At 56.2% G+C, this 60,810-nt stretch overlaps 5 protein-coding genes and 1 long non-coding RNA gene across 21 annotated transcripts in view; 3 read left to right on the top strand and 3 right to left on the bottom strand.

Moving 5' to 3' along the window:
- Positions 1-898, bottom strand: part of Dcaf15 (DDB1 and CUL4 associated factor 15) — an 8,351-nt gene extending 7,453 nt beyond the window's left edge. The window contains exon 1 of the mRNA XM_005381076.2: positions 81-898. Coding sequence (XP_005381133.1) covers positions 81-212 — 132 coding nt within the window. The 5' untranslated portion in view covers positions 213-898. The remainder of the gene's footprint in view (positions 1-80) is intronic.
- A 3,505-nt stretch (positions 899-4,403) lies between these two features.
- LOC106148081 lies at positions 4,404-5,022 on the top strand. The gene is made up of 2 exons (XR_001233211.1): positions 4,404-4,555; positions 4,690-5,022. It is a non-coding gene; the product is annotated as an uncharacterized LOC106148081 (long non-coding RNA).
- An 8,840-nt stretch (positions 5,023-13,862) lies between these two features.
- Positions 13,863-19,343, top strand: Podnl1 (podocan-like 1). 5 transcript variants are annotated; one of them, XM_013512209.1, is made up of 10 exons: positions 13,863-14,015; positions 14,164-14,394; positions 15,520-15,613; positions 15,813-15,877; positions 15,951-16,060; positions 16,214-16,427; positions 16,662-16,777; positions 17,415-18,072; positions 18,788-18,936; positions 19,035-19,343. In XM_013512209.1, exons 1-10 carry the CDS (start codon positions 14,013-14,015, stop codon positions 19,183-19,185), a joined length of 1,791 nt encoding a protein of 596 aa, XP_013367663.1. In that variant the 5' UTR covers positions 13,863-14,012; the 3' UTR covers positions 19,186-19,343. The 5 variants fall into 5 exon arrangements, with proteins under 5 accessions (XP_013367663.1, XP_013367662.1, XP_013367664.1 ...); XM_013512208.1 differs by having other exon boundaries at positions 14,161-14,394; XM_013512210.1 differs by having other exon boundaries at positions 13,864-14,015; positions 14,311-14,394.
- A 310-nt stretch (positions 19,344-19,653) lies between these two features.
- Positions 19,654-34,767, bottom strand: Cc2d1a (coiled-coil and C2 domain containing 1A). 3 transcript variants are annotated; one of them, XM_005381072.2, is made up of 29 exons: positions 34,474-34,767; positions 33,288-33,423; positions 30,586-30,701; positions 30,429-30,494; positions 30,072-30,206; positions 29,758-29,986; positions 28,190-28,314; positions 27,665-27,737; positions 27,485-27,556; positions 27,263-27,393; positions 27,120-27,192; positions 26,116-26,249; positions 25,697-25,799; positions 25,442-25,614; positions 23,634-23,756; positions 23,496-23,554; positions 23,305-23,421; positions 22,291-22,364; positions 22,156-22,214; positions 22,017-22,068; positions 21,821-21,920; positions 21,657-21,747; positions 21,438-21,575; positions 21,298-21,362; positions 20,702-20,765; positions 20,487-20,613; positions 20,254-20,330; positions 20,125-20,172; positions 19,654-20,048 (listed from the first exon to the last, which is right to left on the bottom strand). In XM_005381072.2, exons 1-29 carry the CDS (start codon positions 34,531-34,533, stop codon positions 20,028-20,030), a joined length of 2,841 nt encoding a protein of 946 aa, XP_005381129.1. In that variant the 5' UTR covers positions 34,534-34,767; the 3' UTR covers positions 19,654-20,027. The 3 variants fall into 3 exon arrangements, with proteins under 3 accessions (XP_005381129.1, XP_005381128.1, XP_013367650.1); XM_005381071.2 differs by having other exon boundaries at positions 25,697-25,802; positions 34,474-34,766; XM_013512196.1 differs by having other exon boundaries at positions 21,298-21,359; positions 25,697-25,802; positions 34,474-34,766.
- LOC102015838 (chromosome unknown open reading frame, human C19orf57) lies at positions 34,726-49,621 on the top strand. Of its 10 annotated transcripts, none has more exons than XM_013512205.1 (10): positions 34,726-34,815; positions 35,407-35,472; positions 35,857-35,909; positions 39,571-39,739; positions 40,782-40,860; positions 41,075-41,179; positions 43,114-44,277; positions 47,322-47,419; positions 48,813-48,869; positions 49,129-49,621. In XM_013512205.1, exons 3-10 carry the CDS (start codon positions 35,879-35,881, stop codon positions 49,247-49,249), a joined length of 1,824 nt encoding a protein of 607 aa, XP_013367659.1. In that variant the 5' UTR covers positions 34,726-34,815; positions 35,407-35,472; positions 35,857-35,878; the 3' UTR covers positions 49,250-49,621. The 10 variants fall into 10 exon arrangements, with proteins under 10 accessions (XP_013367659.1, XP_013367658.1, XP_013367652.1 ...); XM_013512204.1 differs by having other exon boundaries at positions 34,790-34,869; XM_013512198.1 differs by lacking the exon at positions 34,726-34,815 and adding an exon at positions 34,889-34,966.
- A 1,068-nt stretch (positions 49,622-50,689) lies between these two features.
- Positions 50,690-54,144, bottom strand: Nanos3 (nanos homolog 3 (Drosophila)). The gene is made up of 2 exons (XM_005381069.2): positions 53,065-54,144; positions 50,690-50,927 (listed from the first exon to the last, which is right to left on the bottom strand). The coding sequence occupies exons 1-2, from the start codon at positions 53,543-53,545 to the stop codon at positions 50,860-50,862; spliced, it is 549 nt and encodes a 182-aa protein (XP_005381126.1). The 5' UTR covers positions 53,546-54,144; the 3' UTR covers positions 50,690-50,859.
- Between the last annotated feature and the right edge of the window lie 6,666 nt (positions 54,145-60,810).

Genomic DNA, 60,810 nt, shown 5'->3' with positions numbered 1-60,810 from the left:
CGAGCGCCCGCCCTCCCTCCTCCGCCTCCCGCGTCCTCCTCCCACTCTCCGGCGCGCTCCTCCCAGACGCCAGTCCTCACCTTGACCCGCTCCAACTGCTTGAGGACGTGCTCCCGCCGCCGCCCTGCTGCTCGCTTCCCCCCGGCTCCCCCGGGGCCGCCGCCGCCGCTCCCGGCCCCACTGTTCCGCTCCGATTTCGAGCTGGGCGCCATTTTCACCCCCTCCCTCCACTTCCGGAGCAACCGGCCCCTTCGCCCCACCTCCGCCACCTTCTTATTGGCCCTTTTCCGGGACGGCGGACCGCGGGTTGGGCGAAGAGCTGAGCGCAGAGACGCTTCCCGCTAAGCTTGTCCATCAAAACCTTCACGACTCTTGATTGGTAGCGATAGTAACAGCCTCCGCCGTCTGTCGCTGTATTCCCGCCCTCCATTAAGGATGAACCAGTCATAAGCTCCATTTGCTCTCCTCTTCCAAAAATTTTTTGACCCGATGGTCGAACATTCCTGTCTTTCTCAGCGTCGTCACGCCCTCCGGTGGCTGGTGGGTTTCCATGGAGACCGCAGGCGGTCCAGGCCTGTGGGAGGGACGATGGAAACCTGTGGTCCAGAAGGGCCCGAATCTCCAGCCCAGAGTTGCCCAGGCCTGGTGGGCAATGGCTCGAAGACCATCCCCGGGCAGCCAGGCCAGGGCAAGGAAAGGATTTGCAATAAATAATAATAATAGCAGCAATAACGATGTTTTAAAAAGGGATTCTAGGGCGGGCTAGTGCAAACACGATCCATCAGTCAAGTATCGCTTAACAGGGGCAACACATGGTTCTGAGTTTGCAGTGTTTATATGCAGCCCCCGTTCTGCCTGTTACACTGATGGCGGGAATAAAAACAACTGCAGAATGTTGGCTGTGTGTATCCATGTGTGCAGCAGTCTTGAAGAGAGAGCCTTTATTTTACACTTGAAACTGAAGTTTAAACTGTAGCACTTCTGAAGACCGGACGCTTATGTAGCAAAGATGCTGCTGACAGGCGGCGTGGTGTTCAGTGGGTCTAGGCTCCTGTCCCGATCAAAGAACTGGATGGAGACAACCGATGAACACAACAGTTTAACATTTATTAAACAAAAGGAAAGGAAAAGAAGAAAGAGAAGAAAAGATGTGCCCTGCACACGGGACAGGCCACTGGTAAGAACAAGAGGATACTGGTGAGGAGGCCCGACCGCTTGTCTTTTGTAGCGTCTTTTAAGGGCAGGACTTTGAAGCTGCTCTGCGCATGCGTCTAGGCCAAGCGTTGACAGGCCTCATAATTGACAAGTCACGCCCAGTTGCCTAGTCGTGATTGGGCGTGATTTGACAGCTCCCTATGACAGGTCATGCCCATTGCCCAACCTGATTTGCCAAGCCCTAGTCTCCTGCTTCAGTGCCGGATCTTATTATGACAGTCTTTCCTCCCCTCTGTTTCCCTCTCTCTCTCTTCCAGCCTCACGCATTCATTCCTTCAGTAAGTATTAACTGAGCATGTACTATGTGCCTGTGGGGAACTAGCAATACAGGGGACTGGAAGACAATAAGCAAGAAAACAAAATACAAATTTCTGGGGGTTTTTTTGCCGGGCGTGGTGGCGCACGCCTGTAATCCCAGCACTCGGGAGGCTGAGGCAGGAGGATCGTTGCAAGTTCAAGACCAACCTGGGCTACAAAGTGAGCTAAAGGCCAGCCTGAACTGCATAGCAAGACCCTGTCTCAAAACAAAAATAAATTCTGGTTTTTTCAAAAAAAATTTATTAGTACATGTCTGGTGTCCATGTTTCTTTCTTGAATCCCAGGTAGAGTTGGAGAAGGGAGATAGAATGGAGGGCAATTGGAAAGGAGGTCTATGCAGGCAGGGGGAGGAAAATCCCATTAAAGACGAAGTGTAGGGAGGCCAGATCCTGCGATTGAGAGACTGATGTGGATTTCATCTTTGTGCGAAGACTAGAGTGTGCTTACCAAAACTAAGGTGGTCGTGACAGCGCTAGACAGGACAATGTACTGGTGTACGTGTGGGCTGCTCACTGGCCACAAGCACTGTTACCCAGCACATGGCTGGAGCTGGGTCAGGGCAGGAACGAGCAAGAGAAAAATGAGCAAAGAGGCCTGGGGACATAGCAGAGTGGTAAAGGGTTACTTAGCATTCAAGGCCCTGGTTCCATTCCCAACACCAGAAAGTAAAAAACAAACTAAACAACAACAACAACAACAAAAAACCCACAGGGTGTAATGTGTAATGGTACACACCTGTAATCCAAGCACTCTGGGAAGCTGAGGCAGGGAAACCTCAAGTTCAAGCCTAACCTGGGCAACTAAGCAACTTATTTGAGACTCTGTCTCAAAATAAAGAAGGGCTGGGACTGTAGCTCAGTGTGAGAGTGTGAAGCCTAGCTTTAATCCCCAGTGCTGGGGGGGAAAAAAAGGCAAAAGAAACAGATGACTAGAGAGAGAGATGAGTTTAGGGATCTCATTGGTAAGTAAGGCACTTAGATTTTACTCTTAAGTATAAAGGGAAGTTTTTTTGGGAGGTTTTTAGAGGAAAATGATGGAAGCTGACACGAGATTGAAAATATTATATCATTGGAATCCAAGGATTTAAATGCCAATGAGTCCACGCTGATAAAAGTAACTGAGTAAATAAATAAACAAGGGAAGGAGGGACCAAGCTGCCTTACAGATGTCCAGTTAATAAAATGTACAAGGCATGAGGAGACTAGAAAACCATCATTAGAGCCCCACATGATAACACAGGCCTGTAGTCTCAGCTACTCTGGAGGCTGAGGCAGGAGGATCACTGGAGCTCAAGTTTGAAGCCAGACTAGGCAATACAGTGAGACCTGTCTCAAAAAGAAAGAAGGAAGGAAGGAAATAGGAAAGGAAAGGAAAGGAAAGGAAAGGAAAGGAAAGGAAAGGAAAGGAAAGGAAAGGGAAGAAGAGGGGAGAGAGGGGGAGGACAAGTGAGGGGAGGGGAGATGAGGGGAAGGAAAAAAGGAGGAGAGACCACAAAAGCATCATCAGTTAGGCAGGACAGTAATAACTGCAGTAGGCAATACCCACACATGCTAAAATTAGTGGACGAAACTTTAAGGACTTTGCTTCTCCTATTAAACTGCCCATTCCAAACATTAGTAATTATTGAGAGATTTTAAGCATATGTCCACCAATTGTTTGATATTTGGTATCATGGACCAATATGATCACAGACAGCTATGATCTGATTTTACTTCTCTTACATTGTCCCCAAAACCTACAGATCAAATTAATCTGTCTCTCTCCCCCGCCCTCACCCCCATCTCTCTCTCTCTCTCTCTCTCTCTCTCTGTGTGTGTGTGTGTGTGTGTGTGTGTGTGTGTGTGTCTCTGTCTCTCTCTCTCGGTTTTTTGTTTGCTTGTTTTGAGACAGGGTCTCGCTATGCAGTTCAGGCTGGCCTTGAGCTCACTTTGTAGCCCAGGCTGGCCTTGAACTCATGGCTATCCTCCTGCTTCAGCCTCCTAAACGATGGGATTACAGGTGTGTGCCACCACAGTAGGTGGCCCAAATTAATCTTGAGAGAATAACAGATATTAGTCCCATTTTGAGGACATTCTATAAAATACATGAGCAATGTGTTTCCAAGGTGTCAAAGGCGTGAGAAATAAGGAAAAATACAGAAACTGTCACCAACCACAAAAGGAAAGGGAAGGGAAGGGAAGGAAATACGACATGTGGAATGATGTCCTGGACATCATGCTGACAGGAAATACGACAGTGGAATGATGTCCTGGCTGAGACCCTGGACCAGAACAAGGACGTCAGAGGGAAAAGTAGCGAGACTAAAATTAAGTGGTAGGCCCAGTGGCACATGTCTGTAATCAAAGCCTGCAGGGAGCTGACGCAGGAGGATCGCCATGAGTCTGAGGCCAGCCTGGGCTACATACAGAGTTCAAGGCCAGACTAAACTATATAGCAAGACCCTGTCTCAAAACTAAAGTAAAATAAAATTAAAATGGCTGGTTGTTGCAGAATTTCCATGAGTCAGAGGCCAGCCTGGGCTACATACAGAGTTCAAAGCCAGACCGAACTATGTAGCTGAGACCCTGTCTTCAAAAAGACAAAAAATAAATAAAAACAAAAACTCCAGATGTGGTGATGACGGGCATTCTCTGTCCTGTCTTGTGTCAGTCTGGTCTGTGTTCCTATAAAGGCTGGGTGGCTTTATAAAAGAAAGGGGGTATAGTATTAGCTCAGGGTTCTGAGGGTTCAGGGACAGCCCTCTCCCTGGTAGAGTCCCTAGGTGGTCAAGGCGTAGCCTGGCAAGAGCCCGCCAGTGTGCGCACGCGCATTCTGCTCTCCGCCTCGCCTGGCCCCGCCCCGCCCCGCAAAGCCACCCTCACCTTCGCGGCTTCACCTGAGCCTCCCACCTGACGGCCGCGCCTTGAACACCATTTGCTGAATTAAATCCCCACCCTTTTACTACGTCACAGTAGGGATTAAATTTCAATACATGAAGTTTTGGGAAACAATCAAACCCAATCCAAACCACAGTATGAATCAAGTAAGTAATTGGGTTTTTTTTTGTTTTTTTTTGTTTTTTTTTTTTGCGGGGGGGTGGCAGTACCAAGGATCCAACTTAAGGCTTTTGTGCTGAACCCTGCTGATCCCCAGCCTTACTTTTGTTTTTTATTCAAGATAGCATCTCCCTAAGACACGGAGTTGCTCAGGCTGGGTTTGAACTGACAACCCCCCGCCTCACCCTCCAGGAGCGTGCAGCTGACAGGCGCGCACCCCATCCCTGGCTTCCCTGTGCTCATCCTCCAGTGACTGCGGTCCTCTGACACGAAGGTACGACACAGCGACACACGAGGGGTGACGGCCAAGGAATGAGGATGAGGAGGTGAAGGGCGTGTCTACCAGCCCAGGAGCCCCGAGGAGCCAGCAGCCAGCGGCTGCAGCTTGGTTCTTGAACGTCCCCTAAGACTCTGGGCTGTGTGACCACTATAAAAAGAACAGCTGAGAATAGGAGAGGCTGATTTTGCTGATTTTGGCTCACGGGTTCAAAGGTCTCGTCCATGGCCGGCTGGCTCTGGGGCTGGGACCCGAGGGAGGCAGACACCCCGGTACAGGTGTGGGAAGGGAATCTGCTCGCCTCATGGCCATCAGGAAGTGGAAAGAGAGGGAAAGAGGCACAGAGGAAGGTGTTAGGAACCAGAGCACATGTCCTGATCCACTACCTTCCGTTCCCTCGCCTGCCATGGTGCCATCAAATTACGACCTCACCAAGGGCTCACAGCTCTGAGAAAGTCCCCACACCCCAGTCTCCTCTCCAGACCCACCTCTGAGCCCTACTCAGTGGGGATCCAGCCTTTGATACATGCGTCTTTGAGGGACACTTCATATCTAACTGTATCCAAAGACTTGGTCCTAAACCAGGCATAATGGCACACAGCAACAATCTCAGCACACAGGAGGCTGAAGCAGGAGGATCACTGTTAGTTCAAGGCTACATAGAAAGACCCTTTCTCAAAAAAAAAAAAAAAAAAATTAAAGACTTGGTCCTGAGAGTGGTGCTATTGGGAACTGGTGGAACTTTTCATGCTGAGATCCAGTGTGGGGGTCTTTAGATCAGGGTAGCTGCCCTGGAAGGAAACAGTGGGGCCCCACCCCTTCCTCTTTCTCTCTTTTGCTTCTGGGTCACAAGGGGAGTTGATCCCCTTCTCCCAAGGGGTCCCACCATGATCAACTGGCTTCTATAGACCCAGACCACAGGACCCAACTGATCACCAATCACAACCTCCAAATCTATAAGCCAAATCTCAAGCCAATCTATGAGCTCTTCCCTCTTTTACTTTTGTTCTATTTTTTTTTTTCAGTATTGGGGAATGAACCCAGGATCTTCACATTGAGCTCCATCTCAGCCCTTTTCTATTTTTTATATTGAGACAGGGTCTCACCCAGGTTGGACTTGCAGTTGTCCTGCCTCAGCCTTCCAGAATACTGAGATTAAAAGCCTGTACTACCATGCCCAGCATTTTTTATTTGTCTTTTTGAGGCAGGGTCTCGCTATGCAGTTCAGGCTGGCCTTGAGCTCACTTTGTAGCCCAGGCTGGTCTTTAACTCACAATGTTCCTCCTGCCTCAGCCTCCCAAGTGCTGGACATGTTTGCTTTTGCAACAGGGTCTCACAGAGTAGTCTAGGCTGATCTCATCCTCAGGATCCTCTAGCCTCAGCTTCTGAAGTGCTGAGATTTCAGATGTGCATCACTGCTCCCAGCCCAAACCTTCCCTCAATATAAGTTGATGATCTCAGCTACTTTGTTGGAGGGATAGAAAGTGAATGTACCCCAAAAACTGCCAGAGAGGGATGGAACAGATTACTCCTCAGAGCCACCAGAAATAACCAACCCTGGCAATACTTTGATGTTGGACTTCTGGCCTCTAGAATTGTGAGAATAAATTTCTTTTCTTTTCTTTTTTTTTTTCCTGTCTTTTTGAGACAGGGTCTCACTATGCACTTCAGGCTGGCCTTGAGCTCACTTTGTAGCCCAGGCTGGTCTCGAACTCACAACGATCTTCCTGCCTCAGCCTCCCAAGTGCTGGGATTACAGGCGTGTGCCACCACACCAGGCTAGAATTGTGAAAATAAATTTCTGCATTTTAAACCACTGAGCCTGTGGTAATCTATTATGGCAGCTGTGAAAAAGGAATAAAGTGACTGTGAGAATAATGACTCCCACGGGAGGCAAGGAAAGACTGAGAGACTATCACAGGCCAGAGGAGACCAAAATGGGATGAAGTCATGTTCAATGAGGTCCTGGGCCAGAAAAATCAGCTGCGGTGGCAAAACTGGTAACTTTTCCATGAAATATGTGGTTAAATTAGTAGCATGATGTTCACTTCCTGGTTTTGAGAGCTGGACAGCTCACACTTATGAGTGACATGAAAATCAGGAGGCTGGGTGAAGGTATCTACCAGGACTTCCCAAATTATTTTTACAACTTTCCATAAGTTTAAAATTTTTTCAAAATTAAAAGTGTAGCCTGGGTGTAGTGGCACAAGCCTGTAATCCCAGCACTTGGGGGGCTGAAGCAGGAGGATGGCCGTGAGTTCAAGGCCAGTCTCAGCTACATAGTGACTTCAAGGCCGGTCTGAACTGTATAGGGAGACCCTGTCTCAGAAAAGAAAAAACTTTTTTTACATTAGATTTTGTTGGTACATTTTAGGTATATATAACAATCATATTCATCATAGGGAATTCATACCTGTACATGATATAACTTGTTTTTGACAAAAGTCTTTTTTAAAAAGTTTAAAAAGTACATAATTTGTGGACAGGTGTAGTGGTGTGTGCCTATTATTCCATTACTGAGGGAGGCTGAGGCAGGGGAATCACCATGAGTTCAAGGCCAGCTTCGGCTACATAATTCAAGGCCAGTCTGAACTACATAGTGAGACACTGTCTGAAAAAAAAAAAAAAAAAAAAAACTACACGATCTATCTTTCTTCCTACATACTCTGTCATTAAGACCCGGAACACATCTGAGACTTTAGCTGACTTCCGTGCCTGAGTGGGATGGTGCGAGAACCCTGGCCTGCACACCCACAGCCCTCTTCCTCCTCTTCCCACCTCCAGCTCCACCATCTGGCGTGAGGGGTCTTGTGTCGTCCCTGAGGACACCCCAGGGTACGCACCCAGGCTCCACCCATCGCTTCCTGTTACCCTTCGAACCACCCCCTTGCAACTCTTCCAGTCCTGAGGAGAGAGAGGGGGAAGAGTAGAGTCCCATACACTGGCAGTGAGCTCTTGGAGAGTCAGCCTGAGTTCTGGGGTTGTCACATTCCTCACTCCTATCCGATTCTCCATCCTGTGGGGATGGCTGCACCCAGAACACGCCCAGAGTTTAGCAATCACTCTGCTTGGAAGTTTTGTGTCCCCCCAGGTACTGGTCAGTTTTTCATCCCTGGGACACAATACCTGACACCCACAAGTTAAAGGAGGAGAGGTTTGAGTTGGCTCATGGTCTCAGAAGGTTCCATGCATGGTCAGCTGGCTACAAGGCAGGAGCACGGTGGTGGAAGGGCGTGATGGAGCGCAGCTGCTCTCCTCGCAGCAGCCAGGAGGCAGAGAACACGAGGACAGCACCACAGAGGAAGGGGCCAGAGCCCAGACAGAGGCCTCAAGGTCACACCTCCGTGACCCACACAGGCACACCCAGAGGTGTGTTTTGTTAATCCCCTGGACAGCGCCCAGGCTAACTCTCACCCATAAAATTCACGTTCTGAAATCCTAACCTCTTCTCAGCGGGGGCAGCTCAGTGGTAAAGCACTTGCCTAGTATGTCTGAGGCCTTGGGCTCCAACCTCAGTACTGAAAAAAGGAAGAAAGAAAAGAAGGAAGGAAGGAATGAGGGAGGGAGAGAGGGAAGGAGAGACCCTACCTTGCAAGGTGACTACACCAGGAAGGGGCAGCCCTCATTCAACGACATTAGGCTTGCAGTGGTGTGCACGCTTTGTCTCCACGGAAATGCATATGGAGGCTTGGTCCCCAGGGTAGTGGCAGTGAGAGGTGGTAGGACCCTTAGGAGGTGTCTGAGGCCTAGGGTGCTGCTTGTTTAGCAAACTTCAACCCCTGGGTTCTGTCCCCAGCACCCCAGAAGGTCCTGAGGCTCCAGGCTCACCAGTGAGAACTGCTATTCTCTGAGAAGGCCCAGCCCCTCTGGAAAGTCACCGCATTTCCTCTTCACTGGCACCCACCGTCCTTCCAGGTCCACCCTGAGTTCCTGGAGCCCGCAGCCTGCACCAGAAGTGGACAGCTGCAACTGCCCACTCTTAGGCCCCCAGCCCCTAGAACTGGGAATTAAATCCTCTTTTCTTACTAAGTTCCCCATTCTCAGGCTTTCTGTTACAGCATCAGAAAGTGGACTTCAGCAGTTCCACCATGTGAAGACATAGTAAGACACAGTCACTGTCTATGCACCAGGCTGCAGCTGCTCCAGACAGCAAATCCTGGAGTCCACCAAGCCCCCTAAGACATCCAACACTAAAATTCAGCTGCATGTGGTGGCATACGCCTATTATCCCAGCACAGAGGGAGGCTGAGGCAGGAGAGTTACAAGTTTCAGCCCGGCATTCCCACTAAGTTGCCCAAGCTGGACTAAACTTGTGATCCTCCTGCCTCAGCCTCCCGAGTGCTGGGTGACAGGTGTGCACTACCACACCGGGCTCTTTCCCTACTTTCAGAGACAATAGGGCACAGAAGTTTATCACAGAGATGCCTCCTTTTCCTGGTCATGGATCACATCCCCGAAGATAACCAGAAGCACTCACTGCTCACAGGCATGTGTGTTGTATTACAAATGACAAAAGCACACACGTGCACTCAAACCACACTATGTACCATGTGAATCACAGACCATACATGGAGAATAGGCCCAAGACAGGATGACAAAGCAAATGGAACTAGAAATTATCATTTTTCCCCATACCACTAACTTTGCTTTGTTTTGTTTTGGGTTTTTGTTTTTGTTTTGTTTTGTTTTGTTTTGCAGTGCTGGAGATGGAACTCAGAGACTTGTACATGCTAGGCAAGCAGTCTACACTGAACTTCAGGCCCAGCCTTTTTTATTTTTTAATAAAAGGGTCTTGCTGAGTTGCCCAGACTAGGCTCAAACTTGCAATCCTCCTGCCTCAGCCTCTGGAGTAGCTGAGATTACACGTGTGGGCTATCATGCCCAAAATGAACCTCAGTGTTTTTTTTAACCAATATATTTTATTCTCTTCTTTATGAGACAGGGTTTCACTATGCAGTTGAGGCTGGCCTTGAGCTTACTTTGTAGCCCAGGCTGATCTCAAACTTGCAATGATCCTGCCTCAGCCTCCTGAGTGCTGAGATTACAGAAGTGTGCTACTATGCCAGCCTGTGTTTTTTTTTTTTTTTTTAGACAGCATCTCACTATGTAGTCCAGGCTGGCCTCAAACTCATAATAATCTCCTGCCTAGGGCACCACATAACTAGTGCTGCCCAGTGACACGCAGTGTCTCACTTGCAGACTGAAGTAATAGGCAGTTCCTTTGTGAGTCTAGTGTCTGTTTTTCACCGTTCCAGTGGCCTTGGGGACGACAGTTCTGCATCACAAAGGTGCAGCTCAATGGGAGGAATCACTTCCAACTTTCCATAGTCTAGCAGGGTCACGTGGAGGGCAGCAGCTCGTTATATATTTTGAGGGAGCCTGTAGAAGCCAGGTGTGGTGCTGCACACCTGTAACCCCAGCACTCAGGAGGCTGAGGCAGGAGAATCACCTTGAGCTCAAGGCCAGCCTGGGCTACATAGTGACTTCAAAGCCAGCCTGAGCTACATAGCGAGACCCTGTCTCAAAAACCAAACCAAAACAAAACAAAACATCAAAGTAGGCAGAAGAGAGGACTCTGGATGTATGCAGTGCAGGAAAAGGATCAAAGTTGAAGAGAGGGTGGGCCTGGGGATTTAGCTCAGCGGCACAGCGCCTGCCTGGCAAGCGTGAGGTCGTGAGTTTGATTCCCAGTACTAGAAAAAAACAAAACAAAACAAAAGTCTACACCTCATGCAGAACTGTTAAAGAAAAAAAAAAAAAAACAAAGTTGAAGAGAGGAATCGGCCAATGACTGTGACCAGATCATTATAATTCTACCCATATATTGAAAAGTCTCACTGCACCCCATACCCATACATCTGTACAATTATATGTGTACATCTATACAATTTTCAAATACATTTTAAGGTGGGTGTGGTAGCATACCATTGTCACCCCACTGCTGGGAGGCTGAGGCAGGGATATCACAGGTTCCAGTCCAGCCTGGGGAATTCATGCCCCCCCAGCCCCCATCTGCAAAGGTGTTTGAATACCACGTCTCCCTGTAGAAACCACTGTTCACCCCAGCCTCTGTTCCCAGGTGCACCCCTGCGTGGCTCTGCTTGCTGCAGCCTCCCTTTCCAGGCTGTGAGTATAGGTGAAGAATAAATTGATGTCATCCAGGGATGGGACACACACCTGTCACCCCAGCACCCATCCCAGGCTAAAGCAGGAGGATTTGTAAATTCAACACAGCCAGGGCAACTTACTGAGACCCTATTTCAAAAAATAAAAGGGCCAAGGTTGTTGCTTGGTGCAAGGACCCGATGTTCAATTCCAAGAGCAATAAAAAAAAAAAAAAAAAAAAAAGGGGTAAACACGTCAATCTCATGTGTCTGGTGTTAGGCGTTATATTCAGCCTTTTCATATTATTTAATGTAATGATCTCCCCTTCACCAAAGGGTCAAAAAGGAAGTGATCAAAATACTAGTCAGTTCAGGGGTGGCATGTCATTTTCTGGTGCTGAGGACCCAGTTTGCTTTTATCTTGTTGCTTCACTATTCAAGGCCTCTGTTCCCAAAGTAATGTCATGGTCCAAAATGGCTGCTGGAGTCCCAGCAATCACATCTACATTCCAATAGCAGGAAGTAGAAAGGCATCTCTTTTTTCCTCAAAGCTGTGCATACCATGTCTTCCTGTATCTGGTCTGCTAGAATTTAGTCATTTGGCCACACTTGGGTATAAAGGAGGCTGGGAAATGTAGCTCTTTTTCCAGGAAGCCATATGTCCAGGTAAATGTCAATAATTTATAGAGTGGTTCAGATTATGAAGGAATTATCAGCCACATGCAGGTGTAGTATGCACTAATGCTGGTGACAGCCGGCTGTGCTGAACATTGGGGTCATGCTGGTGGCCTGTCCTCCATCGGTGTCCTTGTAGAGAACGTCCTGCAGGAGCCTGGCACAGTTGCACACACTTGTAATCCCAACACTTGAGCTGAGGCAAGAGGATCAGAGCTTGGGGGCCCGCCGAGAAAGAGAACCATTTCCTGTTGGGCTGGGCAGGGCAGGGCTGGACCGGGTAGAGGGCGGGCCATGTGTTGCCAGGAGACAAAGCCAGCTGCTTATTTAGTTACGTGAGTGATGAGGATCGTAGCGAATCAGCACATTCCATCCTTTGGGCACAGGGATTGGTTCTGGGTGGACACGTGCCCAGAGCTAAGCCAATGAGATTCAAGATTGGGATTTTCTGCTGAAGTGGGAGTTGTCTGCGGTTTAGGCTGCGGTATTGCAGGGCACAGGGACCTTTTAGAGTCCAGAGCTAGGGAAAGAAGCCACCTGGAGAGCATCATCTGAGTTCCTGGATGCAGCTGTGCTTGAAGGACACATTCCCCTGCCTTCTCCAGTCATGCAGCAATAAGTGACCTTGTTCGGATTAGCTAGTTCCCTCGGCTCCTCTTGCATAGCTAAAAGAGCCTGCCAGACACCCCAACGTCCTGCCGCGGTGTCCTGATGCTTCCTGGCTCAGGACTGGTGCAGTAGCTCAGCCTCCCGGGGCTCTGCCACTCTGTTGGAGCGGCCAAGGTGCTCCAGCCCACTGCCCAGCCAGTGGGCGCTGGTCCCACAGGGACAGCTTGAGGTGGGCCATGTTGTTCCCTTATGGCCAGAGCTAAAAGCTGTTTCCTGTCCTACCTGGTAAGAGGGTTGGTCATCCAGTCCTGGGACATGTGGACAAGTGAACTTTTCTCCTCTGTAGGTGCAAAGATTAGTATAGACACCCTCTCCTTGTTCTCTCCACCCGGGGCTGGAACCTAGGGAAGCTGTACCACAGCCCCTTTTATTTTGAGACTGGGTCTCACTAGGTTACCCAGGCTGGCCTTGAGCTTGCAACCCTCCTGCCTCAGTCTCCTGCGAATGTGGAAGTACAGGTGTGCACAACCGCTCTCCGAAGTAGTTCACTGTTTATTGTTGTGCTGCCCCTTCAGGTCGTCAACGCCATAGCCGCCTTCTGAGGTTAGCACACTTAACCCTAGTCTCAGACTCTGCTTCTGGAGACTCCAGCCTCGTTCCCCTCCCCTGCCTCTGCCACTGTCAAACTGAGCCCTCAGAGTATGCAGATGGCATTCTAAGGACATTCTGCCCGGAATGGTGGTGCACTCCTGTCATCCCAGCACTCTGGGAGGCTGAGGCAGGAGGATCACAAAATGGAGCCCAGCCTGGGAAATTTAGTGACTTAGCAAAACCCTGTCTCAAAACAAACAAACAATGGTTGGGGACATAGCTCAGTGTGAAGAACTTGGGTTCAATCCCCAGCATCATGCAAAACAATGAAACCTTTTACCCAACCCCCATGTTTTGCTTTCCACCCGCCCTTTGAGGCCGGGTTTTTCTGTCATCCCTGTTTCCCAGGTGGGAAAGCTGAGGTCCAGGCACACAAATGAGTCAGCCCCAGGCCTGGTGGTGACATCAGAGATGTGTGGGCGCCAGCCCTCACGTGTTACCTCCTTAAAGTTTATGTCGCTCCTGGGAGGGAAAGGTGGCCATTGCCCCACTTTACAGAAGGGGAAACTGAGGTCCAGAGAAAAGGGGAGACCAGGCTCAAACCAGGTGGGCTGGCACTGAACCCGCCCCGTAACCACCAAGCTGGTGCCCCTGCCATGTCATTTCCTCTCGGCGGCTGCAGCTGCTGGGGACCGGGTGTCTGCCTGCCAGCGAGGCCATCTGGAGAAAGGAGGAGGGGCCCTTGTGGTGACCTGAGCCAGGCCTCCCGACCCCAGCTGCCGGCCTCCACTCCTTGGGGAGCGTCCCAAGCTCCAGAGCCCCCCTCCGTCCCGACCCGTGGGCCTGTGGTCGGTTGGTCGGCCCAAATACCAGACAGGGCGAATCTCAGCTTTGCCTCCAACATTCCTGGTTCCCGCGGCCCAGCCAGGCTGGCTGAGGTTACAGAAGCAGAGCTGGGGGGGTGAGGGGGACCAAGGGGACGGGCTGGCCTGGCCTCACCACCCCATCGTCCGCCCGCTGCCCTCCCCAGGGCGGGGAAGGGGTGGGCCGGCTCCCTCGAGCCTGGGAGAAGGCTGTGTGTGGGGGTGGTGGCTCTGCCGAGATGGAGGGAGGTGGTGGTCACACCAGGGACTGCAGGAGGTGACTGGTTTGCACTCAGGCAGGCGAGAAGGCAGAGCAGGGCTGGCGATGGTAAGGTGGGCAGGGAGGGTCCGAGGGTGGGGCCTGCCTGGCTCTGCCCGCTGCCCACTGCTTCCCTCCCTGATGGGGGATGCTCCGGTCACCATGGCTACCCCATGCCCTGCCTGGTCACACTGAGCCTTCCCTCCACCCCCAGCAGCTGAGCCTGCTGCTGCTGGTGCTGCCACTGCTGCTGCCGCCGGGCCCCCTGCCTGTTCCCGGCATGGAGGACCCTGACTTCCCCCACCCGGGAGAGAGCTCACAGCCCCCACCCTGGGCTTGTCCCTGGCGCTGCTCTTGCCCCCAGGCTGACGTGGTGGACTGCGCTGGGCTGGACCTGCATGTGTTTCCGGACAATATCACCAGGGAGGCCCGGTACCTCTCCCTGCAGGTGGGGCTGGAGAGGGGGTCACCTAGGGGTGACGGAGAGGAGGGGAAGCAGTGTGGGAAGTGAGGGATGGGGGTGCCCATGTACAAGAGGTGGCTGTGGGCAGTGAGAGAAATTGGTAAGTGCACACCTGTCATCCCAGCACTCTGGGAGGCTGAGGCAGGACGATCACAAGTTCAAGCCCAACCTGGGCAACTCAGCAACTTAGTGAGTCCTTGTCTCCAAATAAAAAATAGAAACAGGGCTGAGGCTGGAGCTCAACACAAAGGACCTGGGTTCAATCCCTAAGAGTGAAAAAAAAAAAATTACAGGAAAGAGAAGTTAGCCTTGCTGTCAGTCTGCAGGTGGGAAGGGAAGGAGTTGGGGGTGAAGATAGTGGGGGTGGAAAGGGCTCGGATTTGGGGTCAAGATCATGGAATCGGGGTTGTTTGGGATCAATGGGCTAGGGTGTTTGGGGGTGATCGTTGGGGTGTGGCAGGGGATCAACATCTTGGCAGCTGAGGGTTTAGGGCTGGTTATGGGTGATACGGTGTTGAATCAAGGTCTTCGTGGTTGGGACTGTGTAGGGTTAGTGTGGTGAGGCATTCGAACCCCAAAAAGGAAAAATGAGGCCCAGGGAGATGGTGGGCAGAGCTGAGGTTCAGACCAGGCAGCTGGCACTATGCCTATGGGGGTTTGTGGGGAGGCAGGATCTCCAAGACAGAGTTATTTGTTTTGTTTTGTGTATGGTACTGGGGATTGAACCCAGAGCCTTTGCCTCGAGCTACATCCTCAGCCCTTTTATATTTTTTATTTTGAGACAGGGTTTTGCTAAGTGGCTAAGTTTCCCAGACTGGGTTTGAACTCGAGACCTTCCTGCCTCAGCCTCCGGGAGTGCTGGGATTACAGGCATGAGCCACTGTGGCTGGCTGGATACAGGGTTGTTCTGAGTTGACTGTGGGTGACAGACTGTTGGGTTTCAATGCTTGGCAGTCCCAAGGCTGTCCGCGGCCAGGGTGATGGGGTGTTTGGGATGACTGTGGGTGCTGGGGCTGGGTGCTGATGGGGAGTTCAGCGCTGAGGCTCAGGTCCGTGAAAGGTGAAAGTTCATCGGCGTCAGAGTGTGACTATCCCTCCCCTCCCCTCCAGAACAACCGGCTCCGGGAGCTCCCCTACAATGAGCTGTCCCGACTCAGCGGCCTGCGCACCCTCAACCTCCACAACAACCTCATCTCGTCTGAGGGTGAGGCCCTGGGGTGTGCGCGTGGTTCCGAGGTCCCCTCTGCCCTCCGCGTCCCCGCCCCCAGGCAGCTCTGAGGTGGCACTTCCCAGAAGCGGCCTCCGCTGAGAACAGAAACCTGGGCTGTGGCGCTGCGGCTCTGGGGGACGGAGGGGGCCCTCCCCGCACGTCCCTCACGGCGCCCCGCCCGCCCCGCCCCCAGGCCTGCCCGACGAGGCCTTCGAGTCGCTGGGGCAGCTGCAGCACCTCTACGTGGCCCACAACCAGGTGAGCCTGAGCCCCGCGTGCGCCCCGGGAGGGGGGCTGGCACCGCACGGGACTGGCGCTGTCGCCCCCGCAGCTCTCCGCGGCCCCGCAGTTCCTGCCCCGCTCGCTCCGCGTAGCTGACCTGGCCGCCAACCAGGTGACGGAGATCTTCCCGCTCACCTTCGGGGAGAAGCCGGCCCTCAGGTAGCCCTGGCTCCCACCCTCAGGTTCTGGGGGACCAGCGGGATGCTGAGCCTGCCCTGGGGGTCTGGGGGTCTGACGGTCCGTGCGGGGTGGGACACTCTAGAACGAGGCTCCAGCATCCTTGCGGGCATGCGCATGTGCACTCACACTCAGGACCCAGTGTGGCTGGGGGGCAGCGGGGCGTGGTGGCCGCAGCCTGGGTGCCCTCAGGTCCGTGTACCTCCACAACAACCAGCTGGGCAACGCCGGCCTCCCACCCGATGCTTTCCGCGGCTCCGAGGCCATAGCCACCCTCAGCCTGTCCAGCAACCGGTTCCGCTACCTGCCGCCTAGCCTGCCCACCTCACTGGAGCGGCTACACCTGCAGGTGCCCACCCTCGCGGCCCATCTATACCCCAGGCTGTCCTAGGGGGCCCTCTACCTTGCTTCCCGTCCTTCCATCGCCCTCCCAATTCCAACGGCAAGAACTACTTTTCTCAGAAACTCGCTTACTGCCTTGTTGGAGGCGAGCTCCTGGCCCTCCCTCACTCAAGAGCCATCTGTGGCTCCCCACTGCCCTCTATGTCAGACCCTGTGTGTCACTGTCTTCTCCCTTCTCCAGAACAACCTCATTTCCAAGGTGCCCCGAGGGGCCCTGAGTCGCCAGACCCACCTCCGTGAGCTGTACCTTCAGCACAACCAGCTGACAGACAGTGGCCTGGATGCCACCACCTTCAGGTTGGAGTCGGGCACTTATAGTCTGGCTGTCACCACTTTCACTTCCTCCCCTGCATGCCTACCCTGGGCCTTAGCTTTTATTTTTGTGGTACTGAGGATCGAACTCACGACCTTGCACTTGCCAGGCAGGCACTTATGCCGCTGAGCCTTATCTTTTGGAGTGCCTGCTCTGTATCAGGTTCAGCCTGGCACTGGACAGGGTCCATGTCCCCTACCAGTCTGCACTGAGGTTTTTTTCTGTTCGTGTCACTGGCTACTGAACCTGAGGGTACTCTACCACTGAGCTAAGTCCCCAGCCAATTTTATTTTTTGTGACAGTGTCACTAAATTGCCCAGGCAGTATACAAATGGAGGTCCTCCAGCCTCAGCCTTTCTCATGTGCAGAGGTTTTTCCTTTTCTTTCTTCATCCAGTATCATAGCTGCACGTGCATTTCTATCTGACCCAGGATTTTTTTGTGGTTACCCCCCACAGCTGACCTTCAGGCTGGAACTTGTCCTGAGCACCCCAAGTTTATGTCCCACCCTGCTCTCTCAGGCATCACCCCTGCTGAATTCTGCCTCAGGACCCCTCGCCGTGAGGTCCAGCAGCCCCTCTCTCTGGGCACCCAGCCCGACGCCCACCCTTTCTCCTGGCAGCAAGCTGCGCAGCCTGGAGTACCTGGATCTGTCGCACAACCAGCTGGCGACGGTGCCCACCGGCCTGCCCAAGGCCCTGAGCATCCTGCACCTGGGCCGCAACCGCATCCGGCAGGTGGAGGCAGCGCGGCTGCGTGGGGCCAGGGGCTTGCGCTACCTGCTGCTGCAGCACAACGAGCTGGGGGCCACGGGGCTGCCGGCCAAGGCGCTGCGCCCGCTGAGGGCTCTGCACACGCTGCACCTCTACGGGAACCGGCTGGAACGGGTGCCCCCCGGGCTGCCACGCAGCCTGGGGGCCCTGCTGATGCCCCACAACCACGTGGCTGCGCTGGGTGCTCGAGACCTGGCCTCCGTGCCAGGCCTGGCCGAGCTCAACCTAGCCTACAACAGGCTGACCAGCGCCCGCCTGCACCACCGGGCTTTCCACCGCCTGCGCACCCTGCGCTGCCTCGACCTGGCTGGCAACCAGCTGACCCGGGTGCCCGCCGGCCTGCCTGGGAGCCTGCGCGCCCTGCGCCTTCAGCGTAACCAGCTGCGCGCCCTGGAGCCCGAGTCGCTGGCTGGGTTGGGTCAGCTGCAGGAGCTCAGCCTGGCCCACAACCAGCTGCGCATCGGCGACATCGGGCCCGGCACGTGGCACGAGCTGCAGGCCCTCCAGGTCAGGAGGGGTTCCCAGACCGTCCCGACGGCCTGCCCAGCCGTGCCTTGCACGGGCAGGCCAGACACCTGCCCAGCCTCCAGGCCTCTGCCCGCTGTCCTTGCCTCCAGTCGTCCCCCAATGCCCCCTCCACCTCCCAGGGCAGACTCTGACATCCCGCTGCTCCCCGGAGCCTCCATTCCACGGAGGGGGTGCTGGGCACTGTCCTAGCGCAGGAGGCAGCTTCCGCCCCTCACCACCCGACAGCCAGGGTAGACAGCAAGCCGTCAGGGGCAAGCACACTAGCCAGGCGTGGAGAATGGGAGGCCCAGTCAGGTGGGGCCCATCTGTTGGGCTGAGTGCTGAGAACAGGCCTGCCCTGGGAAGGGCCTCAGTTTACCTCTGTGCAGTGAAGGAATTTGGCAACTGAGGAGCGGATGGAGGAAGAGGACAAAGGGGAGGAGGAAGGAGAGCTGGGTGTGGTGGTGCAAGTTCTATAATCCCAGTACAGTACTCCAGGAGGCTGAGGCAGGAGATCTGCAAGCCCAAGCCCAACCTGGGCAACTTACCAACTGACCAAGATCCTTTCTCAAAATTTATAAAGAGGTCCAGGGGGCTCAGTGTCAAGTCCCTGGGCTCAATCCTCAGTACAGGGGAAAAAACGGGTGAGGAAGGAGGCTGCAGACTGGAGAGCAGGAGGAACCTTGGGGTGGTCACACGCCGTCTCCCTGGCCAGATGCTGGACCTGGGCCACAACGAGCTGTCCTTCGTGCCCCCCGACCTGCCCGAGGCCCTGGAGGAGCTGCACCTGCAGGGCAACCGCATCGGCCACGTGGGGCCGGAAGCCTTCCTCAGCACGCCGCACCTGCGCGCCGTCATCCTCAGGTGAGGGACCAATGCCGCGAGGGGGCGTGGCCGGGAAGCCGGGGCGGGGCTGAGTGGATGGGCGTGGTGCAGCCCCCTTCACCCGCCTCTCTGCGCAGGGCTAACAGACTGCACATGACCAGCATCGCGGCCGAGGCCTTCCTGGGCCTCCCGCACTTGCGCGTGGTGGACACTGCCGACAACCCCGAGCAGGTCCTGGTCCGGCTGCCGCCCACCACCCCGCGCCGGCCCCGGGCTGGGGGCTCCTGAGTCAGCCCAACAGCCCCGAGCCCTGGGGTTCAGCAGGGCATGGACTGAGGGGACAGTGCCCAGCTGGGGCCCTACGGCCACCACCACCCAGGGTGGGGCAGAAGGAGTCAAGAGACAATAAAGCCACCCTTTCCCAGCGCTCACCTGGGACCAGCGCCCTTCTCCGGGTTCTGCCCTCTGTCACCCCCACACCCCCCGGAGTGCTAAGCGCAGCCGGAGGCTGGGTCCCGCATCCTCTCCGGGTGTGACTGGGCTGGGTTTTGGGTCCTGAAACACCATCATCTGTGCTCCAGCCTCGGATTCAACCCGCACAACGCCCAAGGCCACCTGCCGAGGAAGCGGGGTGACGCGTGCACAGACCTGAGCACCTCCTCCTCCCCCTGCCGCTCCCCGGGGGCCAGTGGGTGGGGGAGAGCCTGGCGTGACCGCTGTTGCCCTGAGTGAGAGACAGGCAGGACAGAGCCGAGCTGGGTGTGGCCTGGCTATTTATTCTGTGTCCAGGCCTGTGCAGCCCCAGGCGCCAGCCTCGGTGGCTTCTTTGGGGTATGGAGGGCTGTAGGGTTAAGGCCAGGGAGGGACAGGAGTAAAGTGCTTGCAGAGGCCCTTGGGGCTTGGTCCCCGCCGCCCTCCTGCTCTGGGGCAGCAAGGTGGGCACCCAGGGATGTGCAAACAGGACTCTGGCATGAGGGTGGAGTCCCTGGGGCCCTGCCAGGGAGGCCTGGCTGGGCTGGGGGCCTGGAGAGGATGAGTCCAGAACCGATTGTCCGCTGATTGTCCACGTGTCTTGGGTTGGTGGCCTGTGAGCTCCTCCTCTCATCCGGGCCGCCCGCCCCGCCAGGCCCTCACCTTCGGAGCCGCTGCAGCTGGGGACGACATGGGGGCCGGGTCAAGGGGCCAAGACCACTGTAAGCGCCCACCACCCACATCCAAGCAGCTCACCTCGCTCTCAACCAGGTTCCGCCGGTACAGTGCCTCCTTCGCAGCCTCCTGGGGAAACAGAGGGGCCAAGGTGGGTCAGTGGGGTCTCCCTGCTGCCCGCCCCCCCGCCGCCCTTGGGCCTCCACTCACCCTGCTGCCATCATTGCCCAGGCGCCGGGCGGCCTCTGTGTAGAACTGCAGCTGCCGCTCCAGCTGGGCCATGTACTCTGAGACGGGACATAAGGCTGCTGCCCTGCACACTGCGGCCACCCAGCCCAGCCCAGCCCAGCCCAGCCCCTGCTGGATGCCCGTCCTGAGCCCGACACTCTAGATGTCCATTCCCGAGACCCTGGCTTTCTCGAGGCTTGTCCCCAAGCCCCTACCCCTCCGGATGCCAGCTCCTCCCTGCTCTAGCTGCGCCCTCTGCCACTGGCTGCGCTGCACGATGTCTTGGTACTGCTGGGCCACCTCCGCGGGCACCGGCCGCCGCGCCTGCCTTAGGGCCAGGATCTGGGGACGCAGAGGGTGGTGTGAGTTCCCAGCCCAGGGCCACACACACCCGGGCCTGCTGTGCCGAGCCCAGAGGGTGGGGACCCACCTTCCGTTCCAGCCGCTCCTGGTCGAAGGCCAGCACACTGAGGCTGTGCAGGGGCCGGGCTGACCTGTGGGCAGCAGGAGAGACCGGGACAGCAGGAGTCCCCCTGCTTGACCGTTTCCCAACACACATGCTGGGCACTGAGGCGCAGGGCAAACGTGGGAGGCCCACCCCAGTGTCGCGGGGGCCCCAGCCTGGGGGTGGCGCTGGCTGCACACCCGAGCCGCTGTGAGGCCTGGTGGTCAGGGGGTGCTCCCTGGAGGAGGTGACAGCCGAGCTGGGACCCAGAGGACAGGGAGCAAGGGAAGGGGAGAGGTCTCCAGGGGGTCAGAACAGAGGGAAGCCAGGAGGGCAGTGAAAGCCAGATGTGGCCATGAACCCACAAGAGGGAGTGAAGGAAGAGCAGGAAGGATTGACAACGGTTAGATCACAAAAGATCTTAAAGATCAAGCTGAATAGTTCAAACAAGATGCTCCAGAGGGGTGTGGGTTTGGGAGCAGGAAAGGGCCACAGTCCAGTTTGTGCCTGAGGGGAAACTGTTCAGGAGGGCCTTCGAGATGCAGAGGGAGTCCCTCCCGTGGCGTGGCCCAGCCTCCTACCTGTTCCCTGGCTCCCTGGAAGGGGCAGGCAGGAGAGGCGCCTTCCCTTTGGGCGCAGCAACCTGCTTCGGGAGGAGACCCAGGCCTGTGAGAGCCAGTCCCGCACTGTGCTCCCTCCCGGGCGGGGGGCAGGCACTCACTGTGGGCGCGGCTGCAGGCGGGGGGTCTATGACCAGCCACCTCTCCGTGGTGGTCTCGAGCTGCTGGGCTGTCAGCGGCTCCCGGATCCTCACCATCACCTCCAGCCGCCCCCCTGTGGGCCGGCGGCCGTCCAGGACCTGCGTGGGGAGAGGGGACCCAGACATCCAGGAGCAGCTGGGTCAGCCGGGACGACAGTGGCAGGGAGGGCGTCTGCTCACCTCCAGGATCTCGCGGACCTCGCATGCTGTCTCCAGCGCGTCCAGCTTCAGCTGCGCCGTCCCCAGCACCCGGTCAGTCTTGAACAGCCCCCTGGGGGAGGAGAACAAGCAATTGGCCCCACGGCCCCGTGCCCAGCCACCCCCACGGCCGCAGCCCCACTCACCCCTTGTGGACCACTTCAAACTTGATGCCCTTGGTCTGCAGGGCCCTGCGGAAGCCGCGGTGGCTGCGGTTGATGCAGAGTTTGAACTGCTCCTTGAACTCTGGGCGGAGAGCAGGGAAGGAAGACAGAGGGGTCAGACCTGGGCCCAGCCTCCTTCCCTGCTTCAGGGCCACATGGGGTGCCCCTGCACACTCACCAGGGGAGTCGGTGTTCTTGATCACGCTGGTCTTGTCTTTCTGAGCTTCCTCCTGTGTCGGCAGAGGCAGGACATATCAGGGGCCCGTGCGCGGCCTGGGGCCCGCGTCCTAGCCTGCCTTCCTTGGCTCCCCACGTACCACATTGGGGTAGGGGAAGTCGAAGCGCACAAAGACGTCCAGGTCACCAGGGGACAGTCCTGTGGGCAAGCCCGGTCAGAGCTGAGCGGAGGGGGAGGGGCCCCCACCCCCCCACGCGCCTCCCCGAGCGCTCACCGGGGGGCGTGGGCAGGTTGATGCCCTTCAGGATGAACAGGAGCATGTCGTTGCTGCTGAGGTCCGGGAAGATCCTGGGGGGCGTGGGAAGGAAGCAGAGGCACTGCAGCCCTGCCCCCACCTGCCCTCTCCCCCTCCTTGGGCCACAGGCACAAAACCCACCCTGGCCTCCGGGGTGCCCTGTGCTTCAGAGTCAGATAAATGAGGGTTCTGTGTTCAGGTCTGCCACCGCTGAGCTCCTGGGTCCTATCTTTAATCTGCACACATTTGGTACCTACCATGCGCCAGCCACAGGGCCTGCCGCCATGAGCGCCGTCCACCCAGGGACGCGCCTACGCTGTAATAACCAGCGCTTGGGCTGCTGTAGGACCTCCCTTCACCTAATATTCCTTGAGTCCTACTAAGCGCCAGCCAGTGCCCAGCTACTGGGGACATAGAGTGAACGGAGACAGACCTAAGCCTGTGCTTGGGAGCCACTACTACTGCACCTAGCATTTGCTAGGTGTCTGTCCTAAAGACAGAGAGTTGCCAGACGGGGGCTCTAGGTGGGAGAGGTCTGGTTCACAGCAGAGACCAAAGAGCCCTACGCCTAAGAAGCCCAGCAAAGTAGGGAGAGCTGGCAGAATGAAGCGGGCAGGAACCAGGATGAGATGTGTGAGAGCCCCTGCAGGGCCAGCCGCTGTGCCCGATCTCATGCAGAGGTACCACCCTGTTCCTCAAGGCGTTGGGTGCCTTAGCAGGAGCCGGGCCCAGGGACCACCAAACTGACACGCATCTCCAGTCTCCATGGGCTCACTGGGCCGCTGGAACAAGATACATCCTCGCCCTCACCACGTCTCTGCTGCATTTCCAGATGTCTGCACCCAGCCCCTGGTGACCTGTAGCTTCCGCCTCACACCTGCCCCGGGCCTTTGCACATTCTGTGCTTCCACCATCCCCCTCAAGCCCTTTCTAGCAGAGGCAGGTGCTGCACACTTGCGGCACATGGAGCCCCAGGGAGAACTGGGGTCTTACTTGATGATGCTGAATGTTCTCTGCTCAAAGCGGGCAATAGGGGTGGGCAGACCGCGGGCAAAGGCCTGCTTCAGGGTGTCCATACTGCGCCTGCAGTCCTCGGCCAGCTTCTCGAACCTGCAGGGAGAGCAGCTCGGGTCCTGGCACAGGGGCAGGCTGGGGGCAGATTGGGGTGGGGTGGGGGTGCTTACTTGCTGGTCTCTGCGATGTTGCCCAGGTGTGTGAACTGGTTCGAGTGGTTCAGACACATCTGCAGGGTGGGCATCAGGCTGTGAGGCCAGGCACTGGGCTGGGCCCCAGGGACAGTGGCTCATGCGGCCGGGCCTCACCTCGTGCTGCTGCCTGATCAGCTTGGTGAGCTCACCATAGCGCCGGGCGGCCTCCTGTGACAGACCTGGGCCGGGCCGCTGGACCAGCGCAAAGTCGTCCTTGTTTACAGGGGCGGGCGGCACCTGTGGAGGACGAGGTTGGTGGGGAGGAGCCCGCACACAGCTCTGTGGAGATGACACCGTTCCCCGCACTTGGACCTTCTACATGGGGCTTCCACTGTGTGACACAGCAAGCTGCCACTGGCCACCTTTATGCACAGGCTGTGTCCTGGGGCTGCGCAGCAGCGGGGAGTAAGAGAGATGCAAATCCCTGCTCTGTGAGGCTGACAGTCTCCTGAATGAAATGGACAACATCCTTAAGCAACAAGTAAGCCAGTGAGTTGTGGCACACACCTGTGATCCCAGCACTCTGGGAGGCTGAGGCAGGATGATCACAAGGTTGAGTTTGGCCTGAGCGATTTAACAACACAGTTTCAAACTGAGAAGAATTTTAAAAAAGACGGGGGATGGAGCTCAGCGCAAAGGCCTTGAATCCAATCTTCAGTAGCACAGAACAAAGCAACAAAAACCCAAGTAAGCTGTAGGATAAAGCAGGAAGTGACCAATGCTACAGAGAGGAAGTGGGGAGGGAGGCAGAGGGTTCTGGGGTGAAGGAGGGATTTTTGTTTGTTTGTTTTTCCAGATAGGGTCTTGCTATGTAGTTCAGGCTGGCCTTGAACTCACTATGTAGCCCAGGCTGGCCTTGAACACACAGTGATCCTCCTGCCTCAGCCTTCTGAGTGCTGGAACGACAGGTATATGCCACCACACCTGGCAGGGGGGGTCTTAGGAGGCAGGAACAGGGCTCACGAAAATGGGATGAGTGGAGACTAAAGGAAAAGAGAAGTGAGATGAGTAGGCACCTGGGGGACAGCATTTCAGGGCTAAAATAGCACGTGCACAGGCCCTGTGGTCAACTCACGCATGGTGTCCGAGGACAGAGAGGAGGCCATATGGCCAGCAGAAAGACAGGAGGAAGTGAGCAGAGGGGACAGAAGGCAGGTGAAAGGGCAGATCATGCAGGGCCTTGTGGGCAACAATGACAGGCTGCACTGTGCGTTTCTTAGGGTCTCCCTAGCCAGAACATTTGCTTTGTGCAGGTGCGGGTTTTATTTGTTTTGCTCAAGGCTGTGTCCCCTGTGCCTAGCCCAGGGCTGGACATCTGGTACATGCTCCATGAATACTTTCTACCAGGCTGCCATTCTATCACAGAAGGAATCCCAGCTGATCTTCTATTGAGGTGCAAGTCACTATCCCTACCTTCCCAAGAAGAAAAAAAGTGATCCTCTGGGCAAACAGTGCTGCCCAAACTGGCAGGATCAGTTAAGTGACTTCCACATCGCACCCTCTTCCCTGGCTGGATACACAGCAGCCCAGTAATAGACTACATTGTCCCAGGCTCCTTTGCAGCTAGGTAGGGTCATGTAACTTTGTTCTGGCCAATGAGAAACAAGCAAAAGTGATGTCACTTCCTTTAAAGGGAACTGCTCTGCACTTTTCTTTCTCTTGCCGTGCGCTGGCACAAACACAGTAGTCACCTGCTTGGACCATGTGGGCAAGCCCCACCCCTTAGGAAGGGCACAGTAGCACAATGGAAGAAACCTGAGGCCTCCCCGCAAGACCTGCTGTTGCAGAGCACAGCGTGCCGAGTGCTACAGGCAAGAAACATGCGTGTCAGCCCCTTCTGGCTGCATCTTAAGGAGGGCCTACTTGTTACAGTGGCTTAGCCTAAGCCTGACGGATGCAACCCGCTGACCTGGAGGGCTCACCTTGGCGATGTCCACAGGCAGCCCGTTGCGAGAGGCCTCCAGCATGGGCTCTAGCCCCTTGGCCTGGCGCAGGTGCATCTTGGCACCCTCCATGTCGTTCTTCTGCTTGGCGTGCAGCGCGGCCTGCAGCAGCTGCTTCTTACGGCCCTCCAGGAAGGCCAGCTGCTGCTGGGCTGTGGGCATAGGGGCCTCTGTAGGGGCAGCCCAGCCTAGCACGCCAGGCCAGCAGGCAGCAGGGAGGGAGGAGACACTCACCTCTGGTGGACGTGCCCTTGGGGGCTGCTTTGGCAGCCCCAGGCTGGGGGGTCCTTGAGGGCGGGACCTTGGGCTGGGCTGTGGGAGCCGCAGTGCTGTTGAGCTGCTGAGGGACAGAGAAGCCAGGGCTCTCCCAGGGGCTGTGCCAACCCTTCCTCAGGTCAGAGCACACCATGACGAGGACCAGCTCAGCAGACACCCCTGCACCCACTCTCGCTGACTCTACGACAGCCTTGGAGGAAGGGCTGTCCCCGTGTCTGCTCTACGGACCACAGCACTGGGGCTCAGGCAGATGGGCCACCTGTGGTCTGCAGCCCACAAGTGGCGGGGCTGGATGTGCGGCTGGTTCTTCCTAGCTAAAGTGTGGACTTTCAAGACCCTGTGCGCCACCTCCCCAGCCCAGGCCCAGCCGCTCACACCTTCTTAGGTGCCTCATCCTCGTCGTCCTCTGCCTCTTCATCCTGGTTGGCCAGCTTCATGGCGGTCTCCAGGACTCCCACCAGGCTCTGCTGGGCGGCCTCGGGGGCCTCCAGGCCCTGTATCGGGGGAAAGCCTGGGCGGCGGTCAGGGTGCAGTCAGGATTAGCAGTACCCACACCACTGTGGGGGAGGCATGGTTGTTCCTCACCTAGGAGTCTCGGACCCTGAGTCTACTTTGAAGCCAGGGACCAGCCAGCTGGTGGTCCTGGGTCAGTCCCAGGCTATTCCCAACTACCTTCCGGCCTCTTGGCATCTCTCATTTGGCCCCAGGCCTCACTGGAATCTTAACACACAAGGCCTGGGGTGGCCTCTATGAGGATCCTGGCCTGGAAAGATCCTGAGGGTCATGGGGTTCAAGAGCAAAGAGAGAAACACTCACAGCGGACACGGAGGCAGCTCTGAGGCCCTGAAGACAGCTCCTAACCTACCAGGGGCTGGCAGAGGGTAAGTATGTGGAAAGCCAAGGCCTGATGACTGGGAAGGAGCAGATCAGACAAAGCAGGGAGAGACACGGCAGTGGGCAGACAGTCTCTTCAGAAATGGCCCTCCTTGCCAGGCATGGTGGCGCACACCTGTGATCCCAGCCGCCTAGGAGGCTGAGGCAGAAAAGGCCAGCCCAGGCTACTGAGTGAGGCCCAGTCTCAGAATGAAACCTCACAAGAGGGCTGGAGGGGTAGAGTGCTTGCCTAGCAGAGATGAGGCCCTGGGTTCCATCCCAAGTGTTGCAAGAAAAGGAACAACAAAAACTCCACTAATTTTGAGCATTTGCTGATTTTCCTGGCATAAATACTTTCGTGACGATGTGCGACAAGCTTGCATAATTCCTGCCTGTGTAGCGTGGGCAGCCTGCCCTGCACCATGAATGGGACCGGTGCCCGCAAAGCCATGAGGCTGGTACGCAGGGTTACAGGGGTGTGGCCTGTGCCCATGGGGGTGGGGCCTACCTGGGGGCACGGGCAGCTCCACCACATCCACTGCTCGGCCGGCTTTGTGGGCCCGAATGGCATCTTGGTATTGCTGCGGGGCACACAGGTGTCAGCGTGACTGGGGCGAGGTCTGGGGTTCCCCACCCTGGACCCCTAGGCACCTTGACAATACGCTCGTGCATCCGCGCCTTCCGCTGGTCACCCTTGGCTTTGGCCTGGGCTGCAGCGGCCTGGTACCTCTCCATCCGCTGCTCCAGCGCCTCCAGGAGGGTCCGCGGGGCTGGGGGAACCTCTGGGCCAGAAGGGGAAGGGCTGGGTTGGGTCCTGGCCAGGGGATTTGGTCCTCTCCAGCCTGTCCACCCCGGAGGGCCGCAGTGGCCTACCTGGCGTGGCGAGGGCCGTAGCGGGAGCTGGAGCCTGTGGTGTCTGGGATGGTGGCTCTAGGGACAGCTGGTCTGGGGACGGAGGTACAGGGCAATGAGGGGCTTGCCTGGCCAGTCTGTCCCGCAGGGCACCGTGGGCCTGGCCAGTGCGGCAGCAGAGAGGGCAGGCGGGGTTCTCACCAGGTGGAGGGGGCAGGTGGGACAGGTCCACAGGCTCCCCACGGCTCAGGGCCTCCAGCACAGCATCAAAGCTCTAGAGGAAGAAGGAGGAGAGTGGGGTGCTGGGAGCTGCAACTGAGGGGCCAGGACCTCACACACAAAATAGCCTTACACTGACCCCCAACCCTGCACATTGCTGGGGGTGGAACCCAGGGCGTTCACATTGAGCTATACCCCCAGCCCTTTTTTAATGTTTTATTTTGAGATAGGATCTTAACTAAATTGCCCAACTTTTGATCCTCCTGCCTCAGCCTCCCAACATGCTGGGATTATAGGTGTGTGCTGCTATGCCTGGCTTCCTAGTGTTGTCTTGTTCCATCTGCTTCTGAGACTTATGCCCATATTGCAGAGGAGGTAAGCTGAGGCTCCAAGAGGTAAGGTGGTGGGTTAGGGGGTGACCAAGCTGGGCTTCAAACTTGGGTCTCCTGTCTCAATGCTGACAGCACTGTGCCCCCTCCTCAGCCCTGGCCCGTAGTCTGGACGTACCTTGGCCATGCGGAAGTGTCTGGTGGCAGCTGCAGTGTCTCCCTGCTGCTTGGCGTGGAGGGCAGCCAGCTTGTACTCCCGCTGGAGGCTCTGTAACTGGGCCAGGGGGCCAGAGCCGCAGGGACCTGAGAGGGTAAATACAGTATGGGAGCCACACAGGTCACTGCTGATTGGGTCTTACCACCAAGCTAGTTCTGAGCCCATTTCAGAAATGCAAAAACTAAGGCTGGTGGTGCAGCACAGTGGTGAGCGCTGGCCTCACATGTATGAGGCCCTGGGTTCCATCCCCAGCACCGTTAAATAAATAAATGTGAAAAAAGAAAAAGCAAAACCTGAGGCTGAAAGCGGGGAGACTGCCTGCCTAAGATCACACAGCTTGAAGGTGGCGCCGTGTGGGCTCAGCCCCGGCCTGGGAGGCTGTGAGCCACTCTTGTTTTGTCCCCAAGATTCCTGAATACTTTATGTTTTGTTTTGTTTTTGTTTTTCTTCCGGTACCAGGAATCGAACTCATGACCTTGTGCTTGCTAGGCAGGCGCTATGCCACTGAGCTAAATCCCCAGCCCTTCCTGAATACTTTATGGATACGTACACATCATCAAATGGACATCTGTCACTTTTCATCTTAAGATTCAAAAGTGGTTGAGGCTGTCCCTCAGAGTCTTACGCATACTGGCATTTTAGAGAGAACTGTTAAGCCTCTCTTTCGTGGTTTTGCATGAGAGGTGGTTTCGGTGCTGGGGATGGAACCCAGGGCCAGGTACATGGTAAGCACATGCTCTACCACTGGGCCACACACCCTGAAGCCAGGGCCTTTTCACTGAGCTACACTGCTCGGCCCTTTTGTAGTTTTTCATTTTGAGACAGGATCTCACTAAGTTGCTGAGCTGCCCAGGCTGGGCTTGAACTTACAGTCCTCTTGCTTCAGCCTCCCAGAGTGCTGGGATGACAGGTGGGTGCCAGCACACCCAACTGAAGTATTTTATCTGTACGCTTCTAACTTTAGAAGAAAATATATATCAACTTTTTTTAAAATAAACTTTTAATTTACCCCAGTTTTAAATTTTTCCTGGTAATTTTAAACTCATCGACGTTTTCTTCTTCTGTCTTATTTTTTTATTTTTAAAATTATGGTAAAATATATATCACATAAAACATATCACCTTAACCATTTTTAAGTGTATAATTCAGTGGCATTAACTACATCCACCCTGCTGTGGGGCCATCGCCGCCATCCACCTCCAGGACTTTCTTATCTTCCCCAACTGTACCTCTGGCCCCCTCTGCACACCCCCTTCTCCCCTCCCCTGCCCCAGCACCCACCGTTCTAACTTCTGTCTCCAATAACTGACAGGTCTAGGCACCTCCCATAAACAGATTCATGTTACATCTGCCCTTTATGACTGGCTTATTTCACCTCCCACACTGTCCCCAGGTTCACTTATGTTATAGCATGTGCCAAAGTTCCCTTCCTTTTAAAGACTGAGTAATACGCCATGGCATGGATGGACTACATTTTGTGCACTCCCACACAGGTGGCCTGTGCCATCCTGGCCCTGCTCACCACCTACCTGGAGCCAGCTGGGGCTGAGTAGAGCCCGGGGACAAATTAGGAGTGGTAGGCAGAGGGCCCTCCAGGGCAGTCCTAGGCTCCAGGGTTGGCGGGTTGGCAGGGCCAGGCTTGGGGGGTGAGAGGTTGTGGCTAGTCACTGGGGCCTTCCCCACAGCCACAGGTGGCGGGATATCCTCCTCATCGATGGCGTTGCCCTTCTGCACGGAGGCCAGCAGGTTTTCCAGTGTCTGGGGCCAGAGAAGAGGGTGAGCTTGGGAGAGGCAGGGGCATGGCATCAGTGGTGAGGTCCCAGCCCTGTGCCCCACCGCTCACCTTCAGGCCCCGGTCGTAGCGCCGCATCTTGGCACTGTCCCCAGCCTGCCGGGCGCTTTCCATTGCTAGCTGGTAGAGGGTCAGCCTCTCCTGCAAAGTGGCCTCCAAGCCAGGGCGGGGCGCTGAGGGCTTCGGCTGCAGCAGGGGTGTGAGGACAGTCGGGGAGTGACGGGCGCCATGTCTGCCACCCCTGCCCAGCGCGAGTGCATGTGGCCCCAGGCCAGCCACCCCCAGCTCAGGCCGAAATTTCAGTCTCTGTGGGGGGAACTCACAGGTGTCATGTCACCTGCCTGAGATCACACAGCTGAGAAGGGACAGGAGAGACCCTCGAGCCCCAGGCTGTCTTTGGGGCTGTACCTGGGCCACGGGTGGTGGGGGCTCCAAAGCCTTCTGCTCCTCTCCGAGGACCTCATTTAGCTCCGCCTGTGGGCAGGGACACATGGCCGGAGCAGGACATGAGAGCCTGCCAGACGGGGATGTGGGAGCAGAGGCTGCCCCTGCCAGGAATGCTCACCAGCAGGTCATCGTCAGCCTCCACATCATCCTCGTCTGTCCCTTCCTCTTCCTCCTCCTCCGGGTCCTGCATGCACAACCTGGCCATCTTCTCTATGGCCTCCATGGGGAGCGGACCTGGTGGAAAGGGAAGGCCCTGGCTAGACCGGCATCCTCCCAGTGTGGCTACCTCCCACCCAGCCAGCAGGGTCCTCTCCTGCTCTTGTGTGGCACTCCACTGTCCCGAATGCTCCCTGCGTGGTGTCACCCCCACCCGCCTCACCAGACTCCTCTTGCCCTATCCAGCCCCAGCTCTGCGGCGGGAGCCCTGAGTTCCAAGCCCCGTTCTGCAGCTTTCTCCCTGGGGAACCCGGGGCAAGTCGCTTTCCCACTTTGGGCTTCAGTTTCCTCCCCGTTTCTTTGGGAGGGCAGTGCCTCCCTTGCTGCTAGGCTCTCGGGACTTCAGGTGAATGAAGGTCTAGAAGAGCGGTCCCCCTTGTCCACAGAGAACAGGCCCCAGACCCCATATGGCTGTCTGGAGCCACAGGTAGTAGGGAGCCCTCCCTATACCAGGGCTCTTCCTGTACGTCCCGAAGCACTGGCCCCCAGTACCAGGCTCATCTGTCCTCCTGCACTTTATGCCCTGGTGTCTTCTTTACATCACTACTCTTGAGGTCTGGGGCCATTACTAAGCCAAAAACAAAAAGCAAAGCATTACGTGAACACAAGTAGGGACAATGCTTGTGTCAGTTGATCTGATAACCTATATCCCACTCCTGTAGGGACAAGGCCAAGCTCCTGCGCATGTGCAGTTCACTGTGTGTGTGTGTGTGTGTGTGTGTGTGTGTGTGTGAGCTGCTGGGGATGGAGGAAGCTTTACTCTCTCACCTGCTGGCCACTCACCTCCTGCTATGTAGCGCTGGCCCACATGGCTCCTAAGCCACTGAAGGGAAGACAGTGTACACAGCAAGGATACCCTGGACAAAGGGACACCCATGTCTCGGCCAGGACAATATGAGAGTGCATCCCTCTCCTCAGAAAGGCATGTATGCAATTTAAAGCTTATTGTTATTTCCTGAGTTTCTATTTATTATTGTTAGACCACGGCTGGCTGTTGATAGCGGAGACCACCAAACGTGAAATGACAGTGCAGGACAGGACCACTGGATCGCCACATCTTGTCCTTCCTGTCACTGTCACCATCCAAGATAGTTCTGTTCTCTAATGTAATGTGCCCAGAAGACTGAGTCAGTGAAGATCGGACGTGCGGGCATGGGAAGTATAGGCTGAGGTTCCCATGAGCCTCCAGGCACAAAATTTTTATCAACTGAGCAGTACACAACCTTGTTTTATGTGCGTCTCTGTTTAAAGACACCTTTAGCCTGTAATCCCAGCACTGGGCGGGGGCTGAGGCAGGAGGATCACTGTGAGTTCAAGGCCAGCCTGTGCTACATGGCGAGTTCAAGACTAGACTAAATTATATAGTAAGCCCCTGTCTCAAGAAAACAAAAGAAGAAGAAAACATGACACCTTATTCAATATATATTGTTGATGTGTTCACAGTGTATTCTTAGCCAGCATACTGCGAACAAGGAAATCACCAACGAACGGCACAAAAATGAGAAACTGTGGCAGCAAATGGACAGGGGAAAAGGACCCTGGTTTCTAACACAAGAGCTGAAACAGGAAGGCAGAATGTCACCTGGTGCCACCCACCTCATGTTTCTCAAACTTTACCACTTCAAGATCTGTGAATGACCACAAATCACTGCCATTACTGATTTGGGGGTTACAAGTAAATTCTCACAAACAGGCAAACTCATAAATGTGAAATCCACAAATAACAAGGGCTGACCGCATTAGCTATGGTTAAAGGCTTCGTTTGGCGTCTGGCTCTGACTACACTCAACTACTGCAGTCTTCCACCGCCCACCGCCCAGTGCAGGGCTTTGGCACCTGCCAGGACTCCTTCTAAAAGGCTCCCCAATGCATAACCCACCCTCTGTGTCTTGGATCCTTCCTCCAAGCAGGAAGAGCCCTGACTCACAGGGCTCTCCGTGGCTCTCTGCTTCCACCATGCCAGGCCTCCTCACAGGACAGCAGTTTGCAAGTTGGGACTGACGACAACATGAATTTATCATGTCACGCAGCCTTGAAAGTGCTTTATGAATCCTAGATTAACTCCTGTGATATAGCAGTTATTCTTTCCATTTTAAAATTTATTTATTTGAGACAGGGTCTCACTATGTAGCTCAGGTTTTTTTTTTTCTGGTACTGGGAATCGAACTCACTACCTTGGCTTGCCAGGCAGGCACTGTGCCGCTGAGCTAAATCCCCAACCCCTGTAGGTCAGATTGAACTTGAATTCACTATGTAGCCCCAGGCTGGCCTTGACCTCACAGGGATCCTCCTGCCTCAGCCTCTCATGCTGGGATTAGAGGCATGAGCCACCATGTTTGGCTTTATTATTCGAATTCGAATTTTACAAGCAGAAAAACCAAGGTCAACACAGATGATGAGATGAAGAAGTGGCAGAGCTGGGATTCAAGCCCTCAGTCTGTGTCCAGAGTTGATTACTGATCCTCTCAGCCAAACTATGGGCTCTTGAAGGGCAGAGGCTTTCACTGTTTCCTTTCTCCTTTCTACCTAGCGCCCAACTCTGCCAAGGTATCTGCGACTGGCCCACAGCTGGAAATCTAAAAACATTCAGATTAAATATCTCACCTTTGCCTTTGAGCTTCTCCAGGGCTGCAGGCTGGCCACCCACCAAGGCAAAGAACTCGGCCTCCAGTTCCTCATCGTTAACTCCATCGTTGGGGATCATCAGGCCATCTGGGGAGAGGTCAACCAGCAGCCCAAGCTGTGGGAACAGTATGGGTCTAGTTAGGATGTACCATGTAGCCAGAGGCAGCCATAATGGATCCAAAGTGCCCAGTGGAAGGTAGGAACCAAAGTCTCCTGGCACAAGCTGTTTCCCTGGGGAAAGCCAGAAGGCTGGATCAAACCAAGAATCCAACAGTGTCTCAACATGGGCCTGGCTCTTTGGCACAGATCAAATGAGACAAAAGGCAAGCAGAGACTCGGCTCCCTGCTGAGAGCCTGCACGTACAATGCACTGCTAGCCAAGTTCACTGGGGAGAGTAGGCCTTACACCCGCCTAAAGTATACCTTGGCTTTTCCTCCCTGTATCCTCTGTGGAGGTGGCCCAGCAGGAGGTGGGGCATCAAGAGCAATTAGAATCCCCAACAACCTGGAAGTTGAAAGTGCCTCATGGCTCTGTAGCTCTGTCTTCCCATATTGATTAACGACCAATCATGATGTGATAATATTATGTCAAACTATGTGAAACTGTGAGGTCAGGTGTCCAAGGTGATAAGGACAGGAGAAAATACATAGACTCATATCTGGGCACTAAGCTCTGTTGTGGGGTCCCTTCATCAAAGCTACAAAAACTTAAACTCCAGCCAGTATTTGGCACAGGAGGGAAGGAGTTGGGCCACAGTCCTCTGGGATTATAGATGCAGCTCTGAATTTGCCCAGAGCTCTGGCCAGGCTGTTAAACCCTATCACCTCCGGCAGATGCCTTTACCTCTCTTGAGCCTCAGTGTCCTCATCTGCACAATGGGAATAACAGTCTGAACTGGCCCGGCAGATGCAAGGGTCTGACTGCGGCCCCTCCCTTCCTCAAGCTGTGACAACAGGTGGCTGTGAAAGGGGGGCGGGGCGCCAGCAGTTGTGGGGTCGGGCAGGACCCCTAGGCCGCACCTTGGGGAGCAAGACTCATTTAGGGGGCAGACACTGGCGGGGGGCGGGGGGGAGAGATCGAGTGACCCTGCGGGGTGGGGCCCTCCCCAGCGGGTACAGGGTGTGGAGACGAGCTCCCCGGTAGGTCCGCAGGGCGCACACTCACCTGGCGGGCGGCAGCGGCGCCTCGGCCTGGGGGCCCCGGGGGTCCCTTCCTCTTGTGCATTTTCCAGCCTGGATGCCCAGACCACCGACCCCTGCGCCTGGCCTTGCCCTATCTCTTCACTCTGGGACTGTCACTCGCGCCCTTCCTCAGTCCTGGGCCCCTCTTCGGTGTCCCGCGTCCGTCAATCCCTCGCCCCCGTTTCCCGGGGTGGCTGTCCCACTTCCGCCTTGGCCTTTGGTCGCCGCCGAACCTGAGCGCACCACCTCTGGACTCGCCGGGCCCTTCTCGTCGAAACTACACCTCCCGAAAGGCCTTGCGCGGATACGCATGCGCCTGATGGAGGTGCGACAGGAGCTGCCACAGGCTGGGTGGAAAAGAAATAGAGCATGCGTAGATGTGAGCCTCCTCAGCTGTTATTGCGCGTGCGCGGGGCGGGACAGGGCGGAGCGCCGCGGTGCGCGGGAAAGAGGCGGGGTGCGCCTGAAAGAGGCGGGTGCGCGTAGGTGTGAGGGCTCAGGTGGCCCGGGATTTTCTGAGCGTGTGTGTACGCAAAGCCTTTGGCCTCGCCTGGGCTCCTGGGCTGGGGAATCTGCACCTTCCGGTGGTCGTAGTTTTAGTGTGGGGCTGGTCTCTAGGACTTGGGTCCACAGTTATGGGCCTTTGAGGGAGGTGGTCACTGCGATCCCGAGGGCCAGTGTTGCCGTTTCTTAAAAAAATACAAACAAAACACCGGGCGTGGTGGCGCACGCCTGTAATCCCGGCACTCGGGAGGCTGAGGCAGGAGGATGGTTGCGAGTTCAAGACCAGCCTGGGCTACAAAGTTAGCTCAAGGCCAGCCTGAACTGCATAACAGACCCTGTCTCAAAAAAGATTAAAAAAAAAAAAAAAAAGTAACCGTAATTTACAGTAATTTATGTGACTTATTCCTCGCAGATCCACGCAGACCTCGTTCCTGCTAAGGACAGAGAGGAGGGACTTAGACAACTTTCTGTGGCCCAGGTCGGTTGGGGCCCCTCTGGTCCCCAAGGCAAGAAGAAGCCGGCACTGGTGACCCCTGGCCTCCCAAGTCCCAGGCACCCCCAGTGGACCCTTAGGTCTTCAGATACTTCTCCAGCGGAGTCCTCACATGTCCCCGGAAGGACCCAGGACACCCCAGCCTGGAGAAGGGGACGTCCACTGACCTGCACCAACCCAGCAACGAGCGCCGGCGTCCCCAGGGTGCCCCATAGCATGGAGGGATGTTCCTTGTGTCCCTGAGCCCACTGCCCCCCGGGGTCAGCCAGATGGGGCTGGCGGAGGTGGCACCCCTGTCCTCAGCCAAGGCCGCTGGATACACACAGGGACGGGGCCTGCTTGTCATAATGGAGATTCTGTTGTTTTCAGATTTCTCAAGGGAGAGATAGAAATGAGTAAGAGGAAGAAGCCTCGAACCACAGGTATTTGATTAAGTTGGCGTTTTTTTCTTTCCTTTTTTTGGTGCTGTGGATGGAACCGTAGACCTCACTTATGCTTAGGTAAACATTCTGTCCAGCCTCAAGTTGGCACTTTTTTATTTTATTTTATTCTTTAAAGAGACAGGGCCTCACTGTGTTGGCTCAGGCTGGCCTCAAACTCCTGGGCTCCAGTGATCCTCCTACCTCAGCCTCCTGATTAAGACAGCCAGGAGCTGATTTAAGTCAGTACTTCTTGATTACTGCACCTGCTCATAGGAGGGTTGCAGGCCTATATGTTGCAGAAATGCTAACCTGACTGCCTCAGTGTCCATAAAAAAAAATTTAGTACAAATTACTAGGAAAAATACAAATTATAGACAAGGGCATAATGCTGTAAAAAGTAGTTTTTTCACCACCGTGGGTCCCAGCTGCACCGTATAGCACATCTTGATGTGCTTCAAGGCTATCTGCTGTGTGGCTAAGTGTTTCACTGTAGGGCTAAAAATTTTTGTTTATCCCAGCTCCTCTGCTCACTTCTTTTCTTTTCTTTCTTTTTTTTTTTTTCTTTTGTGATACTGGGGATTGATCCCAGACCCTTTGCACTTCCCCAACCAATTTTTAATTTTTTACTTTGAGACAGGATTTCAGATTGCTAAATTACCCAGGCTAGGGTTGAACTTTGTATCTTCCTGCGTCAGCCTCCTGGAGTGCTGAGACTCCAAGCATGTGCCACTTCCACCAAGTAGATGTAATTTTTTCCCCAAAGATTTTCTGCCGGTGATTGGTTCCATCTGTGGATAGGAACCCGCTTACACGGAGGGCTGGCCGTGTGCAGAGCCAGTGTTTTTATTGGAAGATGGAATGCTCACATACTCTAGTAATCTGCACCTTGCATTTTTTGTCAGTATATTGTGATCAGTTTTGTTAGTGTACTGTATGTGTAGGATTTCTTCACCTGCGGGCTAGGATGTGGCTCAGGGGTCAGTGCTTGCCTAGTATCCACCTCCAAAAAAAAATCTTGAAAAACAGCCAGTATTACCTGGGGAGGCTTGACGGTTTCCCTGTCATTGTCTAAGTTAATTTAAACTCCTTAAAGAGGTAGAAGTAACTTCTTTACTTAGCAAGTGATAAATGTAGAGTGCTGCTTCTGTTTTCCCTAAGATGTGGAACAGAAGAAATGTTAACCAATAAAACATGTTTTGTGCAGAGATGAGGCACAGGCTGCCTGAGACACAGGATGTCTCTGACCTCCGAAGGGAGATCTGGGGACAGCCAGGCCCACCCGTGACAGGTCTTCTGGGGCCTCTCTTGGCTCAGTGGACTGTGGGCTGGCCCTGAATTGTGTGACCACAGATGGGCTGGGAAGGAGGCCTTTCCCTCGGTGTCTGTAGCCTTTGGTGTTGAACACAAGGTTCTGCCTTATTTTTTCCTACATTAGTCCCACAGGGCAGATTACAGGAAGGAAATGGGAGGCACTCTGCTCTGTTGATATTTTGCTTTCTACTTGCTACAAATGTCCATTGAAGCAGCCAAGCAAGCTAGTGTTTGGGGATCAATCTTAAGGAACCGAGTAAACAGAGCTGCTCTTTTCTTTTGCGTTTTTCTGGCAGACCACCAGGTGAGAAGCGGTTGTGTAAGAAATGTTCATGAGGTACTCCCCGGGGGCACAGTGCTTGCTGGCTGTGGGCCTAAAGGCGGGAGCCTCCCTTCCAGCCCTGAGCCCCTTGAGGCCCATTTTGTGGGGAAGGAAGATGCTTCTCATGGAGACAGCCAGCCAAGTAGTTGGTGGTGGGGTGCAGTTCTAAGTGGGCACACATGAAGGGAGAATCAGAATTGGGAATGACTAGGGGCTGGAGGTGCAGCTCAGCTGCCATCCCAGCCACTCCAGAGGCTGAGGCAGGAGGATCATAAGTTTGAGGTCGGTCTGGGCAACTTGGTGAGAACCTTTCTCAGAATAAATAAAAAGGGCTTTGGGAGTGTAGCTAACCTAGTGTAGGAGTGTAGGTGCCTAGCACCTGTGAGAGCCTGGTTCCATCTCTAGTAATGTGATTATGCGCACATGTGCACACACACACACACACACACACACACACACACACACGAGATGTTTAAGTGTGTGTCAGGCTGAGGTTGGAAAGAATTTCTTAGACTGAACTGCAGGAAGCATTGTCCGGGACTATTCATTTTTTTTGTTCTCTTGCCTAGTCAGAAGCCCAGTCCACAGTTGGTGCTCCATAAATGCCCCAGGACTCTTCAGTCTGTGGGTTGGGCATTGAAGTGGAGCCCAGTCTTGGTTCTGTGACCTCATCTGTAAGATGGTATCAGAGCTTCTTTACCTCAAAGTTTCACTGAAACCCACACAAGTTGCTAGTTGTGGTGGTTGCACACCTACAATCCCAGCACTTGGGAGTCTGAGGCAGGAGGATTGCTGCAAGATCAAGCCCAGCCTGGGCTACGTAATGAGACCCTGTCTCCAAAAAAAAAAAAGAAACACAAGTTACGACAGGGTGTCACTGTGTAGTTCAAGCTGGTCTTAAAATCATGGCAGTTCTCCTGCCTCAGCCTCCCAAGTGGTGGGACTATAGGTCTGTACCACCACACTCAGCTGTTCTTTTTTTTTTCTCTTTTTGTGACAGGGTCTCACTATGCAGTTCACGCTGGCCTTGAGCTCACTTTATAACCCAGGCTGGCCTTGAACTCACACGATCCTCCTGCCTCAGCCTCCCAAGTGCTGGGATTACAGGTGTGCGCCACCACGTCCGGCTTCAGCTGTTTGTGCTTGAACACAGGAGTATGTCAGGCCAGAGCTGGGGCTGTCTCCCAAGCCAACCATGGTTGCAGTTTTTGCATAAAGGGATTTCTTTCATTCAACAAATACCTATTAAGAAGCCCTGTTACTTTATTTTTACTTTTTTATTTTCTGCAGTGCCGGTGATGGAATTTAGGCCTGTACATGCTAGGAAAGCTCTCACCACTTAGCTGAGCCCTGGCCACAATAACCACCTTGAGGCTGTCACAGGCTTTCAGTGGTGGAGAAGGGACTGAGTGGTGGCAGAGGCAGCCCCCCAGTTCCCTGTGCCTGTCTGCCGCACTGTCCCACACAGCTGTTCTGCGTGTGTCACTGGAAATGGACATCGAGTATGATTCGTGTTGTCTGCACTTGGGGATGGTGTTTTCTGTGTGCATTTATGTGGTCAACTGTGCACTTAATTGAGCAAGCAGTTTCCTTAATGTCCCTTAGCCACTTGGGGCCAGAGGAAAGCAAGAGGCTGCATGCAGCCAATGGTACCAAACTTCAAGCCTTCCCGAAAAGCCATGGAGTGATTAGGAGAGAGCCAGGGCCGGGACAGGGAGACTCTATAAAGAAGCCAGAGGTGGCCTCTCATACCTGCCACGCACCTCTCGCCCTTTTGGGATTCTAGTGCAGTCCTGGCACGCGTCAGGATCCCTGAAGCATATGGCCGCTTCAGTGAATAGCTCTAAGCCCCTGGCTGGGGCGCCTGCATCCCTCGCCTGGCACATGAATGGCAGAGTGGGTCCCAGGCCGAGGATCCTGCCTGCTCACGCATAGTGCACCAACGGCCCTGCCCTGTCCAGCTGTCAGCTGTGGGTGACAGTGCATGCTCCTGGCACCCCTACCCCTTGGTCTCTGTCTCCAAACCAGGAATCCATCCCCCCAAACCTCCCAAGAACCCACGGCTTGGAGACTCTGATGGGGACTCCCGAAGTTCCAAGCTGGGCGGCTTGCGTCACCCCGGTGTCTCAGAAGACAGCCTGACACCTGCCGCCCCTACGGAGCCCAGCAGACAGGAGCCAAGGCCGGCTGTCTCCAGGTGGGTGGCTCAGGTGTTCCAGCAGGCCTCTCATGCGACAGTGGACACAGCAGCGGGGGACCCTCCTGGGTTCAGGGCTATGTGCCTATTGCTGTGGGCTTTCCTCACTGTGAGAAAGGTTGTGAACCTCAGGTATAGACAACAGTGAGTTGTTCAAGGTCCCAGAGTGCAACCTGATACTCTGCTGTCAAATCCGTACTCTTCCATTCCTTCTCAGTAAAAAAGGGATGAGCCAGTTGTGTCTGGTGGTGCAATTCCATAATCCCAGCACTCTGGGAGGCTGAGGCAGGAAGGCTGCAAGATTGAGGCCAGCCTGGGCAATTTAGCAACTTGGTCAGACCTGTCTCAAAACAAAAACAATAAAAAGGGGCTGGGGATGGAGCTCAGTGTAAGGGTTCTGAGTTCAGTTCCGTTTTCAAAAAAAAAAAAAAAGAAATACAGTGTTCAGTGGGCAGTGTCCTAATGAGCACTTTATCAATATTAACTCATCAGATCAAGGCACTGTGAAATAAACTTTTGTTTTTGTGGTGCTGGGATAGAACCCAGATAGGCAAGTACTAGGCAAGTGCTCTACCTCTGAGCTCCACTCCCAGCCAGGGGGTGAGTGTGGTGGCGCATGCCTACAATGCCAGCACTTGTGGAGGAGGCAGGAGGATCTCTGAATTTGAGGCCAGCCTGGGCCTCAGATAATGATGGTCAAGTCCAGCCTAAACTATGTAGCCAGACCCTGTCTCAAGAAACCAATAATCGAGACTCTGTCTCAAAAAGACCAAAAAAAAAAGAAAAAAAAAATCTTGCTAGCCGGGCGTGGTGGCACTCGCCTATAATCCCAGCACTTGGGAGGCTGAGGCAGGAGGATCATTGCGAGTTCGAGACCAGCGTGGGCTATAAAGTGAGTTCAAAGCCAGCCTGAACTGCATAGTGAGACTGTCTCAAAAACACACACACACACAAAACAGAAACCAGTAATAACAGTAACAAAAGATGCAAAGTGACAGTGTAGGAGGACCTGGATCCCTTTCCATTGTCTTTCTCTACCCAGCTTCCCTGAAGAGGAAACCACAGCTGCCTCCTTTCTGGGGCAACTAGAAAAAGAAGCTGCTCTCCTTCCCTCTTCCCAGGTAAGCCACACTGCAGGCTGCTGTGTGTCTGGGAGACGCTCCAGAAGTGCAGGTTCTTGTGTGTCTGTCGTGGGCGGCCACTGGCCTGCGGGCTGGAGGGCCGTGCACAGAGGGGAGGGCAGGTGTCAGGCTGCAGGGGGGAGTGGCTCGGGCTTGCTTTTTTTGAGACATTCTTCTTTACCCTTACTGCTTTGTTCGCCTGTCCCTTTCACAGACCTCACTTGGGAGATTTGTCCCTCAGTTTGCAAAACCCAGGAAGACAGTGACAAGAAAAGCAGAGACAAGGGAAGAGGATCTGGAGAGGAGGGCTGTTAGCCTGGTAAGACCTTAATGTGGGCCTCGCCAAATCCCATGTGCAGGCGGCCTCTGTGCCCGGTTTAACCTCAGCTGTCTTGGCAATGAGCAGCTCTGCTGGGGCCGCGCATACATAGGCCAGAGCTCTACCACTGGCCTATACCCCCAGCCTTTTTTTTTTTTTTTGAGGCAGGTTCTAGCTCACTTGCCCAGGCTGGCCTTGAACTTGTGATCCTCCTGCCTCAGCCTCCTCAGTCACTGGGATTGTAGCGTGTACCACTACAGAAAGCCCGAGCCCCCCAGTATACTGCTATCCGGACGCCTGTAGCATGTGCCCTGGATGTTGCATGTGCCCATATGGGGTGGTAGAACCCCGAGAGGCAGCCATTGCTCTGTCCCTGAGCCCTCTGCTTTTGGGAGGCCTTTGTGCCACTCAGATGTCCTTGCTATCATGAACTGCAGGAGTCACAGTGTCTCTGAGCGCGTGGGTGGTAATGGCCACACACTAGGGACACCCCAGGTACCTTCCCGAGGATCTACAGTTGAGTGAACCACGGTTCATCTGTGCCCTGGACCAGGACTCAGCAATATAAAGCAACAAACTAGTTAGTGACACAGAAAATGTGCAGGTCGGATGAGAGGTTGCCAGGGTCAGAGGCAGGATGGGCAGGGCACGCGGGGACGGGTGCAGCTGGACAGGGTCCCTGGGTGACTGTGGTGATGGAGACGCAGCCCTCCATGCAGCAGAGGAGCGCGCGGAGCGACCACACGCCGAAGTGGGCCTGCGGCTCCGCGTCTGAGTTTGAACCAGTTCTTACCACCACGTGAACCTGCAGCAGCCACACAACAGGGAAGTGGGACTTCACAGACGGAGGAGATCGGCGTCATTGTGCGTCGAAGCTGTGTGGGAGAGGAAATGTTGTATTTTACCACAGTTTCTTTCCTTTTGTATTTTATTTTATGCTGTGCTGAGAATGGACTCTAGGGCTTCACAAGCTACATCCCAGCCATCTCCCCTGCCCTCCCATCTCCCTGCCCCCTTTTTTTTCTGCAGTGCTGGGGACAGAACTAAGGGAGCTTTGAGCTATATTGCCAGCCTTTTTTTAAAAAAAATTTTTATTTTATTTATTTATTTTTTTGTCTTTTTGAGACAGGGTCTCACTATGCAGTTCAGGCTGGCCTTGAGCTCACTTTGTAGCCCACGTTGGCCTCGAACTCGAACTGGTCCTCCTCCATCAGCCTCCTGAGTGCTGGGATTACAGGTGTGTGCCACCACACCTGGCCCTTTTTTTATTTTTTATTTTGAGACAGGGTCTTGATAAATTGCCTAAGATGACCTTGAATTTATGATACTCCTGCTTCAGCCTCTTGAGGAGCTGGGATTATACCTCACCTGGCTCAGTTATTTTTCAATGGTATATTTTATTTAAATTGGTATGTTAAAAATACTGTTTCGCCAGGTGTGGCACACGCCTGTAGTCCCAGCACTCAGGAGGCTGAGGCAGGAGGATTGTTGCGAGTTCGAGACCAGCCTGGGCTACAAAGTGAGCTCAAGGCCAGCCTGAACTGCATAGTGAGACCCTATCTCAAAAAGACCAAAACAAAATACCACTGTTCGAATATGTGATTGCTTTTTAATTATCTAGAATTCTGGGGATGAAAATGCTTCCTGTACTGCTAAGCTGCACCCCGAGCCCCTACCACCTGGATTTTTACACCCCAAATCTTGCCGAGGGCTTGGCACCCACAGGGAGCAGAACCTGGTGGCGGGAGAGGTTCAGTGCATCCATTCCATTTCCGGTTCCTCGTCCAGCAGCAACGCAGAGCCCTGCTGGGTGCCCATGGGGGTGCATGGTGTGGTGCAGGGTCTGCATGTTGGGACTGGCGCAGTACCAACCAGAGAAGCCTTCAGAGGGCTCACGACGGAGGCTCCAGGGCTAAGTTTCTCTCTCTTCACAGGAAGCCTTGCCCAACCCCAGTGCCCCAGGGCTGCTGGAGGGATCCCCGGGCCCAGGAGATCAGATGCCATCAGAGAGCCCCCACCCTGAGCAGAGTGGCCAGAAGCCCAGGACACCTGTGCCTGGAGAGGGAGCAGGATCCTCTAACTCAGAGGTGGCCAGCCAGGAGCCAGTGTCGGAGCAAGGGACCAGTGCTTTGGATGGCGGGAATGCGGGCAGCAGTGGGCCTGAGAGGGCACAGGGGCCAGGCAGTCCGGAAGGGCAGCTGCCTTGCAGTGGTGCTGAAGGGACGAAGCCAGACCAAGGAGCCCCCCAGGAGGGTGGTGCCCAGCATGGGACCCCAGAAGGAGGAGGTGGCATCTCCAGCGCCCCTGTGCCTGCTCCCGCCTTGGCCACACCATGCATGAAGGCCTGGACTTCAGCCCAGGACCTCCCAGACCCCAGGCAGACACCCAGAGGGGCAGGCGGGCAGGCAGAGTCCTGCCCATTGGGGACCACAGTCACAGACAGCACGGACAAAGTTGCCCCAGAGACAGAGCAGGAGGCCCTGGGGGTGGCCAGCCCAGGTACGCAGGCGGACACCCAGCCCTCTGCCTCTCCCAGGGAGCAGACCCCCCAGGGCTGCATGTCTCTGTCTGAGGAGACCACAGGGGGCAGGGGAAAGGCAGGGCCAGAAGATAAGCCCCCCAGTGACACCCCAGGGAGCCCTGCAGCCTTTCAGGCTGTGGTTCCAGGAAACCGAGGACCCGCTCTTGATGCTGAAGACCCTGGCCACCCAGCACCGGACCTGGGCCCAGGTGTTGATCAGAGCCAGGTGCCTGGCCCTGCGGTGGAGTGGCCAGGAAGGGCACAGCTCGGGGATAGACAGGCAGTGGAGTCCGGCAGCCAGCACTTTGAAGGAGGCCACGTGGGGCTCAGCCTGGCCCTCCTTGCCTTGCATCCTCTGGAACACAGGGATGCCACCAATGGCCCTTTCTGGGAGGCCAGTGCCCACCAGGGAAGCCCGAAAGCCCCTACACCCCCACCAGACCCACTCCAGCACCCTCCGGACTCTGCAAGCCAGGCCGGGTGGCCAGAGTCCTCAGCCATGGAGCTCGACTTCCTGCCCGACAGCCAGCTGCAGGATGCCCTGGATGCCCCCGACTTGGAGGCCCCACCTGAGCAGGTAAGAGCTTCCCTGTGACAGTGACTGACCGTCCTAGGGCAGGTGCCAAGTAGCTGCGAGCCCTCTTCCCACACTGCCCACTGTGCAGGGAAGATGGGGCTCACACGTGGTGATCACAGGCCCAGACACAGGTGGGTGGGATGACAGGCGTGTGCTACTGTACCTGGCTGAGTCACAGCTTTGATGGGTGTGACATCTGGTTTTGCAGGCAGGATAGAGCTGTCTTTCTATAAGGTCCAACCTGTATGGTTGCTGAGCGACCTGGGATAGTGACAGTTGGGCACTTTTGCCACTGTGAGGCCTCCCCTGCCAGAACTATAGCTCTTGGGGGTGCCAGCGCCTGGCAGCTTTGTGTCCATCTGCTGCCGCCCCTGGCCTCTCACCCGTGGCTCCAGGCTCCTGCAGAAGTATTGAAGGCATGGGACTAAGAGGGAGACTTAAAGAAGCAAGCGGTCTCCTCAGCTGGCCTGGGGAGGGGACTTGATTCTTGACCCGGAAAAGAGCTGTGTCCCCCAGCTGGGCACAGGCCTATTTCTAGCACTCTTGGGAGGCTGAAGCAGGAGGCATTGTGAATTCATGTCCCTCCTGGGCAATTTAGTGAGAGACCTTTTAACAAAATAAAGTAATAAAGGGGTCGAGGTGTTGCTCGGTGATAAGAGTAGGTACCTCAAACGCCTGTGGCCCTGGGTTCCCTCCGCAGAACTCCCCACACACAGACCCGTGGTCCCCCTTCAGGTTCAGCTGGGGGCCTGAGGAGATCCTGTGGTAGGCACACAGAACTAACTGTGTTTCTCTGCCAGCATCAGGAAGGGCCTTGCTTCCTTGGGAGGCTGCCTGGATGCTGTCTGCCCTGGCTACCAATCCCGAGCCAGGCACTTGCCTCACCTCTCAGCGTAGGTGGCAGCCTGGCTGCAGCCTTATTTCCTGGGGGGATGTGTGACGCACCTGGCTGTTGGCACACCTGAGTCCGGTGAAAGCTTCCCAGTGCACCCTGGGAGGTGGGCCTACCCTCCCCACACGCGGGTGGCACCAAAAGAGGTCAGGTGCCTGCCCCAGGGGAGCCAGCTGGCTGGGTGTCCCGTGTTGGCAGCTTCTGGTGACCTCAGCCACCTGTCCTGGAACATGAGCCCAAGGCTTCCAGACATTGGCCAGTGTCTCCCTGGCTATGTGCTGGCCATCCCTGTCAAGGCTATTTTTATACTTTTTGCAAAGCTGCAGCTGGAACCCAGGACCTCATGCATGCTACGCAAGTGCTCTGTCACTGAGCCACACCCCCAGCCAGCCTGTTGATACCATTTTTAAAAATCATTCAGTGAATATTATCATTTTGTGGTTCTGGGGATTGAACTCAGGGTCTTCACATTGAACTACATGCCTAGTTTTTTAAATTTTGAGACAGGGTCTCTCTAAGTCACTAAATTGTCCAGGGTGGGCTTAAGTTTGCAGTCCTCCTGCCTCAGCCTCCCTGAGGGCTGGGATGACAGGTGTACACCCCTATGCCTGGCTTGCATGCGTATAACGGAGGGCCTGCCTTGTGTCAGCAGTGACGACATCAGCGACGGCCTCTGCCCTCATTCCCAGATGTGGCCTCACTGGGAGCTTGGTGTACAGTGCCATTCCTTCTCCTAGAGGGGTTTTCCTAAGACAATCCCACAGCTGCACGCAGGCAAACAGTTTCATGCCGTGCACCTCTGAAGCAATGCCAGCTAGCGGCTGGGGCACTTGCCTAGCACGAGTGAGGTCCCGGGTTCCATTCCAGCACTGCAGAAAAAGAAAGGAAGAAAGAAAGGGAGGGAGCGGGGAGGAAAGGAAAGAAAGAAAAAAAAGCCAGCCAGGCCAGTACAGCCAGGGCAGGCAGCCCAGCCGCCAGACTCCAGCCAGCGTGGTGCTCATGCGCACTCACTCAATGCTGGTGTCCCAGAGCGAGTCTGGGCGGCCAGAGTGGCCCAGCCGGGGAGCAGGTTCCCATGGGAAGGGAAGGCAGGGGCAGGGACTACTGCGAACACAGCAGAGGTGGACAGCGAGCAGACACCGTGACCTCACAGTGGTGTCGCCACACAGCCAGTGTCAGGGCGACACGCGGAGTCACCCATTCACACCAGCACAGCCTCCTCATAGGGTCTGGTGCTGTCCCCGCCACTCCATGTGTGCCCTTCGTCACGCACAAGGTGACCCAGGCGGGTGCGATTAGGGCAGAGTGCTCCCCCAGTGCACTCTAGCCCCAGGTTCCATCCGCTGAAGGGAAGCTGATTCCCAGGGCCCTCCTGGGTCCTTGTCACGCACTGGTCATCTGCAGCCAGGGTCCTCAGCACTTTCAGCACCACAGCTACTGTCGCTGGATGTGGGACATGGGGCGGTGTCTGCAGCCACAGAAGGGCCCCCAGCGGGGTCCCAGCCTTCCCTTCACACTGGTATTGGGGGACAGACCCTTCTCTGCTTGGGGCCATCTCCTGGGCTGCAGCGGCAGCCTGGCCTCTGCCCTGCTGGTGTGCTGCTCAGATAGTTCGGAGTGTGTCCCAGGGCACGGAGGCTCCCCCATGTTTGTTCTCTTGGATTCAGGGTCCCTTCCCTCTGCTGTACTGAGTGGCTGTGTTCAAGGACCTCCTCGGAACAGCCTCCTTGCCAGGCACCGACACAGGAGGATCCCAAGTTTGAGCCCAGCCTAGGCAACTTAATAACTTAGTGAGACCCTGTCTCAAAATTTTTAAAAAAGGGCCCCGAGGTGTAGCTCTGTGGGAAAGCCCTGGCTTCAGTCGCTAGTACTGTATTACCAAAAAAAAAGGCAGGACACCCAGGCTCCACAATCTTAGGGACCCAGAACTCAGTGAGTCCCCACTCCATCAGTGTAGGCTCGTCTGGAGCCCAGGACCTGAGGTCTGGGTGAGGCCTCAAGAGGAGAAGGAGCAGCTGTCTTAGCTGTCGCAGGTCCTGTATGTCCACTTCCGTGTCCCCAGCGCAGCGGAGGCAAAGTTGCCACCCCTGTCACCTCAACTTCTTTCCTACGCCCAGTGGGGCCACTCACCCCTTGCACTCTCTCCCTCCAGGATGGTCCCATAGGGAATGAGTCAGGCCTCTGCTGGCCTGGCCCCAGCCCTGGTGCCAGTCAGGGAGACCGAGTCCTGGTGGCGGAGGCCCCACCAAGGTAGGTGTGGGGTAGGAGGATGCATTCCGGTTCTCCCTGCTAGGTTCCCAGTCCTCATCCACAGAGCAGCGGGGCCTGGCATTCAAAGTGTCCATGTCCCCCTGTGTCCCAGAGTGGGACAGGTGAACAGCGATCTGTACCTAGACCAGCAGCGCTAGGGCCCTGGGATGCTGCCCCTTGCTGCAGGTGGTTCTGGGAAGAGGGGGTCTTCTAAAAGAGGGCTCCATGCTATTCTTGAGCCCCCAGGGGCAGGAAGGGACCCAGACAGTGCTCACACCGCAGGTGGAGGTAACTTGGGGCTGGGCCTAGCTCTGTCCTGGGCAGACACTCCAGTGGCCCTGACCTGTTGTGTCACCTGTCCTGGCTGCTGGCTGTGCACAGCCATGGGGCCCTCCGCCCTCCAGATGTGCACGTGCGTGTGCGTGCCTTCCCCGCTCACCAGAGTCTCCACGGTGTGCCCCTCCTCTTGGGTCTGCCCTACCTGACCCTCCACCAGGGCCAGCACAGGGCTGGTCGCATCCTCCCCACTGCATGCACTTGAACCTGTCTCCCCTATCAGTCATTCATGGCCAGGCTTCTGTCGCCCTTTGGTGGGTGTGGGGAAGGGGTTTTGCACAGTCCCGGGCTGCTTTGCGCCCACCCCCAAGCAGAGCAGCCGCGCCCCAGCCTCCACACCTAGTTCCCCTGATACCATTCTGTCACCAGAGCACTTGCACCCAGCGTTTGGGTGCAGAAGGCACTCTGGGCACAGTGGCCGCTCCACATTTGAGCAGAGTGGGCAGATGTCACATCTGATTCTCCCGGCAGCCTCCCTGGGCCTGTGCCACTCTGCTGGCCTTGGATGTCCAGGAGCCCTGGGGAGGGAGGGTCCTGGGGCCTGGCAAGTGCCCAAGGGAACGCACATGTGGCCTACACCCAGGGCAGCTAGTGGCTCATGGTAACCAGGCCAGGTGTGGCAGAACCAGGATCTGCATAGGGACCACCAGCCTGCGTGAGGGCAGTGACAGGGCCACCCGGCTCATGGTCCTGGGGAGGCGTGATGACAGCAGCTGGTGGGGAAGAGGTTGGATAAGCAAGGCCCCAGCAGCCCAGGGGCAGAACTTGGCAAGGCAATTACGTGGAATTGGTGTGGCTGGAAGGAAGACGGGGTCCCTGTGGTGTGGACATGTGGTACCCAGTTCTGCCCTCCCAGCCACGGGTGCTGCATGGGGGTCAGGCTGCAGGGACAGGAGGTGAGGGATCTGCAGTGACTGCGGCACTGCAGAGCCGCAAATCCCAGGTGTGCTCCAGCTGTGAGGGTTGGCACACTGCACATCTGGAAAGCTCAGGGACTCAGGCTGGGGATCGCCTGGACAGTGGCAGGAGGCTAACTTCCTCCCTCCCCCCACCCCAGGATGGAGGACGCCTCCGACACAGTTCGTGGCCTCATCGTGGAGCTCTCTAACCTCAAGTAAGGGCTGGGCTCAGTCCCTGTGATGTGGTAGGGGGCACGGAGCCCTGGAGGCATGGGGAGGCCTGGGGGCTCCGAGATAAACCAAGGCAGGACTCCTGCACGAGGGCATTGCGGGGCAGGAGCTCACACACAGACCCTGGCTGTCTGGGAAGGGCAGGACAAGCCTGGTGGTGGTGGGGTAACAGGTGACCAGGTATGCACGTGGAGGTGCGGTGACTAACATGCCCCTGACAGCACATGTCCGTCATGCCCCCAGCCGGCTGATCATGAGCGCTCACCGCGACCTAGAAGCCTTCAAGCGCCTTGGCTCCAGGAAAGCTCGGCCTTCACCCTGTCTGGCCAAGGGGGCTGGTGCCATGTCCTGGAGGGATCTGTAGGCTTCTCTGCCATCCTGTTCTTCATCTGCTCCACCTGGTGTTTTGTTTACAAGATGCTCCAGGAGTTCCTAGAAATGACTCCCACGGGCTGGAAGCCAGCCTCCTAGACAGCAAACCAACCCCCCCCCCGGGTGGGTGGGGCCTCCTGTGGGGGCCCAGCATAGGCAACACCCTGAAGCCCTGGAGAGGCATATGCCGGCACTCCAGAGGTCAGTGAGACCCGCATCTAAGGTTTGTCTGATTTGTAAAAGGTTAGATTTGGAATTTCTCTCCTGGAGGAGCATGGGACCCTTTGTTGGGTGTATCTTCCTTTCTCCCGCTTTCCATTTTATTTCCTCTGGGAAGACCAGTAATAAATGACGTTGTCAAGAGGCTGTGCTCCCCCTCCCTTGGCTTTCTGCCACAAACCTCTCTACAGTCTGCTGCTCACCTACCTCCTCTTCCTCCAGCCTCACATTTTGGGGCCTCCACGGGCATCCCCAGGAGCTGTATGTAGAGCATTCTGTCCCGGCCTCCAGGACCAGTGGCACATCCAGCTGCTCACAGCTACGCTTGGGGACTCGTGGCTGGTACCCTGCAGGAGCCAGTGGCAGGGACAAGCTGCCTCCAGGCACCAGCCAGCAAGGAGGGGACCTTGGCCTGGCTGACTGCCACTCCTCGCCTGTGGCTTGCACACCCAGCTCCCTCTTTACCCCAAGACCTAGGGCAGGAGGACCCTGGGCGTAATATACCTCTGTCCCCCAGCCCAGGTCCCAACCTCAGCCACTCTAGCTCTGAAATGCGGTCTGGAGGTGTCCCCACTCCTCCCAGCCTGTGCCCAGCTGTCTCCAGGGGCTGCTCCCTTCCCCCTCCTCCTGGGGTGCTTAAGACCCCTTCAAGTCAAGAAACTAGACACTGTCTTGAAGTCCACTTTTGTCCCCTCTGCTCAAACCTTGGGAGACTCTGGGCTGAGGATGGAGCCCTGACCCCCGCCAGGCTAGTTCAAGGCTGAACCCCTGTGCGGGCTTTCTCAGCAGGACGAATGTGGTGCTGCAGGCGGGCAGGCAGTCAGGGACACAGGGACCCCCCAGGGGCAGTCCCCTAGAGAAACCACGCCTCCCAGGGCTCCCACTAGCAGACTCCACACCGCACACCATGCTTTCCGGGCCCGGAAGCACCCATCGGAGGCGCCACTGCACTGGGGACCCAAGCTATCTGAATAGTGCCCGAGAGACCCTTTAGGGAGGGGGAGGGGCGGGGGGCTGGGGCTGGCTCCCAACTGCCCCCGAAGCAAGTGCCGCCAGGACCCCGCCCCCAGTGTGCAGAGCAATGACAAAAAGGGCTTCCCACTATGAACGTGTGAGGAGCGAAGCTCCGAGGCACCAGGCTGGGGAGGGGCTAGGTAAAGGGGTCCCTCCGCCCAGCCCCTCCGCTCCCAAGGCCGCATACTAGAAAGAAGGCTGCGTGTTCCAAGTGGTGTTTATTGAGCGCTTGGTGGGCGGGGCCTCGGGTACCAGGGCGGGGTCGGGGGCGAGTCCCGGGGACGTTCCCTCGGGCGGGTCTCTCGAAGTCTCCCCTCCGGCGAGCCCGGTCGGGTGATGGAGGCAGCATCCCGTCTCCGCGCCAGCTTCCTAGGCGGATGTGGTGGGACAGCAAGCGGAAGGCGAAGGTGCAGCCACCTTCCCGGCACCTTTGGAACCTGGCGGAGAAAGGCGGGGGGACCATCGTAGATGGTGATCACTCCGAGCTCCCCAAGTACCTCGGTTCCACCTGGGGGCTGCTGGGTTCGGGCGCCACCTAGGGGCTGTTCCTCGGATAGTAATCACTCGTGGACCCGGGCCGCCGCCCCGGGACCCAAAGCCCAAACCAAAGCACAGAACTTCCAACTCGGAGGGCCGTGCTGCCCCCTCGTGGCCGCCGGGCTCCGGGGAATGCGGATTTCTCCCGCTCCGGGGAAGTTAGCAAGACTACAGCCTCCAGCAGTCTCTGTAACTGTACGGAGTGACAGCTCCTCAAACGGCCCTACCCCCAAGAGGGAGAGCAAGGATTCCTATGCCCGCAAATACAAGGGAAAAAGGACGCCGGGCGTGTGGGCGCCTGGCACCCCACCACTAGGGCGGGTTGAGGCAGGAGATGGCAAGTTTCAGCCGGTCTGAGCAACTTAGTGAGACCGTGTTCCTCCCCGATAAAAATGGGTGGGAGGCTAGTGAAGTAGCTCAGTGCGAAGGCCCTGTGTTCCATCCGCAGCACCGCAAGAAAAAAAAGGTCTACAAACCTGGAGGGGTGGGGTGGAGGGGCCCTCCCGGCCCAGGCTCCGCCCCCAGGGGCTCCCAGCCTTACGGGTAGGCAGCGCCCCAACAGCATCCCACCCGCCCTCCACGGGGCCCGACTTCCTCAAAGGCCACTGATGTCCGTAGAATGCATTCTCCTTTAAAACCCCCTAGACCTGAGCTCTGCTGCACCTATAATAACCGCAGCCACTCGTCCCGGAACTGTGGGAAAGGCAGATGCCAGGGCCCGCGCAGACCCGGGGACAGGGGTGCAGTCTGCATTTGCACCGCACTGTAGGGCGAGGAGCCCCCGTGTAGAGCTGGGGCAGTGGGAGGGAAGCCGACCCCAGCGTTATGCCGAATGGAAAACGGTGCGCCCAGCCGCGTCCCCTGCCCACTTCTCCCCTCCCCCTCCCTCCTTGCTGTCTTGGGCTTCTCACCCAGGAGGCCACAGCAGCCACCTCCTTCGGAAGGCTCTGCACCCTCAGCTGTGACCCAGAACACTACTCAACCCTCCTCTTACACCTTCTGTGGCTCCCTAGTGCCTAAGTCTAACCGCCCCCCTCCAGCACTGGGGAGACACCCAGGGCCTGTGCGCTGAGCTACACAGCCCCAGCCTTTTCTAGTTTTTATTTTGCGACAGTCTTGATAGATTCCTGAATTGCCCAGGTTGGGCTTGAATTTGCGACCCTTTTGCCTCAGCACTCCAGAATGCTGGAATTACAGGTGTGCCCCACCAGGCCTAAGTCTAAACTTTGGAAGAGGTGACCCCCAAGGACCTACAGGCCTCCTCCTTGCCCCCGAACTCTGCCATCACCCCCTCCATCCAGGCACACACACTCTAGCCCAGACACACTGAATTTCACTGCATTCTAGCCCTCTGAGGATTGCTCTAGGCTCCTACATACCCTCTCCTCCAGGAAGCCCTCCTGGACCAGATGCATCCTCTACACACCCCATTCAGCACCCGGTTTTCACTGCCACTCTCCCATCCACCTGTCTACGGACACAACCAGCCCATAAAGCTATTTGGCTAGTGAGCTAACCGGTGAATACAGGGTACCGAGAGGCTGAGCAACTTGTGACCAGATACCCTTGTACCTGTTAGCGGGTGGCAGTGCTATGCCCGCCCCATGATCTCCTAGCAGATTCACCCCAAGTCTGGGAAAACATGGCATTATCCTTGTGGACCCAGAGAGGGAGAGCAGCTTGCCTAAGACCACACAGCAGATGCCATGCTCCAGATGCCCGGCAGTGGCAACACTTCCGTTTTCTAGTTGTTGTTTGGGAAACCGGGTCTTGCTATGTAATGTAGTCCAGGCTGGCCTTGAACTATGTTCAAGCTGGACTCGAACTCAGGCGATCCTCCTGCCTCAGCCTTCCAAGTGCTGGGATTACAGGTGTGCAGCAGCATGCCTGACCTAGACACTGTCTTATACTCTACGTGACTCCCTCCCCAAGCCCTATGAAGTGAGTGCTGCGGTTACCATAGAGGCCTCAAGGGGCTCCACCACCCACCCAAGACTAGTCCCCTTCAGGTGGGTCCCCAGCCACCTGCACAGGCACCTGCTGTTGCTGCTGTTCCTCCTCCTCCTCGGCGGTGATGGCCGGTGTCCTGTGACCTCACCTTGTCTGGCCGGGCCACCCTCTTGCCGGCGGAGTTGCGCGTGGTGTAGCTGTACACAGAGGTGTAGCCCTGGCCGGTGAGCGGGCAGAAGCGGCGGGTGTGAGCGCGCTCCCGGGTGGCCCCACACTGGGGGCACACATAGTCGCGCAGGATGGGGCACAGCACTCTGCCCGCCTCATCCTTCAGCACGTGGGACTGGTAGATGGCCCGCGACTCGCCGTTGTGCTTGCAGAAGGAGCACAGCCGCTCGGGGATGGCTCGGGGTTCTGAGCTCAGCTTCTGGCCCTCTGGCTCTGGAGCTGTGGTCACCGGAAGCTCAGGCGGGGAGTCCACCCTGGCTTCAGGCTCCTCTTCCCCACGCAGAGCCCCAATCAGGCGTGCCAGCCCCAGGTAGTCCGTCCATAGGTCAAAGGTCCCCATCACTGGTGCCCAAGTGCCAGGGAAGGGCAGTGGGAAGAACTCCCTGCGCAGCCCCTGCCCCCACCCTTCCACCTCTTCCCCACAGCCTCGCAGTCTGAGCTGCTCCTCTCCTTTTACCTCCAAGAGGCTGGGAGGGAAGGAGGGGCTGGGGGAGGCTCCTAAGGTCACAGGGGCCGTGCCTACCCCTTACTCCACTTGCGGGGCCACAGGATGGTTGCAGGGGGCACCACAGCCCCCTGCACAGGGCCAGGTCACCGGGGCGCTGCTCCTAGTGGGAGACCTCCCCTCCAGCCTCCCCCAGGGTGATGGGCCAGGTGATGACCTAAAGACCGCGGAGGTGGCCAGCAACTTAGTAATTTCTTTCTTTCCCTGGGCTCTTGGGCTGAGGCAGACTCTGCCTCCCGCCGGCCCTGGAAGGAAGGAGGGTGTCCCTGACTCTCAGACTGCCCACAGGGCTGAGCTCTCTCCCTGAGTGTTCACACCTCATTGTCTCCTGTAACCACACCAGGCTGGGGGGATTCATAATGACAAGGCTGGCAGAGGAGGCCCAAGGCCAAGCCTGGGGAGCCGGGCAGGAGGGGGTGAGATGGAAACCCCTGGGGCAGGAGGGCCGTGGAGTCTGGGGCAGTTAGTTCGGGCGGGTTCTGCTAATGGGGGAGCCTCGCCACCTGCAGCTCTTTGATCCTTTCCCTTTTTTCGGGGGTGGGGTGGGGTGAGGGGGTGGTTTCCTATACCGGGAATGGAACTCACGAACTTGTGCTTGCCAGGCAGGCGCTGTGCCACTGAGCTAAATCCCCAGCCCCCTCTTTGATCCTTTCCAATCAGAAGAGACCTCAGGATAGCCTCAGAAGGTGGGCTGTTTCCAGGAGGGACCCAGGTGGGACAGACCCTCAGGCACCCAGATCAGCAAAACTGAGGGCTGTGAGCTATACCTAGGACTTGGTCACCGGGAAGAGCTTGTGCTGCCTACACAATCCATCCATCCATCCATCCATCCATCCATCCACCCGACTGTCCATTATCCCTCCATCCCTGCACCCATCCACTCAGCCATTCATGCATCTGTCCACCCACCCATCCACCCACCCATCCATCCATTACCCACCCATCCATCCATCGCCCACCCATCCATCATCCACTCGTTCTCTACCCATCCACCCATCATTCCTGCATGCATGCATCCATCATCCATACTGCTTTCATAATTCATTTACCTATCTGTCCATCCAGCCATCGAAGAAAATTTTATTGAGCAAAACTCACCATGCCCTTTCAAAAAGGGGTTCTCAGCCTCTGGGTCCCCAGCCTGTGATCCACCCCACCCCACCCCCCGCAACCCTTCAGCATCTAATCAGCATCTAACGCATCAAAATCACACATCCCCAGCGAGGGGTGGTGGTGGTGGTGGCGGCGGTACACACTTGTTATTCCACTCAGCAGGCGGCTGAGACAGGAAGATCACAGGTTGGAATCTGGCCCGGCTAATTTAAGGACCTAGCAAGCAAGACCCTGTCTCAGCTGGGTGTGGTGGCACATGCCTGTAATCCCAGCACTTGGGAGGCTGAGTCAGGAGGATTGGTGCGAGTTCGAGACCAGCCTGGGCTACAAAGTGAGCTCAAGTCCAGTTTGAACTGCAAAGTGAGACCCTGCCTCAAAAAGGCCAAACAAACAAACAAACAAACAAAAACCCTGTCTCAAAATAAAAAGTAAAAAAAGAGCTGAGGATGCAGCTTGGTGTGAAAGCTATGGGTTCAACCCCCAATAATGGGAAAAAAAAAAAAAATCACACACATCAGCCCTTCTCCCCCCAGGGTGGGGGTGAGTGGGGGCAGAGTCTGGGTGGGTTCTGCCCTCTTCCCAGGGCCCCCTCCCCAGGCTGAGTACGGCCCAGCCACAGTGACATTCATCCCCCGGTGGGTCTAGCCTTCGTCCTCACAACCCACCGACAACAATGAATGTTGATTGTGGCCGAAGGGGCGGGGTCTCCCCAGATCTGGAAGGTGGGGCTCCGGACAGAAGGGCGGCAGTTCCAGGCCTCGGGGTCCACTCAACGGTCGATGGTTTGCCTGAGTCGTCCAAACTCACCGACAGGTTGAATGTTCCCCCAAACCCTTGCAGCATCACAGGGACTGGAAGAGGGGTCTGGCAGGGGCCGGGACCAAGCTGGGTGATGGGGATAAGAGGGGGGTATGGCCCCTCGACTCAGTAGGTCAGCAAGCAGTTACGAGTTGCCAACTTCTCGTCCCTACATCCGGGCCAAGCAGGAGATAGCGGCAGGCGGTATTCAGGCATTGCAAGGCATCCCCGGCCGGCCTCAGGGCGCGCCCACCCCCGCAGCTTGGGGGTCTGAGACCACAGGGTCTAGGAAGGGGAGAGGAAGGAGAGATTTTCCAGGGGCCCCAGGATGTCTGGCAACCCTCCAGCTCTGGCCGGAGGGACAAGGCTGTACTGAGAGATAAACAAGTCATTTTAATACAATGTAATGCTTTCCTGTGCCCCTGCACAGCCCTGATAAACAAGCCATTTTAATACAATGTAGTGCTTTTTGGGTTTTCACCTGTGCTGCAAGGCTGTTTATGAATACCCCGAAACTACCCAACCCCGGGGAACTGTGGAGAGTCCCTGACTGGACTGGGAGGGCCAGAGAGAGTGGGTGATGGGGGGAAGGGGCAGCCTGACCCCCTGATGTGGGGGTGCCGAGCCATGAGCCATCTGCCCTCCGCACTTCCTCCTCTGTCAAAGCGACCCAGCCCCGCTCCAGGGCCTCCTGGGGATGAGCGCCCATGCCCCCTCCGTGTCCCCGAGTCTTGTTGCCGGCCAAGCAGTGCCAAGGTCTGGGGACTCCTCAAGCCAAGGGTCATCCGTCCTGGTGGCAGAGAGCATGCCTAGAATGGGCGAGGCTCCGGGTTCCATCCCCAGCGCAGCAAAATAAATAAAAACCCTGTCCTCATCGCTGCACCAAAGGGTATAGTAAGTCCCAAAGAAAGCTCCTGGAGTGACCCCGGAGCAGATCAGGAACCTGAGGCGCGCTGACCTTGGGTGAACCCCACAATGCCCGAGGCCTGGTGGCACCAGAGTGCATCTCCGCCCAGACCCTAGCCCTGAGCGTGCCCCTGGAGACCTGCCACCACCCCAGGGGCCCTTCCCCAGCCCCTGTGAGCCGACCACTCAGGCCAGTACCGTTCCCAGGACGCTCCCTCTGGAGCCCCCGGAGGCTTGCATGGGGCTGGCCCCCAGACTCAATCCTCTTAACAGCGGCGGGACTGTAAAAACCACTCTGGTCACACGAGGTGGGGGGTGTGGGTGTCTTGGGGACACTCCTTCAGGGTGCTGGCTGTCCTCGCAGGACTTTGACCTTGTCCTGAAGAGCGGGGAAGTCCCGGCTTGAGGTCCCCCCCAAGCCTGGGGACTCAGGGAGAACAGGGTCTGGGTGGTCAGAAGGGACCCCCCCTCGGGGAAGGGGGGGGCTCGGTCAAGAGGCGGGGCTTTGGGCCGAGGGCGGGGCAATGCACGTGGACGTGGTGGGTGTGGCCCGGGCGGAGGAGGGGCGGAGGTGGTCCCGGTCCCGCCCTGTCCGCCTGTCTCTTTGTCCGCCTGTGTCGCGCAGGCTTCCCGCCCTCCGCGTCTGTCTAGGTCTGCCTGTCTCTTTGTCCCCGGGATCGCAGTCTGGGTCTGACTGTGCTTCCTGTGTCTGTGTCTGACGGTGCTCCCGCGCTGCGCAGCGTGCGCCTGTCTGCCGCTGTCGGAATCGACCGCGAGCGTCTGGCCCTGCACTCCCTACTTTCCCCTGCACCTGGTGACTGCAGCTGCCTGTCACACCCCTCACCGTGGGGACCTAGGGCCTCTGGGGGCTCCTGGGCTGGGGTCAGGTCCTGCCTAGACTCTGCAGTACCTGGGACAGAAATGGGGCTCTGTCTCCCACTTGCAGGCATGGGCACTGATGCAGGACTGACTGGTGCGGCTTTCAGAGCCCCACCAAGGGCCCCTCACCCCTTCTCACAGTAACTGGGAGGGTTGGCCTGATGCATCTGTTCCTACCAGGTGTGGCGGTGCACGCCTGTAATCCCAGCACTCAGGAGGCTGAGGCAGGAGGATCGCTTTGAGTTCGAGGCCAGCCTGGGCTACATGGTGAGACGCTCTCAAAAAAAAAGTTCAAAACCAAGTCCTGTGCTGTCTGTGTGTACAGAGTACATGTATGTGTGTGTGTGTGTGTGTGTGTGTGTGCGCGCGCGCGCGTGTGCGTGCACAGCACAGCCAGTGGAGAGGAGGCAGAGGGAAGAGGTCAGAACTGGGAAGACAAAGAACCCATTCTAGGGGTGCAGCCCCATGGGTGTGTCCATGGGGTCACACTGGTGACCCAGGCTGTCTAGACTGGCAGTTGGGGCTTTCTCATTTCATTGGCACCTGTGTGGCCTCTTAGGTCCCCATGCTGTCCTTCCGGGCCAGCCCCCAGGCTTCCCTTTCAGCTGTCAGGTCTGTCATGCCGGCCCTCACACAACGGGCTCATCTGGCTGGTCCAGCCCTCGGGGGGCAGTGGGCGGTGAGTGCAGCTTCCTTCCCTGCCAGCCCCCTGGGTAGGGGGCCAGGGCTGGAGGAGGTGAAGAGGGTCGCTCTCCTCATGGGTTGAAGCTGGGGGCCATGGAGGAGGTGGATTAATGGGAAATCCAACCAGGCACAGTGGCTCACTCCTGTCATCCCAGCCCTCTGGAAGGCTGAAGCTGGAGGACTGCAAGTTCCAAGCCAGCCTGGGCAACTTGGTGACTTAGCAACACACACACACACACACACACACACACACACACACACCCTTGCCAAAAAAAAACAAAAAACAAAAAAAAAACCCACTAAACCGGGCTGGAGATGTACCTCAGTGTGAAGGCCCTCGGTTCAATCCCTAGTACCAGAAAAAAGAAGTGGCAGGATCTGGGCACTTCTCCTGAGGCTCCTGGTGCAGGGTGACCCTGGCTTCCGTTCAAGGTGGGCTCCATCTGTCTGTGTGTGCATGCATCAGTGGGGAAGCCTCTCTCCGAGGGTGCTCTGCTGGGCTATTCAGCATTCTGCGGGTGTCTGCCAGTGCAGGTGGGTGTGCTCTACAGTGGATGGCTGTCTCTCTGCCACAAGTGTGTGTGTGTGAGGTGTGTGCATGTGGGCTTCTGTTTGTGTGTGCAATGTCAGCACGCTGTGGGTGTCTGTCAGGCTAATTGTGTGTAACTGCAGGTCGATGTGTGAGCCAGCATAGTAAGTGTCTGGCATCTATTGTCACTAGGTTTGACAGTAATCTTTGTGTCAGCCACAGATCAAGTCACCCTGGTCCTACCCCCAACTAAAATGTCAGCTCTAAGGAGCCCCAGATTTTGCCATCATCCACAGATCTATCCCCACTGTTAAAACTTTCTGGCATAAAACAGATGCCAAATAAACAAATATTCTACTCAGGAAGCTGAGGCAGGAAGATCAACAACTTGGAGGTCACCTTGAGCAATTTAATGACTTAGCAAGACTATCTCAAAATAATGTAGCTCAGTGGGAGAGTGCTTGTCTAGCATATTTGAGGCCCTGGCTTCCATCACCAGTACTGCCAAAAAAACAAAAGAAGTGTTGTCTGTGGCTATCTAGGTAACAGTTTTTTTATTTTTTATTTTTTTGAGGGCCGGGGATATAGCTCAGTGGCACAAGTGCCTGCCTGGGCAAGCACAAGGTCCTGAGTTCGATTCCTGGTACCAGAAAACAATACTTTTTTTGGTACCGGGAATAGAACTCATGACCTCTTGATTGCCAAGCAGGCGCTGTGCTACTAAGCTATAACCCCAGCTAGGTAACAATTTTTGTATATTCAGGTGCTGCTTCCCTGTGAGGCTGTTATACGCCAGTGTGCCTGAGATATGTCTGTGTGCATGCCAGTACTGCCATAGGTGTCCAAGTGTCTGGATGCAGAATCAAGTGTGAAGGTAGGTGATCACCAGTGTAGGTCCCTGAGGTGTTCCTCTGTGGGTGGCAGCGTCACTGCACGTGTCTAGGAGAATCCGTTGTACTGTGCATAGCCATGTGTCAGAGCGTGCAGCTGTGTTCCTGGCGGCTTTGTGTGTGTGTATGTCAAGACCCCATAACTGCTAGGCATGGAGACACCCAGAGGCTGCACCCAGAGGCTGAGGCAGGAAGATCGCTGGGCGTTCAAGGCCAGTTTGATGAGACCCTGTCTCGAAAAACAAAAAAAAGAGGATCCCAGTGACCTGCTCTCATGCATTGCCATCTCTGTGGGCCTGGCACTGCTGAGGGGGAGGAGATATGTCCTTGTTTTTGAAGGTACACAAATGTGTCTCCATGTCCGAGTTGTGTGGAAATGATGTCTGTGTACCTGTGTTGCACCTTAGGGGTCTGGTTGTCAGTTCCTCTGGGCAGTAGTATGTGGGTGACCATGTGGCAGCGGGCATCCATGTTTCTGTGTGTGTTCTCTGGGCAAGCCTGTCCCACGCTGTGGCCACCACGGGTAGTGGCTGCCTTCTTCAGCGTGGCAGATGTTCTCGGGCATGTCAGCCCTGCACTCCCAGCCCTTGTGAGTGATGTGTGTGCCCACGTGGCCGTATCTCTGTGAGTGACTGTCTGCACGTGTATCAGTGCTCCTAGGGGTGGCAATAGTATTCATAGGGATACTGTGTGCCTATGTATAGGGCCTGGCTTTAGTGGTCTTCTCTCTGTCAATTTGCAAATGTATCTGTGAGTATCGGGCAGTGGAGGGGGAGAAGGTGGGGGAAAGAAGGGGGCTTCTCCGCTTCAGCCCCAGTAACCAATGCAGTGTCTCTCTCCCAACAGCCAGCACTCCAGGGCGAGGTCCCTGCGGAAGGTGCCCTGTCGCTGCAAAAGGGTTCCTAAGCAGTGCTCTGGGCCATTTTTCCATTTTAGGGCCAGTTTTGGAGGATGGGCAGCTGTTCACAAAGCCTTAGCCTCGGTCCTACCCTGAAGTGGTCGCTGTAGTGACAGCCCGGCGACAACCAGGCCCGAGCGCGCCGTGAACTTGGCTGGGGGCTCGCGCGGGCCGGGCCTCTCCCCGCCCTGCGCCCCGAGAACAAAGCGCGGCCGCCTGAGCTGGGGGGCCCCAGGGTCCGGGTCGCGAGCTCCGGGCTCCGCTGCACCCACGACCTTGACCCCAAGCGCGCCCCATGGGCCGCCTTTCCCCGAAGGCCCTGCTGGGGTCCGGGCGGCCTGGTCGCCTCGGACAGTCCGGTCCCCTCGCGGCCCCCTCCTCCCCGTCCTCTCCCCGAGCCACA

This window comes from Chinchilla lanigera, unplaced genomic scaffold, assembly GCF_000276665.1.
Source record: "Chinchilla lanigera isolate Chin_1 unplaced genomic scaffold, ChiLan1.0 scaffold00014, whole genome shotgun sequence".
Taxonomy (NCBI): domain Eukaryota; kingdom Metazoa; phylum Chordata; class Mammalia; order Rodentia; family Chinchillidae; genus Chinchilla; species Chinchilla lanigera.
This window is presented reverse-complemented; position numbering and strand designations above follow the sequence as displayed.

Bases quoted from the DNA above. Each gene is read 5' to 3' on its own strand.
- Nanos3 (XM_005381069.2), bottom strand. From the start codon at position 53,545: ATGGGGACCTTTGACCTATGGACGGACTACCTGGGGCTGGCACGCCTG. The intron at 50,928-53,064 runs GTGCCTGTGCAG...TTTCTCCGCCAG, and splicing joins AGGAACAGCAGCAACAGCAG to GTTCCAAAGGTGCCGGGAAG.
- LOC102015838 (XM_013512205.1), top strand. From the start codon at position 35,879: ATGAGTAAGAGGAAGAAGCCTCGAACCACAG. The intron at 39,740-40,781 runs GTGGGTGGCTCA...TTCTCTACCCAG, and splicing joins CCAAGGCCGGCTGTCTCCAG to CTTCCCTGAAGAGGAAACCA. The intron at 41,180-43,113 runs GTAAGACCTTAA...CTCTCTTCACAG, and splicing joins AGAGGAGGGCTGTTAGCCTG to GAAGCCTTGCCCAACCCCAG.
- Podnl1 (XM_013512208.1), top strand. The intron at 15,614-15,812 runs GTGAGGCCCTGG...CCCCGCCCCCAG, and splicing joins CAACCTCATCTCGTCTGAGG to GCCTGCCCGACGAGGCCTTC. The intron at 16,428-16,661 runs GTGCCCACCCTC...TCCCTTCTCCAG, and splicing joins TGGAGCGGCTACACCTGCAG to AACAACCTCATTTCCAAGGT.
- Cc2d1a (XM_005381071.2), bottom strand. From the start codon at position 34,533: ATGCACAAGAGGAAGGGACCCCCGGGGCCCCCAGGCCGAGGCGCCGCT. The intron at 25,803-26,115 runs GTGTGAGCGGCT...TCTGTCCCTCAG, and splicing joins AGGATGAGGCACCTAAGAAG to CAGCTCAACAGCACTGCGGC. The intron at 21,748-21,820 runs GTGAGTGGGGCT...CTCCTCCCCCAG, and splicing joins TTTGAAGTGGTCCACAAGGG to GGGGCTGTTCAAGACTGACC.